General features: G+C 45.0%; 2 pseudogenes; both read right to left on the bottom strand.

The window, feature by feature from the left end:
* Positions 1-36,117: 36,117 nt before the first annotated feature.
* Positions 36,118-36,235, bottom strand: LOC126427491 (5S ribosomal RNA; annotated as a pseudogene).
* Positions 36,236-40,191: 3,956 nt separating this feature from the next.
* LOC126427451 (5S ribosomal RNA) lies at positions 40,192-40,309 on the bottom strand (annotated as a pseudogene).
* Positions 40,310-68,385: the final 28,076 nt, after the last annotated feature.

Genomic DNA, 68,385 nt, shown 5'->3' with positions numbered 1-68,385 from the left:
TAGCATTGGAGGGCACCGTGGAGGGTAAAAATCGTAGAGGGAGACCAAGAGATGAATACACTAAGCAGATTCAGAAGGATGTAGGTTGCAGTAGGTACTGGGAGATGAAGAAGCTTGCACAGGATAGAGTAGCATGGAGAGCTGCATCAAACCAGTCTCAGGACTGAAGACCGCAACAACAACAACTGGTGGAGTTAAACTGTACTTGGTTATTTCGAATCGAAGTGCACCAGCGGAATCTTCTGCCTTGCGGCGGTTAACGTTACAGTTACCTGCCCTGGCCGTTGACGTAAATTCAGGCAGCGTATTTTCCTCATTGTGTTGTTGCTGTCCAGCACGGTGTGTAGTTTGACAGTTCAATGTATAATTGGTTGTGTGTGGCAATACTTTCTACGTTGTTCCATTGAACTCCATGTTGTGTGCTGGTTGGGTGGAGTGGAACTTATCTCGTCGGTGGGTCCGTTGATTGTCGGTTGGGTTGCCGTCAGATCGAGAATGGTTGGGCCGACTGCCTGTCTCACATAAGCGAGCGTTAGTGTTTGAATTCCAGGCCGGCCCTCGGAAACTTGACAGTGCCATTGGGTGTACTGCCTTTCCTTATTTGTTCTTGTTGTTCCTATTTGTATGGCTTCTAGCCGATTTTTAAATTAAGGTCCTTTGCCCTTAAGGTGTAAGATTGTTTGAGCCTTCAGCCTAATTTAAAGGTTTTAAGTAAAACCTTTGACCTTTTTAAAAATTTAATTTTGTTGCGTCTTAAGTGATGGGCCTTCAGCCCATTTTGAATTAAAGTTGTTTGCTCTTGTTGTTGTTGTTGTGTTCTTCAGTTCTGAGACTGGCTTGATGCAGCTCTCCATGCTACCCTATCCTGTGCAAGCTTCTTCATCTCCCAGTACCTACTGCAGCCTACATCCTTCTGAATCTGCTTAGTGTATTCATCTCTTGGTCTCCCTCTACGATTTTTACCCTCCACGCTCCCCTCCAATACTAGATCGGTGATCCCTTGATGCCTCAGAACATGTCCTACCAACCGATCCCTTCTTCTAGTCAAGTTGTGCCACAAACTTCTCTTTTCACCAATCCTATTCAATAGCTCCTCATTAGTTACGTGATCTACCCACCTTATCTTCAGCATTCTTCTGTAGCACCACATTTCGAAAGCTTCTATTCTCTTCTTGTCCAAACTAGTTATCGTCCACGTTTCACTTCCATACATGGCTACACTCCATACAAATACTTTCAGAAACTACTTCGTGACACTTAAATCTATACTCGATGTTAGCAAATTTCTCTTCTTCAGAAACGCTTTCCTTGCCATTGCCAGTCTACATTTTATATCCTCTCTACTTCGACCATCATCCGTTATTTTACTCCCTAAATAGCAAAACTCATTTCCTAATCTAATTCCCTCAGCATCACCCGATTTAATTTGACTACATTCCATTATCCTTGTTTTGCTTTTGTTGATGTTCATCTTATATCCTCCTTTCAAGACACTGTTCATTCCGTTCAACTGCTCTTCCAAGTCCTTTGCTGTCTCTGACAGAATTACAATGTCATCGGCGAACCTCAAAGTTTTTACTCCTTCTCCATGAATTTTAATACCTACTCCGAATTTTTCTTTTGTTTCCTTTACTGCTTGCTCAATATACAGATTGAATAACATCGGGGCGAGGCTACAACCCTGTCTCACTCCTTTCCCAACCACTGCTTCCCTTTCATGCCCCTCGACTCTTATAACTGCCCTCTGGTTTCTGTGCAAATTGTAAATAGCCTTTCGCTCCCTGTATTTTACCCCTGCCACCTTCAGAATTTGAAAGAGAGTATTCCAGTTAACATTGTCAAAAGCTTTCTCTAAGTCTACAAATGCCAGAAACGTAGGTTTGCGTTTTCTTAATCTTTCTTCTAAGATAAGTCGTAAGGTTAGTATTGCCTCACGTGTCCCAACATTTCTACGGAATCCAAACTGATCTTCCCCGAGGTCCGCTTCTACCTGTTTTTCCATTCGTCTGTAAAGAATTCGTGTTAGTATTTTGCAGCTGTGACTTATTAAACTGATAGTTCGGTAATTTTCGCATCTGTCAACACCTGCTTTCTTTGGGATGGGAATTATTATATTCTTCTTGAAGTCTGAGGGTATTTCGCCTGTTTCATACATCTTGCTCACCAGATGGTAGAGTTTTGTCAGGACTGGCTCTCCCGAGGCTGTCAGTAGTTCTAATGGAACGTTGTCTACTCCCAGGGGCTCTTAAGGTGTCTTCAGCGTAATTAAAGAACTGTTTTAAGGTAAGGCCTTTGGCCTTTTAAAAATTTATTTTGAGTTGAGTCTTAAGTGATGGACCTTCAGCCGATTTTTAAATTAAAGTGGCCTTGTCATAAAGGCATGAGATTGTATGGCGTATTCAGCCGGATATTATGTTCCAAAAATTAATGCTGTGTTTTTTTGTTTTTTTTCTATTTTCTTGCTCTTGTTCTGTTTGGTCAAATAAATAAAGTTGTATGTTGGAGTGTAACTGACAGCCGCTTATTTTGACCCCTTTCCACAATTGCAACTACCTGTCCCGTGCTGCGGGTTTAGCAGGCCGTGTCAGACAACAAGTGTCTGGTGCAGTTGTCAGATCGGTTAGCGCTGCTACAATGGCAGGTTCAGGATTTAAGTGAGTTTGGAAGGTGGCATCAAAGTCGGCGCACGAGCGATGGGACATAGCATCCCCGACGTAGCGAGCATTTCACGAGTGTAACCAAAATATGGAATCCGGTGAAACATCAAATCTCCGACATCGCTGCAGCGGGGACAAGATCCTGCAAGAACAGGACCGACGACGACTGAAGTGAATCGTTCATCGTACACAACTGCAACCATTCCGCAAATTGCTGCAGATTTCCGTGTTGGGTCATAAACAAGTGTCGCAGTGCGAACCGTTCAACGAAATAACATCGATATGGGCTTTCGGAGCCGAAGGTCCAGTCGTGTACCCTTGATGACTGCACGACACAAAGCTTTACGCCTCTCCTGGGCCCGTCAACACCGACATTCGTCTGTTGATGACTGGAAACATGTCACGTTGTCGGACGAGTCTAGTTTCAAATTGTATCGAACTACGGGTATGGAGACAACCTCATGAATCCGTGGACCCTGCGTGTCAGCAGGGGACTGTTCAAGCTGGTGCAGGCTCTGTAATGGTGTGGGGCGTGCGCAGTCGGAGTGATACGGGACCCCTGATACGTCTAGATACGACTCTGACAGGTGAGACGTACGTAAGCATCCTGTCTGATCACCTGCATCCATTCGTGTCCACTGTGCATTCCGACGGACTTGGGCAATTCCAGCAGGACAATGCGACGCCGCAGAATTGCTACACAGTGGGCCAAGGAACACTCTTCCGAGTTTAAACACTTCCGCTGGCCACCAAACGCCCCACAATAAACATTATTGAGCATATCTTTGATGCCTTGTAACGTGTTGTTCAGAAGAGATCTCCGCCGCCTCGTACCCCTACGGATTTATGGACAGTCCTGCGGGATTCATGGTGTCAGTTCCCTCCAGCAATATTTTTAGTCGAGTCCATGCCACGTCTTGTCGCCGCACTTCTGCGAGCTCGCGGGGGCGCTACAAGACATTAGGCAGGTGTACCAATTTCTTTATCTCTTCACTCTATTTCAAGTGTATTTACACTTTTAAAGCGTGCCATTTAAACCGTGGGTTAAAACAGATTTTGCGGTAACCGAGTATAAAAAACTTTTGTGATATTAAACTTCCTGCCACAAGGCGGTGTCGGATCCGACATGTCTTCCCGGTTTAGGTTTGCTCAGGAAGCAGTTCTAGTGCCTGTTATGTATGTAAACCGAAGGAACCTGATTTATACGGTGAGAACAGGTTGTTTAGCAGTGTGTTGTATACGTTACGGCTTTGTGACATCTGTAATGATATTCCATCTTCTGGCAGGAAGGTTAACACTTAAAGTTACGGACAATTATGTCCTAAAAAACCGCGGAAACTATTTAGAACAGAACAGTTCTTCATACCAAATTCTGATTCATTTTTGCGGTAAATGTAGCACGGGCGAATCCCTGATGGGTATTGTTACTAGCGCATTGTAGAACGTTTTGCAGTGAGGGATCAAGGAAAAATAATACAAGAATTCTTAGCGTATTGCAGCCCCGTCAGCAACTGTGATACACTAATGTTTTGAAGAACTAACGCGCAAATTTTCTGGTCTTTACCAGGTTCCGGCAAAATCAATCTAGCCTTCTTCGGAAGCATAAAATTACTACACTACTGGCCATTAAAATTGCTATGCCAAGAAGAAATGCAGATGATGAACGGGTATTCACTGGACAAATATATTATACTAGAACTGACATGTGATTACATTTTCACGCAAGTTGGATGCATAGATCCTGAGAAATCAGTACCCAGAACAACCACCTCCAGCCGTAATAACGGCCTCGATACGCCTGGGCATTGAGTCAAACAGAGCTCGGATGGCGTGTACAGGTACAGCTGCCCGTGCAGCTTCAACACGATACCACAGTTCATCCAGAGTAGTGACTGGCGTATTGTGACGAGCCAGCTGCTCGGCCACCGTTGACCAGACGTTTTCAATTGGTGAGAGATCTGGAGACTGCGCTGGACAGGGCAGCAGTCGAACATTTTCTGTATCCAGAAAGGCCCGAACGGGACCTGCAACATGCGGTCGTGCATTATCCTGCTGAAATGTAGGGTTTCGCAGGGATCGAATGAAGGGTAGAGTCACGGGTCGTAACACATCTGAAATGTAACGTCCACTGTTCAAAGTGCCGTCAATGTGAACAAGAGGTGAGCGAGACGTGTAACCGATGGCACCCCATACCATCACGCCGGGTGATACGCCAGTATGGCGATGACGAATATCCGCTTCCAATGTGTATTCACCGCGATGTCGCCAAACACGGATGCGACCATCACGATGGTGTAAACAGAACCTGGATTCATCCGAAAAAAAGACGTTTTTGCCATTCGTGCACCCAGGTTCGTCGTCGAGTACACCATCGCAGGCGCTCCTGTCTGTGACGCAGCGTCAAGGGTAACCCCAGCCGTTGTCTCTGAGCTGATAGTCCGTGCTGCTGCAAACGTCGTCGAACTGTTCGTGCAGATGGTTGTTGTCTTGCAAACGTCCCCATCTGTTGACTCGGGGATCGAGACGTGGCTGTACGATCCGTTACAGCCGTGCGGATAAGATGCCTGTCATCTCGACTGCTAGTGATACGAGGCCGTTGGGATCCAGCACGGAGTTCCGTATTTCCCTCCTGAACCCACCGATTCCATATTCTGCTAACAGTCATTGGATCTCGACCAACGCGAGCAGCAATGTCGCGATACGATAAACCGCAATCGCGATAGGCTACAATCCGACCTTTACCAAAGTCGGAAACTTGATGTTACGCATTTCTCCCTCTTACACGAGGCATCACAACAACGTTTCACCAGGCTACGCCGGTCAACTGCTGTTTGTGTATGAGAAATCGGTTGGAAACTTTCCTCGTGTCAGCGCGTTGTAGGTGTCGCCACCGGCGTCAACCTTGCGTGAATGCTCTGAAAAGCTAAGCATTTGCATATCACAGCATCTTCTTCCTGTCGGTTACATTTCGCGTATGTAGCACGTCATCTTCGTAGTGTGGGAATTGTAATGGCCAGTAGTGTAAGAAGGTAGGTGGCCTAGGAAGGAAAACATCTTTTTTTACCGTTTCTGTAAGTTTGCGTGGCCAGTTCAGGGCACCATTTCTCCTCAGCCGGAAATGCCACGTGCGATGGTGGCGGGCGATTGCACTCCATATACGGGTAGGAACCGGCGCTCTGCTACCAGTTGCGGGAAGCACTTTACGATATGGAGAAGGCTCGCCACGCTTTCGCACGGCTAACGCCGTGATTTGTCACTGTTAAATCCCTGGCAACCGTTTCACAAATCAGATTGGATAGCTTTCACCTGTGAAGGAGGGGAGCGTAATGGCTGTTATTCACTACAAAGACGATGTTCCAAGTCTTTAACGAGTTGTGCTGGTACGCCTACGAGCCACGAAAGGGCAGGGTAGAGAAGTACGCGTGTGCTTCGTTCTGGTACTTAGTTTGTAGCAGGAGTGGCGAAGAGGCAGACAGCTAACAATAGAAACAGCACGCAACAGCCGCTTGTAGTCTCGCTGTTGGGATGGTAACAAAGTTATAGCTGGTGCACGTGTCAGAAGGAACTGCTGTGAAAAGAGTTTAAGGGAATACAGCAGTACTGTCTTCTTTCTTTCTTTTTTCTAAAAAAAAAGAAGAGTAACGATTGTTAAGTACTTGTGGAATAACATATTCAAATATTTGCATATCTTCGTGAATCACCCTGTGTTTCCCCAACTGATTGTCTACATTTGAAAATGACGACGTAGTTGGTTGAAACCCGTATTCTAGCCACTTCTTTTAAAGAAAAAAAAATTACTTACTGTGACTATGGCTTCACTATTTTATTGTCGAATAAACATTTAACTAACATTTTAGTCACACTCCTTTACCACAATTATGCCGGAATATAGAAATGCTTACAGATAATTTTTTTTTATTTCTGAGCTAGGGCGTTGGAATTGTAGTACTGGAGACCATTACCTTTAGCAAGGCGATCGAGAGGGTCACAAAATTCCCTAGACGAGGAAATTATTGCAACAAATACTAACAAAGAGATAGAGGGGCTGGCCAGTACTTACCTCAGCTCAGTACAGCCGATAGATACACAAAAAACAGAACTAAAATTTACGTTCCTAGCTTTCGGAACAAATGTTCCTTCATCAGGGAGGAGAGAGGGGAAAGAAAGGGAAGAAGGGAAAGTAGATTCGGTTACTCACAACCCAGGTTATGAAGCAACAGGGAAAGGAAAACAGGGAGGGTAGCAAGGATGGAGGCATGGTTGTCAGAGGGAAGCCAAAGATATTCTACTGTAAGTACTGTGCCAGCTTCAAACCAAAGAGGATACATACAGAAGTAAAGAGGTATATAGTATAAAGATAAACACAACTATGTAGGATGGAAAGATGCGTGAATGGCTAAAGAGGAAAGGGAAAGAGGAGAAGACTGAAGAGTAAGCGGTTTAACGTAGGTTCAGTCCAGGGGGATGGCGGGATGAAAGGATGTGTTAGAGTGCAAGTTCCCATCTCCGCAGTTCTGAGGGACTGGTGTTGGGTGGCAGAAGCCAAATGGCACATACTCTCTCCTCCCTGATGAAGGAACATTTGTTCCGAAAGCTAGGAACGTAAATTTTGGTTCTGTTTTTTGTGTATCTATCGGCTGTACTGAGCTGAGGTAACTACTGGCCAGCCCCTCTATCTCTTTGTTAGTATTTGTTTCACATCTTTATATGAGATTTTCCATTAATCATTTAAATTATTGCAACAGACATTTCTCAGCTATGTGATTTCGACGTTTGGTGACACGGAATGGCCTCCCCATTCTCCGGGCCTAAATGCTGCACATTTTCATGGGGTTATGTAAAGTCTGAAGCTTACGCGAACTAACGAAAAATGTAGGGACTCTGAAAGCAGCCATAATGAACAAAGTTCACTTGATATCGAATGTAACACTTGTAAAAGTTACGGATGAAGTCTGATTTCTTACCGAGAAGTCCACGCGATTAAATGGACACCTAAAATGTGTAACATTCAAAAAAATAGACAAAGTTTGTTATTATCCTGTATTTTCATGTACCATACTACTTATTATTTCGATTTTGTAGTAGGACATTAACAGGAATACAGCGAACCTAAATGTAAGTGTGGTCATTAATTATTTGTCACCTTCTAGACACATTTACTACACTCACAACGGGACTGTGTTGCCCGCTATGTCCTTAGGTCAGGTACTGTCCAAGCGCGTTTTCTTGCATTGGATATGATCCAGGCTTCGACTACGTTGGAGCTACTAAAATTACTAAAAGCACTTACTTAAAAAAAGTAAGTTTTTGTAATGAAGGTGTCGTCCTGTTCAGGTGCATTTTACTTCTGATGAAGGTATATTTAGACATACCGAAACCATGGTCAAGCATTTTAATAAATCTTTATCCTGCAACTGTTTGGCTGTTACCATTTACCGTGAAGAACTTCAACAGTTGCTCACCACTGTTTGGCAGACAGTGGGTTTGGTTGCTATTTTCCTACTTTTTCTTTCTGCGCTTTGTTATAAGAGGTCCTTGACGTAGTTGCTTTGCAACGTTTGCAGTTCTGTTTGGTTGCAGTCTTGACCTGTTCCCTGTATGCATGAGCCCATTAAGCGAATCACAGTTTGGTTTCCGAAGTGGCAAAAATACGGAGTCAGCCATACTAGAATTCACAAAGGTGCTGTTGACAAAGATGAGTGTGTCACAGGCATATTTCTGGATCATTATAACGCCTTTGATACAGTCGACCACAAGATTCTATTAAATAAATTAGAAGCATTACGAGTGAGAGGGACAGCTAATGATTGGATTCGAGCATACCTAGCAGATAGGGTACAAAGAGTAGAGATAACACACACTTCAAATAGATCCAAATATTTAGTAAAGCACTTATCAGTACCAAAATACATTAATATAGGGGTTCCGCAAGGTAGCATATTTGGACCAATGCTGTTCCCTATATACATCAATGACTTTCCCAGTAGTGTTACTCACGGTGAAAAAATTCTCTTCGCTGATGACAGAAATATTATAGTCACTGAGAAAACAAGAGAACTCCTTTGACAGAAAGCAAATGAAGCTCTCGAGGAAGTTTATGATTGATCAATAAGCGATAAAGTGAGATTGAACATAAAGAAAACTAATGCCATGAATTTCAGTTTGAAGGGAGAAAATGACAATGTTAAATTAAATGTAAATGGCACCTCTGTAGACTGTGTAATAAATGCAAAATTTCTAGGAATGAATATTGATTCACAGTTGAAGTAAAGTGAACAGACAAAGGTACATGCAAACAGAATGTCATCAGCATGCTATGCTCTTAGAATCCTATCATCAATGTGTAACATGCAGTGCCTTTTAGTTACATACTATTCACATGTACACTCAATTCTTAGCTATGGCATTCTTTTTTGGGGAACAAATGCATAAAATATGAACACAATTTTCAAACTCCAGAAAAGACCCATAAGAATCATAACCAAAAATGGTAGTCGAGCTCATTGTAAAGGTCTGTTCATAACACTGGGGATTTTAACTGCTCCATGTGAATACATTTACCAGTCAGTTGTACACATCAAAAATAACATTCGTAATTACTACATAAACAGTTCTGTCCATGACCATGGAACACGACCTAGACTGAACTTACATTCGCCAAGAAAAAATAAACATAAAACTCAAAACAGCATTTTCTAACAAGGAATCAAACTGGACAATAAATTATCAAAAGAGATAAAAGAAATTGCAAAAATACACTTATCTAAAAAAGGCAGCTAAAAAGTGCCTCTTATGCAATACATTTTATACAGTGAAGGATTACTTAGATAAAACAGAGTAGGGGCTTGGTAAAAAGATGTTATACAAATAAATAATAATAATGATTATAAAAGATCCAACATTCCACATAACACCTTCACACTATGTTTTTTCCTTCTTGTTTCCTTTTGTAGAAAAACCTACCCCCAAGGTATGCATTGCACAGTACTAACACCTCTTCCTCTTTCTGAGCTCACCATCTCACTCATTATGGAGGAATGGTGACTCAGTTTTTCAGGATAGCAAATGGGAAGTTGTAGTAAAGAAAATGTTCCAGAGATTACCAGTGTGTCTGTGTGTGTAGTGAGTGAAGTGTTTGTGAAACACTGTGTGTGTAGTGTGTAAAGAGACTGATAGTGAGATATGAGTGGACAGTGTAGCATTACATTATTTAATAAGTTATTTGTAAAAAAAAGTATTGTATACCACTAGTAACTCTTATGATTGTCTCTAACTAGAAGTCTGGAAATGTATGTGTATACGGATTAGCTTGTTGTAAATTCGTCTAAACTTGAAAATACTTTGACATATCCTGTATCCTTGCAAAAAGAGATCTGTGGATGAATAAAGCTGCTACTACTACTACTACTGCTATAACATGTGGCTGTCAGATGTACTCAGTCCCTGAAACACTGAAAATAATCATTTCACCCATATGTAGTTGCGTCATCAGTGTTTCCGCGTTTTGTTAAGCCTGGTTTTACTAGGAGTTTCGAATTGTCGGTATTCTGGAAGTTTTATATTGGCTGTTTCGTATGTGGGTTTGTTTGCCGTATGTGTACTACATCTTGTAGCATAGGCAGGCCCATGGAAAACTGGTCACTGACGGAAAAAGAAACGCAACACCCAAAAATAGCTAACGAAGAGTGATGACATTTTGGGAATATACAGGGTGATTCAAAAAGAATACCACAAATTTAAAAATGTGTATTTAATGAAAGAAACATAATATAACCTTCTGTTATACATCATTACAAAGAGTATTTAAAAAGGTTTTTTTTCACTCAAAAACAAGTTCAGAGATGTTCAATATGGCCCCCTCCAGACACTCGAGCAATATCAACCCGATACTCCAACTCGTTCCACACTCTCTGTACCATATCAGGCGTAACAGTTTGGATAGCTGCTGTTATTTCTCGTTTCAAATCATCAATGGTGGCTGGGAGAGGTGGCCGAAACACCATATCCTTAACATACCCCCACAAGAAAAAATCGCAGGGGGTAAGATCAGGGCTTCTTGGAGGCCAGTGATGAAGTGCTCTGTCACGGGCTGCCTGGCGGCCGATCCATCGCCTCGGGTAGTTGACGTTCAGGTAGTTACGGACAGATAAGTGCCAATGTGCCTCTCCATACAGTTGATTGTGGAATTTGCAGCTCTCTGCTAGCTCTGCGAGTCGATTTTCCTGGGCTGCGAACAAATGCTTGCTGGATGCGTGCTACATTTTCATCACTCGTTCTCGGCCGTCCAGAACTTTTCCCTTTGCACAAACACCCATTCTCTGTAAACTGTCTATACCAACGTTTAATACACCACCCCGGTAGCTGAGTGGTCAGCGTGACAGACTGTCAATCCTAAGGGCTCGGGTTCGGTTCCCGGCTGGGTCGGAAATTTTCTCCGCTCAGGGACTGGGTGTTGTGTTGTCCTAATCATCATCATTTCATCCCCATCGACGCGCAGGTCGCCGAAGTGGCGTCAAATCGAAAGACCTGCACCAGGCGAACGGTCTACCCGACGGGAGGCCCTAGCCACACGACATTTCCATTTTTTATACACCACCTATCAGGAGGTTTAACACCATACTTCGTTCGAAATGCACGCTGAACAACTGTCGTCGATTCACTTCTGCCGTACTCAATAACACAAAAAGCTTTCTGTTGAGCGGTGGCCATCTTAGCATCAACTGACGCTGACGCCTAGTCAACAGCGCCTCAAGCGAGCAAATGTACAACTAAATGAAACTTTATAGCTCCCTTAATTCGCCGACAGATAGTGCTTAGCTCCGCCTTTTGTCGTTGCTGAGTTTTAAATTCCTAAAGTTGTGGTATTCTTTTTGAATCACCCTGTATTTGTAGGTGACATATGTAAGTTCAAATGGTTCAAATGGCTCTGAGCACTGTGGGACTTAACATCGGAGGTCATCAGTCCCCTAGAACTTAGAACTACTTGTACCTAACTAACCTAAGGACATCACACACATCCACGCCCGAGGCAGGATTCAAACCTGCGACCGTAGCGGACGCGCGGTTCCAGACTGAAGCACCTAGGACTGCTCGGCCACAGCGGCCGGCCATATGTAAATTATTAAGACCACAGGTTAATGTAAGCGCGAGAGGAGCCATTGCAAATGTGAAATGCTGGTACATTAATAACAGGAGTAGCGAACAGAATGTTGAATGCATGCATGCAGGCATGCCAACGTGAAGGCATTGTGTTGCACAGCTACCGGATGCTAGTTTCCGGGACGGAGTTCCCATGCCTGTTGCACTTGGTCAACACAGGGACTGTTAATGCTGTTTGTGGATGACGCTCGAGTTGTCATCCAAATGATGTGCCATACGTGGTCGACTGGACACAGATCTGGTGATCGAGCAGGAAAATGCAACATGTCGACACTCTTTCGAGCATATTAGGCTACAACAGCGGTATGCGGACGAGCGTTATCCTGTTGGAAAACACCCCCCCCCCCGATTGCTCTTCACGAATGGCAGCACAGCAGGTCGAATTACCAGACTGAGGTACGAATTTGCGGCCAGGGTGGGTGGGTTATCCACGAGAGTGCCTCCGCTGCCATACCAAATCGTACCACAGACCATAACTCCAGGTGTGGGTCCAGTGTGTCTACCAGATAGACAGGTTGCTTACAGGTCGTCAGCTGACCTCCTCCTAACCAACACACGGCCATCACTGACACCGAGGCAGAACCGGCTTTCACCAGAAACCTCAACAGACCTCCACCCTGCGCTTCAATGGGCTCGAGCTTCAGACCAGTGAAGTCCCAAGTGGCGCTGGTTTGTGGCCACGTGGAATGCACGCTACAGGGCGTCTGGCTCGCAGCTGACCCTGAAGTAACCGACTTTTACACTGCTGGCCATTAAAATTGCTACACCACGAAGATGACGCGCTACAGACGCGAAATTTAACCAAGAAGATGTTGTGGTATGCAAATGATTAGCTATTCAGAGCGTTCGCGCAAGATTGGCGCCGGTGGCGACACCTACAACGTGCTGACACGAGGAAAGTTTCCAACCGATTTCTCATACACAAACAGCAGCTGACCGGCGTTGCCTGGTGAAACGTTGCTGTGATGCCTCGTGTAAGGAGGAGAAATGCGTACCGTCACGTTTCCGAGTTTGATAAAGGTCGGATTGTAGCCTATCGCGATTGCGGTATATCGTATCGCGACATTGCTGCTCGCGTTGGTCGAGATCGAATGACTGCTAGCAGAATATGGAATCGGTGGGTTATGGAGGGTAATACGGAACGCCGTGCTGGATCCCAACGGCCTCGTATCACTAGCAGTCGAGATGACAGGCATCTTATCCCCACGGCTGTAACGGATCGTGCAGCCACGTCTCGATCCCTGAGTCAACAGATGGGAACGTTTGCATGACAACAACCATCTGCACGAACAGTTCGACGACGTTTGCAGCAGCACGGACTGTCAGCTCGGAGACCGTGGCTGCGGTTACCCTTGACGCTGCATCACAGACAGGAGCGCCTGCGATGGTGTACTCGACAACGAACCTGGGTGTCATTTTTCGGATGAATCCAGGTTCTGTTTACAGCATCACGATGGTCGCATCCGTGTTTGGCGACATCGCGGTGAACGCACATTGGAAGCGTGTATTCGTCATCGCCATACTGGCGTATCACCCGGCGCGATGGTAGGGGGTGCCATTGGTTACACGTCTCGGTCACCTCTTGTTCGCATTGACGGCACTTTGAACAGTGGACGTTACATTTCAAATGTGTTACGACCCGTGGGTCTACCCTCCATTCGATCTCTGCAAAAACCTGCATTTCAGCAAGATAATGCACGACCGCATGTTTCAGGTCCTGTACGGGCCTTTCTGGATACAGAAAATGTTCGACTGCTGCCCTGGTCAGCACATTCTCCAGATCTCTCACCAATTGAAAACGTCTGGTCAATGGTGGCCGAGCAACTGGCTCGTCACAATACGCCAGTCACTACTCTTTATGAACTGTGGTATCGTGTTGAAGCTGCACGGGCAGCTGTACCTGTACACGCCATCCGAGCTCTATCTGACTCAATGTCCAGGCGTATCGAGGCCGTTATTACGGCCAGAGGTGGTTGTTCTGGGTACTGATTTCTCAGGATCTATGCACCCAAATTGCGTGAAAATGTAATCACATGTCAGTTCTAGTATAACATACCCGATTATCATGGGCATTTCTTCTTGGTGTAGCAACTGTAATGGCCCGTAGTGTAACAGCGGGCAGTGGGACACCGTCTCAAACATTTTCCCGAAATCCAGAAGTGTGGAATCTGCCTCTTGCCCTCTACCTACGCCAGCGCGGAAAACGCGAATCCGCACAGCGGCGGTCTACTTTTGGGCAGCAGTAACTGGACCATCTGCACTTTGTACGCCGAAAGGCGGAACCGCTTGTGTAACACTCTGTGGACAATTGATCTCGCGGGTCCTGCGATTCGCTTGACGCACGACGAATTGACATTTGGGGGCTGCGTTCAAATGCAGTTTGCACTCTGTCGACACTTCCTTGAGGACGCGGAGGGATGTCCACCTCGATTAAGGTCTTTGACGCCGCGTGTCTTGTTAAAGTTTTCGAATCACCCCGGCGTGTTCACTTCAGCCAGTAATGCCCCTTCAACTGCCGTCGGTATTTCCGCGGTGCATCGTTGCAGATTCGAATTCTCCGTACCAGCCGCGCGGGATCAGCCGAGCGGTCAGGGGCGCTGCAGTCATGGACTGCGCGGCTGGTCCCGGCGGAGGTCCGAGACCTCCCTCGGGAATGGGTGTGTGTGTGTTTGTCCTTAGGTTAATTTAGGTTACGTAGTATGTAAGCTTAGGGACTGATGACCTTAGCAGTTAAGTCCCATAAGATTTCACACACATTTGAACATTTTTCTCCGTACCAGATGACACGTTGCCGCATCTCCTAGACTGGTGCTGTGTTAAAGCTCGCCAGGTGGCGTCCACCAGGAAGGACAAAGGACATACGCAACTTTCAGAGGTGCTAAAAATGTTTCCTTCGTTGATGAGTTACATTTCCTTAAAATTCTTCGTATGAATCTCAGTCTGCCGTTTGCTTTTTCTACTACAGGTATTTCTTTGACGTTTTCATTCCACTTAAGGTCGCTACTATATACACTACTGGCCATTAAAATTGCTACACCAAGAAGAAATGCAGATGATAAACGGGTATTCATTGGACAAATATATTATACTAGAACTGACATGTGATTACATTTTCACGCAAGTTGGATGCATAGATCCTGAGAAATCGGTACCCAGAACAACCACCTCCAGCCGTAATAACGGCCTCGATACGCCTGGGCATTGAGTCAAACAGAGCTCGGATGGCGTGTACAGGTAGCGTGTACAGGTAGCAGAAGCAGTGAAAGTGGATATTGCAGTTTTCAAGTTCATCGATGGATTCTGGACGGTTTTTATAGACAGTTGCTTTCGCTGCACCCCAGAAAAAAAAGTCAGGTGGTGTTAGGTCAGGCGATCGTGGAGGCCAAAGTCCCTGTGAAATTATGCCATCACCAAAAACATCAGCAAGCAGTGACATTGAAAAGCGAGCTGTATGCGCGGTTGCACCATCTTGCTGAAAATAACCGTTCAGTGTTACACTTAAACACAAGTTCTCCTACGAATGGCTGCAGAATATCACTGCAGTATCGTTGTGCGTTTATTGTTTCGTTGAAAAGTATGGGACCCACAATCTGACGTCTAGAAATTGCAATCCAAATGCCTATTTTCACAGAATGAAGAGGTTCCTCATGAATACACAATGGATTAGCACTACTCCACACACGAGAATTTTGCGAGTTCATGTACCAGGATAAATCAAACCACGCCTCATCAATGAAAAACGTTTCATTAAGAATATCCCTTCCATTTTGTTAAACGAAATAATGCCATGATCAGTATTTTTCTGTTCTTGCACGACTATCACTTTGTATGGGAAAAGTTCTAATTTTTTTCCTTACAGCTGTGTGGGACGTTCCGACACTAACATCGATTTCCTGCGCGAGTTTTCTTACTGACTTGTTCGGACTCGTGGACATTTTATCGGAAATATCGAGTTGTTTATCCTCAGACAAAACGTTAGGATGACCACCTCTCGGTGCATCTGTCACTGAACCCGTACTTCGAAATTTGTTAATCAAATCTCGTACAGTATCGCGATCTGGGAATGTTGTCTCCGGGAAAACTGAATTAAATGTTTCACGAACTGAAATTGTGTATTTACGGCCAGCTTTGCACACTTGTTCGACTAAAAACACACGTTGTGCAGTGGTTAGTGTTTTTTTTTTTTTTTTTTTTTTTTTTTTTTTTTTTTTTTTTTTTTTTTTTTTTTTTTTTTTTGCTGCCCGCCACGAATTCCTTTCCTGTGCTAACCTCTTCATCTCAGAGTAGCACTTGCAGCTTACGTCCTCAATTATTTGCTTGACGTATTCCAATCTCTGTCTTCCTCTACAGTTTTTGCCCTCTACAGCTCCCTCTAGTACCGTGGAAGTCATTCCCTCATGTCTTAGCAGATGTCCTATCATCCTGTCCCTTCTCCTTATCAGCGTTTTCCACATATTCCTTTCCTCTCCGATTCTGCACAGAACCTCCTCATTCCTTACCTTATCAGTCCACCTAATTTTCAACATTCGTCTACAGCACCACATCTCAAATGCTTCGATTCTCTTCTGTTCCTGTTTTCCCACAGTCCATGTTTCACTGTACTCCAGACGTACATCCTCAGAAATTTCTTCCTCAAATTAAGGCCGGTATTTGAAATTAGTAGACTTCTCTTGGCCAGAAATGCCTTTTTTGCCATAGCGAGTCTGCTTTTGATGTCCTCCTTGGTCCGTCCGTCATTGGTTATTTTACTGCCTAGGTAGCAGAATTCTTTAACTTCATTGACTTCGTGACCATCAATCTTGATGTTAAGTTTCTCGCTGTTCTCATTTCTACTACTTCTCATTACCTTCGTCTTTCTCCGATTTACTCTCAAACCATACTGTGTACTCATTAGACTGTTCATTCCGTTCAGCAGATCATTTAACTCTTCTTCACTTTCACTCAGGATAGCAATGTCATCAGCGAATCGTATCATTGATATCCTTTCACCTTGTATTTTAATTCCACTCCTGAAGCTTTCTTTTATTTCCATCATTGCTTCCTCGATGTACAGATTGAAGAGTAGGGGCGAAAGGCTACAGCCTTGTCTTAACACCCTTCTTAATACGAGCACTTCGTTCTTGATCGTCCACTCTTATTATTCCCTCTTGGTTGTTGTACATATTGTATATGACCCGTCTCTCCCTATAGCTTACCCCTACTTTGTTTCAGAATCTCGAACAGCTTGCACCATTTCATATTGTCGAACGCTTTTTCCATGTCGACAAATCCTACGAAAGTGTCTTGATTTTTCTTTAGCCTTGCTTCCATTATTAACCGTAACGTCAGAATTGCCTCTCTCGTCCCTTTACTTTTCCTAAAGCCAAACTGATCGTCACCTAGCGCATTCTCAATTTTCTTTTCCATTCTTCTGTATATTATTCCTGTAAGCAGCTTCGATGCATGAGCTGTTAAGCTGATTGTGCGATAATTCTCGCACTTGTCAGCTCTTGCCGTCTTCGGAATTGTGTGGATGATGCTTTTCCGAAAGTCAGATGGTATGTCGCCAGACTCATATGTTCTACACACCAACGTGAATAGTCGTTTTGTTGCCACTTCCCCCAATGATTTTAGAAATTCTGATGGAATGTTATCTATCCCTTCTGCCTTATTTGACCGTAAGTCCTCCATTTTAAATTCCGATTCTAATAGTGGATCCCCTATCTCTTCTAAATCGACTCCTGTTTCTTCTTCCGTCACATCAGACAAATCTTCACCCTCATAGAGGCTTTCAATGTATTCTTTCCACCTATCTGCTCTCTCCTCTGCATTTAACAGTGGAATTCCCGTTGCACTCTTAATGTTACCACCGTTGCTTTTAATGTCACCAAAGGTTGTTTTGACTTTCCTGTATGCTGAGTCTGTCCTTCTGACAATCATATCTTTTTCGATGTCTTCACATTTTTCCTGCAGCCATTTCGTCTTAGCTTCCCTGCACTTCCTATTTATTTCATTCCTCAGCGACTTGTATTTGTGTATTCCTGATTTTCCCGGAACATGTTTGTACTTCCTCCTTTCATCAATCAACTGAAGTATTTCTTCTGTTACCCATGGTTTCTTCGCAGCTACCTTCTTTGTACCTATGTTTTCCTTCCCAACTTCTGTGATGGCCCTTTTTAGAGATGTCCATTCCTCTTCAACTGTACTGCCTACTGCGCTATTCCTTATTGCTGTATCTGTAGCGTTAGAGAACTTCAAACGTATCTCGTCATTCCTTAGTACTTCCGTATCCCACTTCTTTGCGTATTGATTAGCATTTTAACAGTGACAAAAACGAAACAAAAGACGACACACACCAACGATACTACGGACGCTGGCTGAGATAAGCGAAACAATGGAACGTCGGGAGAGTCCACTTGAAGGGAAGTAACCCAGGCAGGCGAACAATCGTACGGCACGCGCGGCTAACAATCATACGGCACTGCGAAGAGACTTTTTGAGCACCCCTTACTTGAAAAATAGAGCATCTGTGTCATTGAAATAATACGTGTGGTTGAACTTTTATTTTGATATGACGCTCGTCTGATATAAATGTTAAGCTTTCCGTTCAGCTGCAATGGAGAGGAGCCATTAGCGCTTTTGATCTGCAGCGAGGTTTATTGGTAAAATGCTCAATAATATGTGATTAACATTGAGAAATACTTTTAAATGTTATTGCATATAGTAAAGGTACAGAAAAGATTTAATATATATTATTTGTTAATAAAATGGCTCTGAGCACTATGGGACTTAACTTCTGAGGTCATCAGTCCCCTAGAACTTAGAACTACTTAAACCTAACTAACCTAAGGACATCACACACATCCGTGCCCGAGGCAGGATTCGAACCTGCGACCGTAGCGGTCCCGCGGTTCCAGACTGTAGCGCCTAGAACCGCACGGCCACCCCGGCCGGCTATTTGTTAATAATAAAACAATGCCTGAACCAGAATCGATAAGTGACAGTCTTTTGTTAGCCGCCATCTTAGTGAAATATTGCAGCGGCAGTTTTGAATTGAATTTTTTAACACACATAAATCTTGACGCTCAGTTATTGCGATAATAATTGTGTATTGGTCGCCGAGAACCCACTCAGACGTAATAAATTCCACTTAGATCGTGAATAATCTTTAAATATAGTCCAAACAGCATCTTACGCCATAAAAATTGTTCTTTACTGATGTATGGAGCACGATTACCTCACAACAACTTTTATGAAATATTTCTGACAGGAATGAATACACTAGCGCTCGTGTGGTATCGTGTGTAAAAACTGTTCGTTTTGCTTAAAGGAAAGTGTTGCCACCTGAAACAACAGTCGCGGTAAATTGTATAAGATCACTTTTGTGGACTGCTCGACAGATTACATTGCTACACGTTAGGTGTATTTAGTTTTCAAATGTGATGCGTTTCGCCTGTTCTAGATGTCATCAGACAATCGAATAATAACTTTCAAATGATAGAGCACAACAACGAGTCGTCCTTTTCTTGCGGGTTTTATTCGCCAATGCACCATTTCGTAGTATCAATGCAGGTTCTAGTACGTTAGTCTCCTGTTCTTTGGGCTCCTGTCACAGTTCATTCAAGACTACCACTACTACCGTAACCTCGAAAGAACTGTGACAGGAGCCCAAAGAACAGGAGACTAACGTACTAGAACCGGCATTGATAATACGAAATGATGCACTGAAAATGGCTGGGCGCTAGGCGAAATATAGATTTACCGAATGAAACCTGCGTGAAAAGGACATCTGATTGCTGTGCTCCGTGATTTGTAAATGATATCACAGTCGTTGAGTGAACCCACTTTCCTAATGGAAGGTAACCCGACGAATACAAACTCTCGCTAATTGTGAGTCCCATATAATCACGGGTGTCAGCCCGATAGCTACAAATGGTTCAAATGGCTCTGACCACTATGGGACTTAACGTCTGAGGTCATCAGTCCCCTAGAACTTAGAACTACTAAAACCTAACTAGCCTAAGGACATCACACATCCATGTCCGAGGCAGGATTCGAACCTGCGACCGTAGCGCTCGGGCGGTTCCAGACTGTAGCGCCTAGAACCGCTCGGCCACACCGGTCGGCCAGATAGCTACAGTCGATGCTTTCACATCACCGACAAAATTCTTCCTGAATGAGATTTTCACTCTGCAGCGGAGTGTGCGCTGATATGAAATTTCCTGGAGGATTAAAACTATGTGCTGGATCGAGACTCAAACTCGGGACATTTGCCTTGCGCAGCCAGCTAACTCCTTTAAAAAAAATCGTTTTCGTCTCCTACCTTCCAAAATTCACTGACGCCAGGAAGTTTCATGTCAGCGCACACTCCGCTGCAGAGTGAAAATCTCATTCTGGCTGTGGCTAAGCCATGTCTCCGCAATATCCTGTCTTCCAGGAGTGCTAGTTCTGCAAGGTTCGCAGGAGAGGTTCTGTAAAGTTTGGAAGGTAGGAGACGAGGTACTGGCAGAAGTAAAGCTGTGAGGACGGGGCGTGAGTCGTGCTTCGGTAGCTCAGTTGGTAGAGCACTTGCCCGCGAAAGGCAAAGGTCCCGAGTTCGAGTCTCGGTCGGGCACACAGTTTTAACCTGCCAGGAAGTTTCAAAATTCTTCCTACTCGTACACGAGGCGTCAGACGTCATCAAAAGTCCCAAACAACTGGGAGGAAACAGCCAGATAAGAAGAATTTTATCGGTAATGTAGTGAAGCATCGATTCTAGCTGTCACCCTCCCATCCTATGGGAATTTTAATTACGTTGGACGCCTCGGTCACGATTAGGAAGAGTTTTTATTGGATTGTCTGATGATGCCTAGAACAGGCGAAACGCGTCACATGTGAAGATTAAATAAATCTATTTTGTGCAACCGAGACTGTTTTTTTCCTTTCTGTATCTTATCATGGTTGTAGAGGCTTATCTCACTAGGGGCAAGATAGATACTGCCTGCAGGAAAATTAAAGAGACCTTTGAAGAAAAGAGAGCCACTTGTATGAATATCAAGAGCTCAGATGGAAACCCAGCTCTACGCAAAGAGGGGAAAGCAGAAAGGTGGAAGGAGTACATAGAGGGTCTATACAAGGGCGATGTACTTGAGGACAATATTATGGAAATGGAAGAGGATGTAGATGAAGATGAAATGGGAGATATGATACTGCGTGAAGAGTTTGACAGAGCACTCAAAGACCTGAGTCGAAACAAGGCCACCGGAGTAGACAACATTCCATTGGAACTACTGACAGCCTTGGGAGAGCCAGTCCTGACAAAACTCTACCATCTGGTGCGCAAGATGTATGAGACAGGCGAAATACCCTCAGACTTCAAGAAGAATATAATAATTCCAATCCCAAAGAAAGCAGGTGTTGACTGATGTGAAAATTACCGAACTATCAGTTTAATAAGTCACAGCTACAAAATACTAACACGAATTCTATACAGACGAATGGAAAAACTGGTAGAAGCCGACCTCGGGGAAGATCAGTTTGGATTCCGTAGAAATGTTGGAACACGTGAGGCAATACTGACCCTACGACTTATCTTAGAAAATAGATTAAGGAAAGGCAAACCTACGTTTCTAGCATTTCTAGACTTAGAGAAAGCTTTTGACAATGTTGACTGGAATACTCTCTTTCAAATTCTGAAGGTGGTAGGGGTCAAATACAGGGAGCAAAAAGCTATTTACAATTTGTGCAGAAACCAGATGGCAGTTATAAGAGTGGAGGGGCATGAAAGGGAAGCAGTGGTTGGGAAGGGAGTGAGACAGGGTTGTAGCCTATCCCCGATGTTATTCAAACTGTATATTGAGCAAGCAGTAAAGGAAAGAAAAGAAAAATTCGGAGTAGGTATTAAAATCCACGGAGAAGAAATAAAAACTTTGAGGTTCGCGGACGACATTGTAATTTTGTCAGAGACAGCAAAGGACTTGGAAGAGCAGTTGAGCGGAATGGACAGTGTCATGAAAGGAGGCTATAAGATGAACATCAACAAAAGCAAAACGAGGATAATGGAATGTAGTCGAATTAAATCGGGTGATGTTAAGGGAATTAGATTAGGAAATGAGAAAGTTAAAGTAGTAAAGGAGTTTTACTATTTGGGGAGCAAAATAACTGATGATGGTCGAAGTAGAGAGGATATAACATGTAGACTGGCAATGGCAAGGAAAGCGTTTCTCAAGAACAGAAATTTGTTAACATCGAGTACAGATTTAAGTGTCAGGATGTTGTTTCTGAAAGTATTTGTATGGAGTGCAGTCATGTATGGAAGTGATAAATGGACGATAAATAGTTTGGACAAGAAGAGAATAGAAGCTTTCGAACTGTGGTGCTACAGAAGAACGCTGAATATCAGATGGGTACATCACATAACTAATGAGGAGGTATTGAATAGAATTGGGGAGAAGAGAAATGTTTGGCACAACTTGACTAGAAGAAGGGATCGATTGGTAGGGCATATTTGAGGCATTAAGGGATCACCAATTTAGCATTGGCGGGCAGTGTGGCGGTTAAAAATAGTAAAGGGAGACCAAGAGATGAACACAGTAAACAGATTCAGAAGGATGTAGGTTGCAGTAGGTACTGGGAGATGAAGAAGCTTGCACAGGATTGAGTAGCATGGAGAGCTGCATCAAACCAGTCTCAGGACTGAAGACCACAACAGCAACAATAAGCTGTCCTATTATTATTATTCACATATGGGCCAAATAGGACCACGCAAGGTACAATCCATCAACGTCACTTTTGATGGATGACCTTTCTTTGTGCAAATTTGTTTGATCCTTTCAGAATGATGTCTCTTTCTTTCGTCAGACCGCGGTATTCGAGTCCGTTTTCTAATTGTCCTCCCGTCAACTTTCCCAGCAAATATCCTTTGCCTGAATGGTTTTCTATCTGTAAGGTCTGCCTGAATTATACCGGCTACTTTAAGATCTTCCTTAATCACAGCGATCCGTTAAACTGACTCAGTTTTTGCCTTACTTCTCTTTTCGTAGGCTTCTACTATTTGTTTTTTCGACATAGTGGGTGCCGTTCTTTTAATGCGCCCATAAAATTTAAGTCTTCGTTTTCTCATGTCACCATGTATGTCTGTGTATTATATTTCCTTTTTACTTCTCAGTACGTAAGTTTCTCCGTCAGTAATTTTAGGGCCGGCCACTGTGGCCGAACGGTTCTAGGCGCTTCAGTTCGGAACCGCGATGCTGCTACTGTCGTAGGTTCGAATCCTGCCTCGGTCACTGACTAATGTGTGTGATGTCCTTTATGTTAGAGAGGCTAAAGTAGTTCTAAGTCTAGGGGACTGATGACCTCAATGTTAAGCCCCATAGTGCTTAGAGCCATTTGAACCAGTAATTTTGGGGCCTAATATTCTCCTAACCATCTTTCTCTTGAATGTTTTCAGTATCTCTCTCTCTATTTAAAATTACAGTTTCTGCTCCATGGAGACATTCAGGTTTGATTACAGTGCTGTAATGCATTAGTTTACTGAATTTAGAAACTGATTTTCTACTGCAAATATTTTGTCTTAATCTGAATGGAGTTGCCATTTTTTGCCAGCGATCTTCGTTTGCAGCTTTCGCCAGACCGTTTTCTTGTATCAGTTCCTCCAAGTATTTAAACTGAGAAACCCTATTTATTTTTCCATGTTTTACATTCAGAAATGTTGGTGCCTGTTTGTTGCATGTCATATATTTCGCTTTTTCAAACGATAATTGTAGTCCTACTTTTCCCTCACTTCTTTAAGTATTTCAGTTTGTTTTTGAGCTGTGGTATTATCCCTAGTTAAAACCGCCATATCATCTGCAAATGCGAGACAGCCCACTCTAATGTTACATCTGCCTATCTCGATTCATTGATCTTGATTTTGACTCGACTTTTGCTCTGGCCATTCAGTAACCACCTTTTCCAAAACATAGTTAAATAGTAAGGGGGAGAGTTCACCCGCCTGTCTAATATTAGTCTTTATATCAAATGGTTCAGAAATTTCTCGCATGAATTTAGAGCTAGTGTCAGTATTAGAATTTTATTATCTCGCCTTTGCTCCTATAAAAATTTGGAAAAGGAGTTCACGATCAACAGTGTTACTCTTCTTTAAGGTTTGCGGAACAGTGTAGTTTCCAATTTACGGATTTTTGGAAATTACAGCGGGACTTGACGGAGACCATGTTTAGTGGCATCTGCTGTACCGGCTTTGAAGTTGCTTTGTTTGCTTTATTTCGGTTGCGCAGCGTCCAAAACTGCAAGAGGCGTGAAATCAAAACGGAAAAGTGTGAGACTGCTTTGAAGTGACACGCACGCACACACACACACACACACACACACACACACACACGTCGCCAAGTCCGGAAGGCTGCTTGTAGCGAGATACGACGTCAAACCCAGCTGCAGGAAAACGCCCCCAAAGTCGCACAGTTTGAAACACGTCACAGCCGCAGAAACTTAAAAGCGACCGCCTTGAGTTACCTCCCACTTGTAGCGACTGACTCCCTCTCCTATAATAACAGCACGCGATTTCCCTGGCGCCGCAACTGCCCGGTCAGAACGATTTTATGGCGGTAACCCTCTGCGTTATCAAGGCAGAACGGAGCGTTCAGTGATAGCTAGTGTGTTACAATGACCATCTAGTGCAAGACAGTAGGGCTTATACTGCGCTCGAACACGTTCTGACAATCCAGGGTAAAAACAAGTGACTGTCAAAGAAGCGGCACGAATTCAACGGGAAAACCACTTGAGTGGTACATGGTAGGGACTTTACAAAAATGGTTCAAATGGCTCTGAGCACTATGGGACTTAACTTCTGAGGTCATCACTCCCCCTAGAACTTAGAACTACTTAAACCTAACTAACCTAAGGACATCGCACACATCCATTCCCGAGGCAGGATTCAAACTTGCGACCATAGCGGTCGAGCGGTTCCAGACTGTAGCGCCTAGAACCGATCGGCCAACCCGGCCGGCCGCACATAACAGTTAATGGATTGTGAAAAATTCCTTTATTAGTCAAGATCGCAACTTATTATTTTAATTGCTCACTAGTTTCGGCTGAAGTTGTTAACAATGGTTACATCTAGTAATTACACAGGAAATAGAATACAGATAAAAATTGTGTATATTTTCGATTTTTCCCTTTTGAGGGAGCGATCGAACTTGAGTAGTCATGATTTCTTCTTCTTTCTTCGTTCTTCCCAAGTTCTCTTCATACGTTCACTGTGTTCTCTCTTGCGTTCTTCCGATCATCTTTTTCCCATTCTGTTCTCCGTATGTTCTTGTTTAGGTGTGTGTTTCTGCATGATGTTTCTAAACTGTTCTCTATTGTTTATGTTGTCTTGTGTGATCCCCAGGTCTTTAATGTCTTCTTCTGTTTCAGTGATCCACTTTGTCGCCTTTTTGCTCTTGTTTACTATCTCAAAGATTTGTCTTGTGAGCGTGCTTTTATTCATCCTGCTGATATGTCCATAGAATTTCATCCTCCTCTTTCTAATGGTGTCTGTTATTGTTTCTATGTCTTTGTAAATCTCTCTAGTTGGCCTCTTCATCCACATTCCTTCCCGAAACACTGGTCTATATATTTTCCTCAGAATTTTTATTTCCTGCTTTTCAATCTCTCTGATCTTCGTATGACCATGAATCACTGTAGTTTCTGCAGCACAAAGTGCTTCTTGTAGAACTACTGTATTGTAATGCCTTAGTTCCGCATTGACAGAAATAGATTTCTTGTTACAGTGATTCCAAGTGAGCTTATATGCTTTTTGTAATCTGGAGATTCTATCTTTATTGGCTATTGAGTTCAGATATCTGAAGTGGGCAACTTGTGCCACTTTCCCGTATAGAGTTGTAACGGGGAGATTATCTGCAGGTTTCTGGTACGCCTGCCTACTATCGTGTAGGGCGTGTGCAGGCACGCAGAAGTGCCGCAACACGACGTGGCATGGACTCCACTAACGTCTGAAGTAGTGCTGGAGGGAACTTACACCACGAATCCTGCAGGGGCTGTCCGTAGATCCGTAAGAGCACGAGGGGGTGGAGATCTCTTCTGAACATCACGTTGCAAGACATCCCAGATATGCTCAATAATGTTCATGTCTGGGGAGTTTGGTGGCCCGAGGAAGTGTTTAAACTCAGGTGAGTGTTCCTGGAGCCACTCTGTAGCAGTTCTGGACGCGTGGCATGTCGCGTTGTCCTGCTGGAATTGCCCAAGTCCGTCGGAATGCGCAATGGACATGAATGGATGCAGGTGATCAGACAGGATGCTTAAGGGGCTCCGGAACGCCCTATACTTGCAATGTTAAAATAACGCTTATAAATTACATCTTTCCTCACAAAGTATTTGAGGTAGGAAGTTGAACTTTTTACACATTATTTATTGGAATATGGGCTACAACTTAACACAGGGATTTTACAAAATTTTAGTTCAGTTATTATTTATTTTCAATTGTAATGAAAAATCACAACATTTTTTTTGCAATTTTTTATTTATATATTCAAAAATATACAGTTTTTTGGAAAAAGTCTGTGTTAAATTATGCAGAAGGTACTGTGTAACATTTACTGAAAGTTTGAAACAAATATGTTTGGAAGATCCTTAGAAACCATGTAATTAGTATGAGAAAATAAAAGTTTTGGGAATCGAGCGACAAAGATTGGATTAACTTTTTAGTGCATTCCAGGTCCATAGGATGGATTATCTTCATCCTCTGCAAACTCCTCCTCCAGCTTCCTCTTGTTCCTCCTCCTGTTTACTCTCGCTTGTATTTCTAGACTCTTTACAGCCCTGTCTCCAGCCCGAAGGCGTTCCTTGTCTAAAGCAAGCATCGCTCGTACCATGTTAGAACCTATCTTCATTCCCATATTTCTAAATACCTTGCACCTTACAATGTTGTCATCATTGAAAGTCGCAACAGCATCATACACACCAAAGTGAAGTGTTTCTATTCCAACAAATACAGTCTTGGGGATTCTCGACCATATAACACTATTTACACTTACATTGGAGTTTTGAGTTTTTCCGTGAATACACTTTTTCAACAGTTGAGGTGCTGCTAAGTCTCTGAAAATAGGTTTTATCACCTCCATTATTGCATGAGGCAGACTATGCTTATGAGTGTACACTTCACCAGTTAGCAATCCTTTGTTATATTTACACCAACTGTCTTCTTCTTTGGGACACAAGCTATGTTGGGGATTTTCATCGGTTGAAGAAATATGAAAAAAAAGAGCCCAAACAGCCTTCTTCGTCGACACTTTGTGTATTTTGCTCTAATAGCCTTTCCATAATAGTTCTGTATTTTGTCAATTACACTGTCAGTTAACCTTCCCTTCCCATCCAACCCTTTACCATCACTGAGTTTTTGCTTTTTATACGAAGCTTTCAGTCGCCGAAGTCTTGTTCCCATTCGCTTCTGTACGTGTCCAATACACTCAAATTTCTGCACTACAACATCATCAGCATAGGGCTTCAGTCCTTGAACATGTTTGAAACTTTTAGAATCACCGTCACCAAGGTAATTAACATATCGCACTTTATCACACGCCTCAGAACGCTGGAATATACTGGCAACACCAGCCACTTCCATTCCTCCACTACTGCCACTATAGTTAGCTTTGCAATTATTTTTATGTGTGCCTTTATATTTTTGTGGACATCTACAATACTTTGATATTACTGCTACATCTAAAACATTCCCTGTATACGTACTGGTGGCAGATACTACACCATGAAGAGATGTGTGTCCCCGTTTATGCCAGGTACCATCGAACGCTGCAGTCAAATCTCTGTTACCATTATTTTCCATTACTGCCCCTTCCACAGCGTTCTTCATAGATTCTATACAGACATCTTCTACTTTAGACCCTATTAATTTATTATAGGTCGTAAACTTGGTTGGGGGATTTGGAAGATTCATGATGCCACAGAAAATTGCACCTGCAGTAGCACCCTTACCAACTGAACGCAAGGAATAAACAAATCTAATGTTGTGTTCGTAGATTTTGCTACCATTTTCTTCAGTTGCAGTTACTGCAACACTGTTCCAAAAGGTGGTCATGTATGAACACTTATCACATTTCAGTTGTATTTCACTAGCAAGTCCTACGTGCTTTATTATGGAGAGTTCCAGACCAACTTCACTACAATGAATACATCTTACACAGTTTGAAAAAATTCCTTTGAGAACCGACATATCAAATATTTCATTCACATCCGATTCGCCCATAAAACATTCATAGTTTTCACTCATTGAACCAAGCTTCTTCTGTGAAGTATTTTCTTTCCCACTTTGACTGCTATGGGCAGGTGTACTTGAGAGGTTAGGTTCACTCACTTGGTTATCGTCTTTATTGTTTACAGTAATAACACATACCTTTGGCTTTCCAACATTTCTCCTTTTCTTAAAAGCCTTCAGAGGATTTCTAATAACTTTACTTTTACTCATTATTATACTTCAACAAAACAGAGACTCAAGAAACAGAAATAATTATGAATACTTTGGAGATAACGACAGAGTAAATAAACACGAAACAATCGACAATCACACCAGCGATATATATTATTGAACCATCACAGGTTAGCCACAACACATACTTTATCTCACATCACTAAAATGTACCTGATGAACACGGACGTTAATAATAACACCATCTGACAGCAGTTTAACAGCGCCACAGTGGGTCACGCCCATGTAGAACACATTTCAAAAAAAAAATTTAAAAATAGTTGTAGTCTTCGGAATTGAATAAATTATATATCTATTAAAAGGTAATAGTCTGCAGATTCAGAAAACGGAAAAAAGTAAAAATTGAACTTTTCATGATTTTGAGCCTTTCCGGGGCCCCTTAAGTACGTGTCACCTGTCAGAGTCGTATCTAGACGTATCAGGAGTTCCATATCACGCGTACTGCACACGACCCACACCATTACAGAGCCTCCAGTAGCTTGAACAGTCCCCTGGATTCGTGAGGTTGTCTCCACGCCGGTACCCGTCCATCCACTCCACAGAATATGACACGAGAGTCGTGCTACCAGGCAACACGTTTCCAGTCATCAACAGTCCAGTGTCGGTGTTGCTGGGTCCAGGCGACACTTAAACCTTTGTCTCGTGCAGTCATCGAGGGTGCACGAGTAGGCCATCGGCTCCAAAAGCCCATCTCGTTGATGGTTGGCACGCTGACACTTAGTCATGGACCAGCATTGAAATCTGCCGCAATTTCCGGAAGGGTTGTACTTCTGTCACACTGAACGATTCTGCCCGCATCTCGTGGTCGTGCGGTAGCGTTCTCGCTTCCCACGCCCGGGTTCCCGGGTTCGATTCCCGGCGGGGTCAGGGATTTTCTCTGCCTCGTGATGGCTGGGTGTTGTGTGCTGTCCTTAGGTTAGTTAGGTTTAAGTAGTTCTAAGTTCTAGGGGACTTATGACCACAGCAGTTGAGTCCCATAGTGCTCAGAGCCATTTGAACCATTTGAACTGAACGATTCTCTTCAGTCGTCGTTGGTCCCGTTCTCGCACGATCTCTTTCCTCCAGCAGCGGAGATTTGATGTTTTCCAGGATTCCTGATATCCACATGGTCGTACGGGAAAATCCCAACTTTCCCTCGGAGATGCTGTGCCCCATCGCTTGTGCGCCTACGGTAACGCCACGTTCCGACTTACATAAATCTCGATAACGTGTCATTTTAGCAGCAGTAACCGATCTAACAACTGCGTGAGACGCTTGTTGTCTCATATAGGTCTCGTCGGCCTCAACTCCGTATTCTGCCTGTTTACATATCTCTGAATACGCATGCCTGTACCAGTTTTCTATGAAAGACGACATCTGTTCAGATTTCGCGCCAGTCTCTTAAGAGTGGCGGTGGTAGCAGCACTGTGAGGATGCAGATCAGGTTTGGTTTAAATACACCCTGTAACAGTGAAAACTTCCCGTCTCCTCTACATCTCTTTTGTTACCCAATAACCGTCTCCTCTACATCTCATTCGTTACTCAACCTCCCCTTCTACAGTGTCCTACGAAACCTTTCCTTAGGATTTCTATCTCTTGCTTAATAATAACAAATGAAATCTTCTCTTTGAAATTTATTATTCTCTTTCTCAATCTTTGCATACAAATTTAATTGCTGCTCTCTGATTATTTCGACGAAACATACACTACTGGCCATTAAAATTGCTACACAAACAAGAAATGCTGATGATAAACGGGTATGCAGCGGTAGAACATTTTCAGTATCCAAAAAGGCCCGTACAGGACCTGCAACATGCGGTCGTGCATTATCCTGCTGAAATGTACGGCTTTGCAGGGATCGAATGATGGGTAGAGCCACGGGTCGCAACACACCTGAAATGTAACGTCCACTGTTCAAAGTGCCGTCAATGCGAACGAGATGTGACCGAGACGTGTAACCGATGGCACCCAATACCATCACGCCGGGTGATACGCCAGTATGGCGATGACGAATACACGCTTCCCATGTGCGTTCACCGCGATGTCGCCAAACACAGATGTGACCATCGTTATGCTGTAAACAGAACCTGGATTCCTCCGAAAAACGACGTTTTGCCGTTGGTGTACCCAGGTTCGTCGTCGAGTACACCATCGCAGGCGCTCCTGTCTGTGATGCTGCGTCAAAGGGTAACCGCAGCCACGGTCTCCGAGCTGATAGTCCGTGCTGCTGCAAACGTCGTCGAACTGTTAGTGCAGATGGTTGTTGTCTTGCAAACGTCCCCATCAGTTGACTCAGGGATCGAGACGTGGCTGCACGATCCGTTACAGCCGTGCGGATAAGATGCCTGTCAACTCGACTGCTAGTGATACGAGGCCGTTGGGATGCAGCACGGCGTTCCGTATTACCCTCCTGAACCCACCGATTCCATATTCTGCTAACAGTCATCGGATCTCGACCAACGCGAGCAGCAATGTCACGATACGATAAACCGCAATCGCAATAGGCTACAATCCGACCTTTCTCAAATTCGGAAACGTGATGGTACGCATTTCTCCTCCTCACACGAGGCATCACAACAACGTTTCACCAGGCAACGCCGGTCAACTGCCGTTTGTGTATGAGAAATCGGTTGGAAACTTTCCTGATGTCAGCACGTTGTAGGTGTCGCCACCGGCGCCAAGCTTGTGTGAATGCTCTGAAAAGCTAATCATTTGCATATCACAGCATCTTCTTGCTGTCGGTTAAATTTCGCGTCTGTACCACGTCGCTTCGTGGTGTAGCAATTTTAATGGCCAGTAGTGTAGAATGTGTCGTCGTCGTGGCCCTCAGTCGTTACCTGCAATAACCCAAAACTGTTCCTTACCTTTTTTTACTGTTACTGGATCGCCATCTGACTGCTACATCGAACTGCGACATGAATGTACTTACTCTGGTTTACTATACTCTATTAGCTGCTGGTGGGCTGTCATAATAAGTGGCTGTATTTACTACCAAAGCTGACGTTATTCTTTAATAGCAAAGCTGACGTTATTCTTTAATTAATTTGACTGAAGTTACGTAATTCATAGTTACACTTTTTCTTGACAACAATAAAATTTTTGCAAAGCTTTACGTTGATGGTTTTTCGGATGGATTATAATCAGTAATGCAACATTGCTGGCAAAAATTAATTATATTCTGAAAACGTTTCTTCAACTATTTACTGCTCGTAATGAAATGATTTTACAAACTTTCAAACGGGACTCACTTTTTACAATAATCTTACAACTAGCATTGCGCAAACATACCTTCAGTAGTCTTGGGTTTCTCAAAAAATTAATTCAATAATATTAGTTCCTCTCATGATAATAGTCAGCTGATGTCTCTGTACGTCCGTTTATAATCTCTTGTAAGTCATAGCTGGTGGCTGGCAGGCACACCGCTCCTCTCAACCTCTCGCTTCAGACCTGCTACCGACTCCCTTCACTTCTCGCTTAGTACTGACTTCGTACGAACGCTAAAGTGCGGCCCCTCCCGCCAACAATGCTTTCAGGTGCAGACAATCCCTGCTACCATTACAAAATGTATCAATGCGCGGTCTTTCCCGCTCTTTTCTTAAAATGTATCCATGCGCGGTCTCTCCCGCCCTTTTTAAAATTATATCAATGTGCGGTCTCTCTTGCCAACAGTACTTTGGTGCAGACATTACCTGCTTTTTTTATTTTATTTATTTATTTATTTATTGTTCCGTGGGACCAAATTAAGGAGATGTCTCCATGGTCATGGAACGAGTCAATACATGAAATTATAACACGATAGTAGAAACAGATAAAATGAAATATAAGAAACATATTCAGGCGACATGTCATTAGTTTAAATAAAGAAAACCAACAATGTAACACTGGAATTTGCTTAATTTTTCAGCTCTTCCAGGAGCTCCTCGACAGAATAGAAGGAGTGAGCCATGAGGAAACTCTTCAGTTTAGGCTTAAAAGAGTTTGGGCTACTGCTAAGATTTTTGAGTTCTTGTGGTAGCTTATTGAAAATGGAAGCAGCAGAATACTGCACTCCTTTCTGCAAAAGAGTCAAGGAAGTGCATTCCACATGCAGATTTGATTTCTGCCTAGTTTAAATGAGTGAAAACTGCTAACTCTTGGGAATAAGCTAATATTGCTAACAACAAACGACATTTAAAAAAATATATACTTTGAGGGCAATGTCAGAATTCCCAGACTATTGAACAGAGGTCGACAAGAGGTTCTTTGACTTACACCACATATAGCTCGAACAGCCAGTTTTCGAGCCGAAAATACCCTTTTTGAATCAGAAGAATTACCCCAAAAAATAATACCATATGACATAAGCGTATGAAAATATGCGAAGTAGACTACTTTTCGTGTGGAACTGTCACTTATTTCAGATACTGTTCTAATGGTAAATAAAGCAGCATTTAGTTTCTGAACAAGATCCTGAACATGGGCTTTCCACAACAGCTTACTATCTATCCGAACGCCTAGGAACTTGAACTGTTCCGTCTCGCTTATAATATGCCCATTCTGTCTGATCAAAATATCAGTTCTTGTTGAACTGAGAGTTAGAAACTGTAAAAACTGAGTCTTACTATGATTTAGTATCAAACTATTTTCCAAAAGCCAGGAACTTATTTCGTGTACTACATTATTTGATAATGTTTCAATATTACACACAAGATCGTTCACTACCAAGCTGGTGTCATCAGCAAATAGAAATATTTTTGAATCACCTGTAATACAAGAAGACATATCATGTATATAAATAAGAAACAGCAGTGGCCCCAGCACCGACCCTTGGGGAACGCCCCACTTAACAGTGCCCCATTGGGTCTGAACATCTGTACCACTCTCAATATTGCAATTATTTCCAACATGACAAATATTAATTATTCCTACTTAATCCTATTAATAAAATATAAAGATATTTCATAAATTGTGGTTTGACAATAGACAATAGAAATATACACGTCTTACAACAGTGGTGAGCATTACTTACGACACTGGACGTCGTGAACTGATGTTGGTCAAGAATGCCTTTAAGGGGCTCCGGAAAGGCTCAAAATCATGAAAAGTTCAATTTTTACTTTTTTGCGTTTTCTGAATCTGCAGACTATCACCTTTTAATAGATATATAATTTATTCAATTCCGAAGACTACAACTATTTTTAAATTTTTTTTGAAATGTGTTCTACATGGGCGTGACCCACTGTGGCGCTGTTAAACTGCTGTCAAATGGTGTCATTATTAACGTTCGTGTTCATCAGGTACATTTTAGTGATGTGAGATAAAGTATGTGTTGTGGCTAACCTGTGATGGTTCAATATATATCGCTGGTGTGATTGTCGATTGTTTCGTGTTTATTTACTCTGTCGTTATCTCGAAAATATTCGTAATTAATTCTGTTTCTTGAGTCTCTGTTTTGTTGAAGTATAATAATGAGTAAAAGTAAAGTTATTAGAAATCCTCTGAAGGCTTTTAAGAAAAGGAGAAATGTTGGAAAGCCAAAGGTATGTGTTATTACTGTAAACAATAAAGACGATAACCAAGTGAGTGAACCTAACCTCTCAAGTACACCTGCCCATAGCAGCCAAAGTGGGAAAGAAAATACTTCACAGAAGAAGCTTGGTTCAATGAGTGAAAACTATGAATGTTTTATGGGCGATCGGATGTGAATGAAATATTTGATATGTCGGTTCTCAAAGGAATTTTTTCAAACTGTGTAAGATGTATTCAATGTAGTGAAGTTGGTCTGGAACTCTCCATAATAAAGCACGTAGGACTTGCTAGTGAAATACAACTGAAATGTGATAAGTGTTCATAAATGACCACCTTTTGGAACAGTGTTGCAGTAACTGCAACTGAAGAAAATTGTAGCAAAATCTACGAACACAACAACGAGCGATGCTTGCTTTAGACAAGGAACGTCTTCGGGCTGCAGACAGGGCTGTAAAGAGTCTAGAAATACAAGCAAGAGTAAACAGGAGGAGGAACAAGAGGAAGCTGGAGGAGGAGTTTGCAGAGGATGAAGATAATCCATCCTATGGACCTGGAATGCACTAAAAAGTTAATCCAATCTTTGTCGCTCGATTCCCAAAACTTTTATTTTCTCATACTAATTACATCTTTTCTAAGGATCTTCCAAACATATTTGTTTCAAACTTTCAGTAAATGTTACACAGTACCTTCTGCATAATTTAACACAGCCTTTTTCCAAAAAAACTGTATATTTTTGAATATATAAATAAAAATTGCAAAAAAATGTTGTGAATTTTCATTACAATTGAAAAAAAATCATCTCTAATAACTGAACTAAAATTTTGTAAAATCCCTGTGTTAAGTTGTAGCCCATATTCCAATAAACAATCTGTAAAAAGTTCAACTTCCTACCTCAAATACTTTGTGAGGAAAGATGTAATTTATAAGCGTTATTTTACCATTGCAAGTATAGGGCGTTCCGGAGCCCCTTAAGGTGACAAAGACCACGTCACTGACTTTCAGGGAAGTTGTGTAACGGGGCTACGAGAAGCTGGAAGTTCCTTCCTCGATACTGCAGAAAATCTTGGCAGGAGTGTACCCACTGTACGTGATACGTGGCAGCGGAGGTCACCAGAATGTACGGGCCCAAGAAGACCGGCCTCTGAACGACCACGTGGCACTTCAGAGGGGGAAGAGCACCGTGTTCGGCGTGTGGCTTAGGCACATCTAACTGCATCTGCAGCAGCAATATGAGCAGCAGTTGGCACCACTGTGACACAACCAAGTGTTACAAGTCGGTCAGCTCAACATAATCTGCGAGCTAGACGCCCTGTAGCGTGCAGCTGACTTAACCCAAACCACCTCCTCCATTTGCGACTTCAGTGGTGTCAAGCGAGGCCTCACTGGTGGCCATCAGAAAACCAAAGGTTTCTGATGAAAGCTGATTCGGCCTCGATGCCACTGATGGCCGTGCGTTGGTTAGGAGGACAACAGCTGAGGGCATCTATCTCGTAGACACACTGAGCCTGCACCTGGAGTTTATGGTCTGGGGCGCGATTTAGTATGACAGCGGGATCACTCTCGTGGTTATTCCACGCACCCTGGCCGCAAATTTGTACCTCAGTCTGGTGACTCGAGTTGTGCTGTCATTCATGAACAGCATTCGAGGGAGTGTTTTCCAACAGGATAACGCTCGTCCGCAATGAACAGCATTCGAGGGAGTGCTTTCCAACAGGATAACGCTCGTCCGCATACCGCTGTCGTAACCCACACGCTCTGCAGTGTATCGGCATGTCGCTTTGGCGTACTCCATCACCAGGTCTGCCTCCAATAGAACACATACGGGACAGCATCTGCCGACAACTCTAACAGCATTAACCGTCCCTGTATTCCCCGACCAAGTGGAACAGGCGTGGAACTCCAGCCCTCAAACTGACGTGCAGCACCTGTGCAACACAATGCATACCACTCAGTCTTCAGGCCACAAGTGGCCCATTGGGACCATCCGCCGGCCGACGTGGCCGTGCGGTTAAGGGCGCTGCAGCCTGGAACCGCAAGACCGCTACGGTCGCAGGTTCGAATCCTGCCTCGGGCATGGATGTTTGTGATGTCCTTAGGTTAGTTAGGTTTAACTAGTTCTAAGTTCTAGGGGACTAATGACCTCAGCAGTTGAGTCCCATAGTGCTCAGAGCCTTTTGATCCATTTTTTTGAGACCATCCGACCGCCGTGTCATCCTCACCTGAGGATGCGGATAGGAGGGGCGTGGGGTCGGCACACCGCTCTCCCGGTCGTTATGATGGAATTCTTGACCGAAGCCGCTACTATTCGGTCGAGTAGCTCCTCAATTGGCATCGCGAGACCGAGTGCACCCCGAAAAATGGCAACAGCGCATGGCGGCCCGGATGGTCACCCATCCAAGTGCCGACCACGCCCGACAGCGCTTAACTTCGGTGATCTCACGGGAACCGGTGTATCCATCGCGGCACGGCCGTTGCCCTACAATGCATACACGTTTGCATATTTCAATTCAACATTCCGGCGGTTACACCTGTTATTGATGTACCAGCATTCCACGTCGGCAGTGGCCTATCTGACACTCTCCATTAATCTGGGATCTTGCAATCACTGGGCACTGTTGCTGATGTGAAAAGCACGACACGCTTCCGAACTGGTGGTGGAATCTTCTTACTATGTGTTCAAATGGCTGTGAGCACTATGGGACTTAACATGTGAGGTCATCAGTCAACTAACCTAAGGACATCACACACATCCATGACCGAGGCAGGATTCGAACCTGCGACCGTAGCAGTGGCGCACGCTTCCGGGCTGAAGCGCCTAGAACCGCTCCGCCACACCGTCCGTCTGTTGGAACAGCAGAACAACTTTAAAGTAAGGTAACGTATTGCCGTGACAAGATTGCCATAATGAGGGAAATCTTAGCAAAAGAAGAGAGTGTCTCGCTTGTACGAGAATCAAAAACATTTCAACTGGGTCAGTCGCCATTTTATGGGATGTTTTCCGATCACGAGGGTTCACCAGCCAATTAACGCAAGTATTAGAACCCAACAAAAACAAAATAGGACCAGATAACTGCATAAACAGCGTAACAGATTTAGGCAAATATACAACATGTTATCAAAAGTATCCGAACACCTGGCTGAAAACGACTTAAAAGTTTGTGGCGCCCTCCATCGGTAATGCTGGAATTCAGTATGGTGTTGGCCCACCCTTAGCCTTGATGACAGCTTCCACCCTCGCAGGCATACGTTCAGTCAGGTTGGTTGGTTGGTTGTTTGGGGAAGGAGACCAGACAGCGAGGTCATCGGTCTCATCGGATTAGGGAAGGATGGGGAAGGAAGTCGGCTGTGCCCTTTGAAAGGAACCATCCCGGCATTTGCCTGGAGCGATTTAGCGAAATCACGGAAAACCCAAATCAGGATGGCTGGACGCGGGATTGAACCTTCAATCAGGTGCTGGAAGGTGTCTTGAGGAATGGCAGCCCACTCTTCACGGAGTGCTGCACTGAGGAGAGGTATCGATGTCGGTCGGTGAGGCCTGACATGAAGTTGGTGTTCCAAAGCATCCCAAGGGTGTTACATAGGATTCAGGTCAGGACTCTGTGCAGACCAGTCCATTACAGGGATGTTACTGTCGTGTAACCACTCCGCCACAGACCGCGCATTATGAACAGGTGCTCGATCGTGTTGAAAGATGCACTCGCCATCCCCGAATTGCTCTTCAACAGTGGGAAGCAAGAAGGTGCTTAAAAAATCAATGTCGTCCCATGCTGTGATAGTGCCACGCAAAACAACAAGGAGTGCAAACCGCCGCCATGAAAAACACGACCACACCAGAACACCACCGTCTACGAATTTTACTGTTGGCACTATACACGCGGGCAGATGACGTTCAGAGGGCATTCGCCATACCCACACCCTGCCATCGGATCGCCATATTGTGTACCGTGATTCGTCACTCCACACAACGTTTTTACACTGTTCGATCTTCCAATGTTTACGCTTCTTACATGAAGCGAGGTGTCGTTTGGTATTTACCGGCGTGATGTGTGGCTTATGAGCAGCCGCTCGACCGTGAAATCCAAGTTTTCTCACCTCCCGCCTAACTGTCATAGTGCTTGCAGTGGATACTGATGCAGTTTGGAATTCCTGTGTGATGGTCTGGATAGATGTCTGCCTATTACACGTTACGACCCTCTTCAACTGTATCTTGTCAGTCAACAGACGAGGTCGGCCTGTACGCTTTTGTGCTGTACGTGTCCCTTCACGTTTGCACTTCACTCTCACATAGGAAACAGTGGACCTAGGGATGTTTAGGAGTGTGGAAATCTCCCCTACAGACGTATGACACAAGTGACACCCAATCACCTGACCACGTTGGAAGTCCGTGAGTTCCGCGGAGCGCCCCATTCTCCTCTCTCACGATGTCTGATGACTACTGATGTCGCTGATATGGATTACCCGGAAGTAGGTGGCAGCACAATGCACCTAATACGAAAAAAGTATGTTTTGAAAGGTGTCCGGATACTTTTGACCACATAGCGTATTGCGTACATCATGTATATAACCACCGAATTTTCAGTACATCTCATTGAAAGACCGAGTTTATGCTATTTTTAAGGGAAATGCCCAGTATTACGCATAATAGTGTTAATTGGTCGTGTGTCAGAGCAAGTTTCTCGTTTTGACTTCTTGGAAATGAAATACGGGGTGAACTGAATATACACCGATACACTAAAGAGACTGGTATGGACATTTGTATTGAAGTAAAAAGATATGTAGAGACGTAGAATACGGCGCTGCGGCCGGCAACGCCTGTATAAGACAAAAAGTGTCTGGCGCAGTTGTTACGCCGATTACTGCTGCTACAATGGCAGGTTATCAGGATTTAAGTGAGTTGGAACGTGGAGCTATAGTCGGCGCACGAGCGATGGGATACAGCATCTCCGAGGTAGCGACGAAGTCGGGATTTTCCCGTATGACCATTTCACGAGTGAACCGTGAAAATCAGGAAACCAGTAAAACCTCAAATCTCCGACATCGCTGCGGCCGGAAAAAGATCCTGCAAGGACGGGACCGACGACGACTGAAGAGAATCGTTGAACGTGAGAGAAGTGCAACCCTTACGCAAACTGCTGTAGATTTGGATTCTGGACCATCAAGAAGCGTCAGCGTGCGAATTATTCAGCGAAACATCGGTATGGGCTTTCGGAGCCGAAGGCCCACTCGTTTACCCTTGATGACTGCACGACGGAAAGCTTTGCGTCTCGCCAGGGTCTGTCAACACTGACATTGCATTTTTGATGATTGGAAACACGTCCCCTGGTCGGACGAGTATCGTTTGAAATTGTATCGAGCGACGGACGTGTACGGGTATGGAGACAACCTCACGAATTCGTGGGCCTTGCGTGTCACCAGGAGACTGTCCAAGCTGGTGGAGGCTCTATAATGGTGTGGGGCGTGTGTAGTAGGATTGATACGCGACCCCTGATACGTCTAGATACGACTCTGACAGGTGACACGTACGTAAGCATCCTTTCTGACCACCTGCATCCATTCATGTCCACTGTGCATTCAGACGGACTTGGCTAATTCCAGCAGGACAATGCGACACCCACACGTCCAGAATTGCTACAGAGTGGCTCCAGGAACACTTTTGTGAGTTTAAACACTTCCGCTGGCCACCCAACTCCCCACAATAAACATTATTTAGCATATCTGGGATGCCTTGCAACGTGTTGTTCAGAAGAGATCTCCACCCCCTCGTACTCTTACTGGATTTATGGACAGCCCTGCTGGATTCGTGGTGTCAGTTCCCTCCAGCACTTCTTCAGACATTAGCCGAGTCCACGCCACGTCGTGTTGCAGCACTTCTGCGTGTTGGCGGGAGCTCTGCACGATAATAGGCAGGTGTACCAGTTTCTTTGGCTCTTCAGTGTATATCACATGATGTACACAGACAACAGGGTAACAAAGTGCGGAAAGAAACGAATATAAACATTTTGTGAAGTACTGACTCCACCAGCTTTCACACACGGGTTAGAATAGCACAGAGAAAGATGAAACGCGTATAAAAGCCACTGAAAGGTGTTGATCTCGCAGGTTGAGGCAAGAAATTTGTGGACGCTAGAGGTCAGTCGGAATTTTGCCAGCGGTCTCCAATAAGTACTGTAAAACACTTTTTTTTCCTGAGAGAAGGGCGGTTTAGTCAAGCTTCTAATATACCATACTATGCACACTGTCTTCAGACCACAAGTGGCCCATCGGGACCATCCGACCGCCGTGTCATCCTCATTTGAGGATGCTGATAGGAGGGGCGTGTGGTCAGCACACCGCTCTCCCAGTCGTTATGATGGTTTTCTTTGACCAGAGACACTACTATTCGGTCGAGTAGCTACTCAATTGGCATCACGAGGCTGAGTGCACCCCGAAAAATGGCAACAGCGCATGACGGCCCGGATGGTCACCCATCCAAGTGCCCGCCACGCCCGACAGCGCTTAACTTCGGTGATCTGACGGGAACCGGTGTATCCACTGCGGCAAGGCCGTTGCCTATACCATATTATGCCTCACTCTTTTTGACTACAGAACCCTATTTTTTTAACACGATCTTCGTTCAGTGCAATGGCCTTTTGCGACCTCACTAGGAGGGTCTGTAAGCCTGCATGGTACCAGTCTACTGGTCGACGTTGGAGCCAATCTCTCGCTGCATCACAGATGGTGCTCTTTACGGTCTTCTGTCATGTGTCGAGGAATCAGCCAGCGCACACGAGTACTCCAGGTGGCATGCGAGTCAGCCGGCAGTACCGACAGAGACGTCCAGTTGAGAACTGAGGACTTTGATTGTGATTCATCGATCACCTCGAACGAGAGTGTCCGCACGTTCGACTACTGTAGGGGTCAAAGCTGTGTGCGGTCGGCCGAGACGCGGGAAGTCGGACAGGTTTTGCGCGATCTTGTTGCGATGGCGATAGTCGGTTCGCCCAACGACTCACCTTGCTTTTGTTCACTGCCAGGTCTCCGTAGACATTCGGCAAGCGCCTAAAAAAATGTGCGATACTCTTGTTTTCCTCCAGAAGAAACTCAGTGACAGCTCAGTGCTGAATTAGGAGTATTCCGTGATGTTCCACAACAATTTCCGCATTTTTTTTTCAACTCAAATTGGCAGAGATAAAAAGTGTTGCAATACTTACTGAACACCTCTCGATTCCTGATGAATTAGTGAAAAAATAATGAGAGGAGGAGAGCGGGAAGTATCTATATAGAGCTGCAGGAGTAAGGATAATAAAATACCGAACTGCAACAAGGACAATGAAATCCGAGTAGATCGTGGAAAATTTCGCTAGACTGAGGTCAGAAGTGAAGAAGAATAAGATGAACATTGTCAAGAATGTATTTACGTACCACGTGCACAGTGGACAACTGCAACACCCCAAGAAACCCGAAAACCCAAATAAGAATGTCATGATAATTTAAAGTAGGGGACAGTGTTTTCCTGACAGGTACGAGAACTTTGACAATGAAATGAACTGATCGTATGGCATTCTTGACCTGGAGACCCCATGCGGGGAAGTTCGGCCGCCGTATTGCAAGTCCTTTATAGTTCACGCCACTTTGGCGAATTGCGAATCAATGATGATGAAGGACACACAACACCCAGTCATCACGAGGCAGAGAAAAATCCCTGACCCCGCCGGGAATCGAACCCGGGACCCCGCGCGCGATAAGCGAGAACGCTGCCGGCAAGACCACGAGCTGCGAACAGCTTTGACAGTAATACAACGCCTTAAAGTTTTGATGAGCACCAATTTCAATAATTACTCAGTATGTCATGACATAAAGGTAGAAAGAGGAAAAGGTTATTATTAATTAGCTATCAAACATCTCAGTAATAACTGCAAATCAGTACGACAAAAGTTAAGTCCAAAGGAATATGTCGGTCAGAGGTAACACGTATTGTGAAAGAGAGTTGTAAACATGGCGAAAAGGTAATTCAATGCGTCTACAATGCTCGATCATGGAAATGTTAGTCGCTTGCTAGCTTGCTTGCTTGCTGTCAAGGCGAGAGAGAGCACCGTTTGTTACAGTACTACAAACGGAACGCTACGAGATTGTTTCTATAAAAAAGAAAAAAAAGTGATATTGTGTGACGGAGATGCGCGGACTTTGTTCTCAGTTATTCTGATTTGAGGACTTGAACTGAAGTGATATTCTAGTAGTGTACGACGAGTTAATGAACTTCGATTATTGGAGATATTATTGTTGGACTCAACCTTCATCAAAGTGAACAGTTACAACGAAGAATGGACATAGTATCGAAGACTGGAATACCTGATTAGCGTGGAGTAGGAAACATCAATACGACCACACGAAGATAATACAAATACGCCGATTCTGAAAGTTGTCGGCCGGCCGAAGTGGCCGTGCGGTTAAAGGCGCTGCAGTCTGGAACCGCAAGACCGCTACGGTCGCAGGTTCGAATCCTGCCTCGGGCATGGATGTTTGTGATGTCCTTAGGTTAGTTAGGTTTAACTAGTTGTAAGTTCTAGGGGACTAATGACCTCAGCAGTTGAGTCCCATAGTGCTCAGAGCCATTTTCTTTTCTAAAAGTTGTCGTAATTGTCACTATCACCGAACTGAAAAGTATCGTAATTGATCTGATCTATCGGTGTACGTGTGGTGTGACGATTATAAACAAACTGCTAAGAAGGAACAATAAAAATTGTTCGTCAGTAATGGAAATCTCACGTGTTGGCTCCATCATTAATTGAACTGTGTGATAGTTGATGATCAAAATTAATTAACTGTGAACATTTTAATTGAAAGAGTGACTTGATGAACATTGAGCATTCAACGGAGTGTTTTGCCGAAATAATATCACGACGCACGAATGCAAGATAGCATTATAGATTATCTCTGGATTTGCGTCGTGCCGTAGCGAACAATTCCGTCTAGCAACTTAGCAAGTACTCATACTGAACCGCAAACGAATTTTTCCTCGCTTCAGTGGTGTGAAACGACGCCGGCGATGAATAATTCACTCAATACTGCAATCACTAACTAACCGGGCATAGCAAATCATCATAAAACCATGTTGTTGTCGTGGTCTCCAGTCCTGAGACTGGTTTGATGCAGCTCTCCATGCTACTCTATCCTGTGCAAGCTTCTTCATCTCCCAGTACCTACTGCAACCTGCATCCTTCTGAATCTGTTTAGTGTATTCATCTCTTGGTCTCCCTCTACGATTTTTACCCTCCACGCTGCCCTCCAGTACTAAATTGGTGATCCCTTGATGCCTCAGAACATGTCCTACCAACCGATCCCTTCTTCTAGTCAAGTTGTGCCACAAACTCCTCTTCTCTCCAATTCTATTCAATACCTCCTCATTAGTTATATGATCTACCATCTAATCTTCAGCATTCTTCTGTAGCACCACATTTCGAAAGCTTCTATTCTCTTCTTGTCCAAACTATTTATCGTCCATGTTTCACTTCCATACATGGCTACACTCCATACAAATGCTTTCAGAAACGACTTCCTGACATTTAAATTTATACTCGATGTTAACAAATTTTCCTTGCCATTGCCAGTCTACATTTTATATCCTCTCTACTTCGACCATCATCAGTTATTTTGCTCCCCAAATAGCAAAACTCCTTTACTACTTTAAGTGTCTCATTTCCTAATCTAATTCCCTCAGCATCACCCGACTTAATTCAACTACATTCCATTATCCTCGTTTTGCTTTTGTTGGTGTTCATCTTATATCCTCCTTTCAAGACACTGTCCATTCCATTCAACTGCTCTTCCAAGTCCTTTGCCGTCTCTGACAGAATTACAATGTCATCGGCGAACCTCAAAGCTTTTATTTCTTCTCCATGGATTTTAATACCTACTCCTAACTTTTCTGTTGTTTCCTTTACTGCTTACTCAATATACAGATTGAATAACATCGGGGAGAGGCTACAACCCTGTCTCACTCCCTTCCCAACCACTGCTTCCCTTTCATGTCCCTCAACTCTTATAACTGCCATCTGCTTTCTGTACAAATTGTAAATAGCCTTTCGGACCCTGTATTTTACCCCTGCCACCTTCAGAATTTGAAAGAGAGTGTTCCAGTCAACATTGTCAAAAGCTTTCTCTAAGTCTACAAATGCTAGAAACGTAGGTTTGCCTTTCCTTAATCTTTCTACTAAGATAAGTCGTAGGGTCAAAACATAACAGACAATTACAATCAGCAATTCGCATCGCTGAGAAGACTGTGCGGACTCGCAAACGGGTTTTCATACATTACGCGAGGAACAATTTTCTGTAGAGATTTTCAGATGCTGCTCCACGTTATGCGACGGTGACAACCATTAACTGCGCGTCGCGTCTCCATTCTACCGACAGAGCTGTAGCAGTAGCGGCTCAACATCAACAGCGGCAACAAAAGGCGGAGAGCGGACGTCACACGACTTTAGTATGGGAAAGAGAGTACAGTGTTTCGGTGTCTTTAATGGGACGTACAACATCGCGTTTTAAGTAGTGGACTCTGCTGGTGTGGGGAAGGAGAGAGAGAAACAGAGAGGGAGGGACAGACAGAGAGGGGGGAGGGGAGAGAGAGAGAGAGAGAGAGAGAGAGAGAGAGAAGAGAGAGAGAGAGGTTGGGTGCAGCACAGCTCCGGAAATGCCGGCCCCGAACGTGCTGGCAGCAACGCGTCGTGGCGGTGTGTGACTCACACGCGCGCCACATGCATCGTATTACACGAGGCGCGCACGCTGCCCCAGCCGCCACTCTAGTAAAGCCTGTCGTACATATATAGTCATTAATTCTGGACACTTTAGCAGCACGTTCGTTCGTTTTAACTCTCAACTACTGTGAATGCTGAGAAACAAACAGAAACACCACCCGCACAAGCCTTGAAGGCGCCAACGGTCCCCGACCGGCCGCCGTGTCATCCTCAGCCACAGGCGTCACCGCACGTTCGTTCGTTTTAACCCTCAACTACTGTGAATGCTGAAAAAAAAAACAGAAACACCACCCGCACAAGCCTTGAAGGCGTCAACGGTACCGACCGGCCGCCGTGTCATCTTCAGCCACAGGCGTCACCGCACGTTCGTTCGTTTTAACCCTCAACTACTGTGAATGCTGAGAAACAAACGAAACCAACACCCACACAAAGCCTTGAATGCGCCAACGGTACCGACCGGCCGCCGTGTCATCCTCAGCCCACAGGCGTCACCGCACGTTCGTTCGTTTTAACTCTCAACTACTGTGAATGCTGAGAAACAAACAGAAACACCACCCGCACAAGCCTTGAAGGCGCCAACGGTACCGACCGGCCGCCGTGTCATCCTCAGCCACAGGCGTCACCGCACGTTCGTTCGTTTTAACCATCAACTACTGTGAATGCTGAGAAACAAACAGAAACACCACCCGCACAAGCCTTGAAGGCGCCAACGGTACCGACCGGCCGCCGTGTCATCCTCAGCCACAGGCGTCACCGCACGTTCGTTCGTTTTAACCCTCAACTACTGTGAATGCTGAGAAACAAACGAAACCAACACCCACACAAAGCCTTGAATGCGCCAACGGTACCGACCGGCCGCCGTGTCATCCTCAGCCCACAGGCGTCACCGCACGTTCGTTCGTTTTAACTCTCAACTACTGTGAATGCTGAGAAACAAACAGAAACACCACCCGCACAAGCCTTGAAGGCGCCAACGGTACCGACCGGCCGCCGTGTCATCCTCAGCCACAGGCGTCACCGCACGTTCGTTCGTTTTAACCATCAACTACTGTGAATGCTGAGAAACAAACAGAAACACCACCCGCACAAGCCTTGAAGGCGCCAACGGTACCGACCGGCCGCCGTGTCATCCTCAGCCACAGGCGTCACCGCACGTTCGTTCGTTTTAACCCTCAACTACTGTGAATGCTGAGAAACAAACGAAACCACCACCCACACAAGCCTTGAAGGCGCCAACGGTACCGACCGGCCGCCGTGTCGTCCTCAGTCCACAGGCGTCACCGGATGCGGTTATGGAGGTGCACGTGGTCAGCACACCGCTCTCCCGGTCGTATGGCAGTTTACGAGACTTCTCAATTAAGTAGCTCCTCATTTTGCCTCACAAGGGCTGGGGGCACCTCGCTTGGCAACAGCGCATGGCAGACAGCATGGTCACCCATCCGAGTGCCAGCCCGGCCCGACGACGCTTATGTGATCTGACGGGAACCATTTTTTCCAGTGCGGCGAAGTCATTGAGTGTACGCTGAAAGGAACATAATTATCATGAACGCGTCTCTTATTCCTATCGTTTTTTTTATGTAAGGGCGATTCAGCTGCCCCTAAGCTGTCGCTCTATGCAACCCGCAATGTTTTATCTGGCCTTCATTAACCACGCGCGAGACTTTCAAATTCTCTCGCTCACTACAGGCACTGTATTAGTCCCACAGAAAAAAAAATCGACAGTACCTTTCTGCAGGAAATTTAATCCAGTTAAATTTTGTTCTGGTGTTCTTTCTTTTCGATAGTGACCGTAGTTTTCTAATTATTCAAGAAAAACGCACAAAATTGATCTTCAAATGCGTTTGTCATGAAGAAGTCAAAAAGCTTGGCCTCCACCTAAAACGTATCTCTGTACGAAATTTAATTCCATTACATCACCTACAAAAAGGCCCTTTTTATTTTTTCTGTAGGACTATTAGTTCGAGCATAGTCAGGGAGTGGATCTGAAAATCGTACACGTTGAAGGTGATGCGAGTCGCATAAAAACCGATAGGTAAGGGCGCCTGAATCAGCCCCCGTATAAAGCCACTGTTTAGGCGCATAAATATTTTCGCTTCTTGGAAGGACATTTTACGCAAATTTGAATTTTTTAAACAATGCAGGAGATACGATAACGAATTCGTGACATGGGAAAAATACATTTCATTTACGTGAAAATGTATACAGGGTGAAAAGTATTTAAACCGATAAACTCTGGGAGGTTTTAGGGGACTTCAAAACAAGTATTTTTCCCAAATGTCATTTTTTCCTATGAGGAATATTTAAACCGGTAGAGGAAGATTCATCTGGCAGCAAATTAATTAAACCAACCAACACTTTTCCATTCTCTTATGACCAAGAGACATCACATTAACACAACCCAATTTCACCTACAGTAGATTTTCAAAAATGTCTCCATTGACACGTAAACAAAGGTTACACTGTCGGATCATGTTCTGTCTGACACGGGCAAAAACCCCAGGAGTATCCTGAATTGTTCCTGGTGCTGCTACTATCCGGGCAACCAGATCCTCTTTTCATGCAACAGGGGTTGCGTAAACAAGGTTGCGCATCTCTCCCCACACAAAAAAGTCCAGAGGGGGCGCATCTGGGGGTCGAGCAGGCCACGGTACAGGACCGCCTCTGCCAAGCCACGTTTCTGGGAACCGTCGGCCCAGGAATCGACGCACACGACGACTGAAATGTGCCGGCGCCCCGTCAAGTGGGAACCACATGCGTTGTCTTGTAGGGAGCGGTTCTAGGCACTACAATCTGGAACCGCGCGACCGCTACGGTCGCAGGTTCGAATCCTGCCTCGAGCATGGATGTGTGTGATGTCCTTAGGTTAGTTATGTTTAAGTAGTTCTAAGTTCTAGGGGACTTATGACCTAAGATGTTGAGTCCCATAGTGCTCAGAGCCATTTTTGAGCCAACGGTACCGACCGACCACCGTGTCATCCTCAGCCCAGAGGCGTCACCGGATGCAGTTATGGAGGGGCACGTGGTCAGCGCACCGCTCTCCCGGCCGTGTGGCAGTTTACGAGACTTCTCTATCAAGTAGCTCCTCATTTTACCTCATAAGGGCTGAGTGCATCCCGCTTGTCAACAGCGCTCGGCAGACAGGATGGTCACCCATCCAAGTGCTAGCCCAGCCCGACGGCGCTTAACTTAGGTGATCAGACGGGAACCGTTTTCACCAGTGCGGCAAAGTCATTGACTGTACGCTGAAAGGAACATCATTATCATGAAGGCGTCTCTCAAACCTCCCTATCTTTTTTTTTTATGTAAGGGCGATTCAGCTGCCCCTACGCTGTCGTTCTATGCAACCCGCAATGTTTTATCTGGCCTTCATAAACCATGCGCGAGACTTTCAAATTCTCTCGTTCACTACAAGCACTCTATTAGTCCTACAGAAAAAAATCGACAGTACTTTTTTTGCAGGAAATTTAATCCAGTTAAATTTTGTTCTGGAATTTTTTTTCGATAGAGCCCGTAGTTTTCGAATTATTAAAAAAAACGTACAAAATTGACCTTCAAATGCGTTTGTCATGAAGAAGTCAAAAACCTTGGCCCCCACCTAAATCGTATCCCAGTACGAAATTTAACTACATTAGATCACTTAAAAAAGTCCTCTTAATTTTTTTCTGTAGGACTATTAGTTTGCGCATAATGAGGGAGAAGATCTGAAAATCGTGCACGTTGTATCTGAAACTGATGCGAGTTGCATAAAACCGATAGGTAAGGGCACCTGTATCACCCCCCCGCATAAATACACTGTTTTGGTGCATAAATATTTTCGCTTCTGGGAAGGATACTTCATGCAAAAAAATTCAACAGAGAGCGACTATTGAACTCCATAATTCTAGGCTGTAAAGGGCGAAACTTCGCCACATTCTTATCTTGAAAAGATTAAGTAGAAAGTAATTATGGATACTCATGAGGCCCTGACTTTGTAACCTCCCCATTATATTCGTTTCTGTGTGTAATTTAGCCCAACATTACCTCCCATTCCACAAAAGTCCCACAAACTGTTTCTTCAACTTAAACTCTTATTCTAGCCTTTGACTAAACAGACCCTAATCTGAACTGAACTGTAACGCGTGTGAATACAGCTTGTCTTTATATTAAATGCGCAGCAGAAGTAAAACAATTATCTGGCAATAATCCAAATATCCACTTGCCTCGTCTCTTGACAACATTGTTGCGGATTTCCCGGAAGCACAACATCAAAAAGCAAGCAAGCAGGGGCTAAGCTACATTTCTGGGTCTCAGTACATATTCAAAATGCTGCATGTGGTAATGCGTAATGATAAACAGTAGGGGAGGGGGGGAGAGTAATTATGCGCATGAAATGATATTTCCAGACAACGAGTTTAGAATGAATTATATAGTCAAATCGACAGAGTAAAACTTTACACATAACATAGGTCTGAACAATACTGTACTTAACAAGTGAACAATGATTTAAAAAAGGGTACAATCTGAACAGATAATTTCTATAAAAATCGAGCAGCTTCATCGGCTAATATGTTAATCCGTGACTCAGGAAAGTGTGGATGTCTATCTCTCACCTCTGAGCAAGTCAACAAACTTAACCAGCTGACAATAATCATTCTGACAAATTGAGTGCGCTATGCTGCAATCTTACTTCAAACTTCTCTTCAAAAACAACTACATTATTCAAAATTTTTGTTCCTTACTCCTTTCATTCTATATGCACTACTCGCCATTAAAATTGCTACACCAAGAAGAAATGCAGATGATAAACGGGTATTCCTTGGACAAATATACTAGAACTGACATGTGATGTTCATTTTCACGCAATTTGGGTGCATAGATCCTGAGAAATCAGTACACAGAACAACCACCTCTGGCCGTAATAACGGCCTCGATACGCCTGGGCATTGAGTCAAACAGAGCTCGGATGGCGTGTAGAGGTACAGCTGCCCGTGCAGCTTCAACACGATACCACAGTTCATCGAGAGTAGTGACTGGCGTATTGTAACGAGCCAGTTGCTCGGCCACCATTGACCAGACGTTTTCAGTTCGTGAGAGATCTGGAGAATGTGCTGGCCAGGGCAGCAGTCGAACATTTTCTGTATCCAGAAAGGCCCGTACAGGACCTGCAACATGCGGTCGTGCATTATCCTGCTGAAATGTAGGGTTTCGCAGGGATCGAATGAAGGGTAGAGCCAGGGGTCGTAACACATGTGAAATGTAACGTCCACTGTTCAAAGTGCCGTCAATGCGAACAAAAGGTGACCGAGACGTGTAACCAATGGCACCCCATACCATCACGCCGGGTGATACGCCAGTATGGCGATGACAAACACACGCTTCCAGTGTGCGTTCACCGCGATGTCGCCAAACACGGATGCGACCATCATAATGTTGTAAGCAGAACCTGAATTCATCCGAAAATATGACGTCTTGCCATTTGTGCACCCAGGTTCGTCGTCGAGTACACCATCGCAGGCGTTCCTGTCTGTGATGCAGCGTCAAGGGTAACCGCAGCCACGGTCTCAGAGCTGATAGTCCGTGCTGCTGCAAACGTCGCCGAACTGTTCGTGCAGATGGTTGTTGTCTTGCAAACGTCCCCATCTGCCGGTCGAAGTGGCCGAGCGGTTCTAGGCGCTACAGTCTGAAACCGCGCGACCGCTACGGTCGCAGGTTCGAATCCTGTCTCTGGCATGGACGTGTGTGATGTCCTTAGGTTAGTTAGGTTTAAGTAGTTCTAAGTTCGAGGGGACGGATGACCACAGCAGTTAAGTCCCACAGTGCTCAGAGCTGTTGACTCAGGGATCGAGACGTGGCTGCACGATCCGTTACAGCCGTGCGGATAAGATGCCTGTCATCTCGACTGCTAGTGGTACGAGGCCGTTGGGATCCAGCACGGCGTTCCATATTACCGTCCTGAACCCACCGATTCCACATTTGCTAACAGTCATTGGATCTCGACCGACGCAACAATGTCACGATACCGGAATCGCGGTAGGCTACAATCCGACCTTTATCAAAGTCGGAAACGTGATGGTACGCATTTCTCCTCCTTACACGAGGCACCACAACAACGTTTCACCAGGCAACGCCGGTCAACTGCTCTTTGTGTATGAGAAATCGGTTGGAAACTTTCCTCACCTCAGCACGTTGTAGGTGTCGCCACCGGCGCCAACCTTGTGTCAATGCTCTGAAAAGCTAATCATTTGCATATCACAGTATCTTCTTCCTGTCGGTTAAATTTCGCGTCTGTAGCACGTCGTCTTGGTGGTGTAGCAATTTTAATGGCCAGTAGTGTATAAACATTTATGCTGATTTCTAAGCAGATGTTACGGACAAAGACGAAAATGTTGTCCTCCAAAAAGTAATGCTTGACTGGACCCAGCATAATGTTTTATTTGTGTGTGATAGATGGTAATGATTTACGAAGCACGTTGCACATGAACAATTCGAACCCTGTTCGTATAGCACAGATAAAAAACAATACCGGAAGTTAATCAGATTGAAAATAGGACGGCAATATTTAGGTAAAACACTCAGGACAAGTGATTAAGAAGTAAATGCTAAAGAAACAAAAAAAGGTCGCGAGGATGAATCACAGTGTCAAGATCGGTCTTGGAGGTAGTACCGTAAGACGTCACGAAGGAAAGTTTGAGAATAGGAGAGAATCGTGATTGCAATCTTTTATTATTAATTAGTTGCTGTTTTTACGTATGTACTGCACCCTAGAAGATATTTGAGACGGTGTTTCACAATTACTTTTATTATTAAAATCTATAGTGTATTAAAAACGCTAAAGAGATTTCGTCGCGATAGTAGCAACAAACGTCACTAGATCGCGGGCCGATCAAAAGATCGAGCACAACCCGAGAGTTCCCTAACTTTGTCGTATACTAGAGATGGGCAAACTGAAACACGTAACTGTTTCGAAACAAAGGAAACAGTACAATGTAATGTTTCGATACGCCGTTTCGAAACAGTGAAACAGTTTGTGTTTTGTAATCTAATAAACCTACACATTTTATCATCTTGAATGTCTACTGTATAAGTATGTCCATATAAACACGAACGAGGTGCGAGAGCGCTCATCTAGAGGGTTGGATCCCCTCCTTCGAAAGCGTCAGATTGCAAAGCCTGGGCTACTCTCAGGGTGGAATCTCCGTCTTCGAAGATTGTGTGTGTTTGTCTGTCTGTCTGTCTGCCCGCTGCTGTCGCTGTTCGTTCATCCGTCCGTCCGTCCGTCCGTCCGTCCGCCTGCTGGCTGTCCATCGCCGTCGTCGTAACCGCTGCCGCAGCCGCCGCCGCCGCCGCCTGCTGTTCGTCCGACTGTTCGCCGCTGCCCATCGCCGACGCCGCCTGCTGCACGTCCGTCTGTCCGTCGCCGTTCGTCTGCAATGAGTACTCCCACCTCCACCGTCATCTACACCTCCCCCTCCCCCTCTCCCACAGTCACATCCTGGAGTGCCGCCTCTGGCCTCCCTCCTTCCACCTCCCCTTCCCTTCCACCACTTACCCACCCCCCTATCTCCTCCCCTGCTGTATACCCACACCTCTACACCCTTCCTCCAGCCTCCACACCCTCAACAGCTCCCATTACTACCCCCGCCCTCACGTACGCCTCTGTTGCCGCCTCTGCTGCCGCCCCTCAGGTGGTTGGCTTCCCCTCTCTCACCGACCCCGTCGCTTCGTCTTCTGCATCTCCCGCACGCATCACGTCGCGCCGAGCCACCATCGCCACCACTGAACCAGCTGCTTCTCCCGGTGCCTCCACTACGCCACAGGGATCTGCCACCCGCCACCTCCCTCTCCTCCCCGTCCCTCTCCCCTCCTCCCAGCCTCCAGTCTCCAAAAAACCCCAAAAGCGCGTCCTTACCGACTCTGCTCCCACACCTTCCCACAAAAAATCAACACCACCTCCCCCTCCCCCTGCCGTCACCATGGACACCACCCCTCCTCCTGCCACCCCTACCTTGGCCCCCACCCTCCACACCTTTGTCCTGTCAACTCCCGATCCTAAGTTCCTCGAGGCTCGTACCCTCACCAAGGAAATACGAAAGTACTTACCTGGTGCTCCCATCTCCCAACTCATTCCCCGCAGGGACTCAGTCCTTATCAAGTCCCCGTCCCCATCCTTTCACACAGACCTCCTGCGAAAACTCCCACGAGTTATGTTTGGCCCCCACGCCTCTCTGACACCCTTCCTTTCCGCTTCCACTCCTCGTCAGCCCCAGCCTCCCCGTCGCCCCCCCACCTACACCGCTGTGATCACCAAGCTCAGCCCGGTGATCACAGAGGATGAAGTGTTGGTAGAACTGAACTCCCACCCGGACTTGGAAATCCGCTCTGCCCGCCGTATCCACAATGCCTCTGGTCCCACCTACCTCATGCGGGTATTCTCAGAGTCCGCCCCGTCCATAGACCATCTCCTCACCCAGGGTGCCCTGATATACCACCGTCGCCACCCTGTTGAATCCTCCAAATCCCCTCCCCAATCGTACCGTTGTCAGCGGTGCCTGATGTACAATGACCACCTGACTCCCAACTGCAAAAACCCCCCCACCTGTCCCCATTGCAAGGCCTCCCACTTTCTTAAGAACTGCCTCAACCTCGCTGCTCCTCCTTCCTGTAATACCTGCAATGGCCCCCATCCCACATACTCCCACAAGTGTAAAGCTAAACCCCCTCCAGCCACCCCTGAACTTACAGTCCCAGTTCGTCCCGTCGATCCTCCTGTCCATCCTAACAATTCCCTCCGTCCACCCCCCACGGCCGAGGACATCATCCGGTTCATTACCGTTGTACTCCAAAACATTCACCCTTTTCAGCGCCCGCACACCTTCCAACAAATATCCCTTGCTGCTCGCTCTGTTTTCCACCTGAACACCTTTGCCACTTACTCCCACAACCAAGCCCACTTCACCTTCACCCGCCTCGACACCCTAGTTTAAGTCTCTTCCCTTCCCTCTCTTCCCCCCCTCCTTCCCGTCATGGCGCGGCACGAGTCTCGCATCCTCTTCCAGAACACTCGTTCCTTCTGCTCCAACAAATACCTCCTCATGCACACCCTCTCCCACCACCAGGTCGACACCTTCCTCTTGAACGAAACCTTTCTCCAGCCCCACCATTCTATCCACACCTCCCCCTATATCCTCCACCGCACTGATGCTCCTGGTCCTCGTGCGCAGGGTGGAGTCGCGATTGGCCACCTTAAGCATATCCCCGTCCGGCCACAACCTCTCCTCAATGACCCCACTGAACACCTTATCCTTAGCGTCTTCTTCCCCTCCCTCACCATTACCTGTGCCACCATCTATGTCCGCTCCACTGCTCCTCTTCCTTATGACTTCATCTCACACATTGACCACACCTTCTCCACCTATGTGATTGCCGCCGACCTCAATATCCATAGCCGCACTCCTGCTGCCCTTCGGCAGTGGCATCAGTTCCTCTCCACAATCCAGGGTGACCTTGTTCCCATTCCCCAGCACACCCGACCCGAAAGTAACACCACCCCCGATGTTGTCATTGCCTCCGCCAACCTCCTTGGGCGTATCACTGTCGCCGTCCTTGACCCCACAGGTAGCGATCACCTCCCTGTCCTTCTCACCATAATGTCTGCAAATCGCCCTCCTCCGGCTCCGCAACCTGCACCCCCTCCCAAGGTCGTCCATGACTATCGCCGTGCCAACTGGGATGCCTACCGGGACTCCATCTCCACCCAGGTCGAAAGCCACCCTCTTACCTATCGCCATCCTGACGACATCATCCGCGCCTCGTCCTTCCTTCAGACGGTAATTACTGACGCCGTGGAGGCCCATGTTCCTACTAAAACCATCCACCCACACCGTCCCACTCTCCCTCCGCGGGCTGTCCTCCTCCTCCGTGAATCCCGCCGCCTCTATCGCTCCTTCCTCCGCACTCGTGACAGGGATACACTCCAACGCCACCGGCAAATACAGCGACACGTACGGAACCTTATTACAGCAACGAAACGCCGGGACTGGCGCCAGACCTGCACACGACTCAATGCCACCCTCCCTATCAACTCCTCCAAGTACTGGTCCGCCTTCCATCGTCTTACTGGTTCCCTTTCCGCTCCCCACTACCCCCTTCTCCATAACGATCGCCCCCTTCCAGACAACCTCAGTAAGGCCAACCACTTCGCTTCCCACCTTTCCGAGGTCTTCTCCATCCCCGATGATCCCCACTTTGATTATTCTCTTTTCCCCACCGTCATGGAACGTGCTGATACCTCAGTCGCTCCACTTGCTCCTAGTCTCCAGTACTTGGGGCAGTTGCCCCCCTCCGACGTCAACACTCCCATCACAGCACAAGACATTAAACTTCTCCTCCAGTCCAAACGCAACACGGCCCCTGGTCACGACTGTGTTACCTACCATCACCTTCGAGAAAGCCCCTATTCCTTCCTAAGTGTCCTCGCCCATCTCTATAATGTCATCCTCTCTACTGGCTTCTACCCTGACCTGTGGAAGACCTCCCGCGTCCTCCTATTCCTCAAACCCAACAAACCCCCTTCTGCCGCCTCTTCCTATCGTCCCATCTGCCTCACCTCCGTCTTCAGTAAGGCCTTTGAATCCATCCTCTCCCACCGTATCCATCGGCACCTTTCTCAACACCACCTCCTCCCCCTTACCCAGTGTGGCTTCCGACCCTCCTTCTCTGCTGACGACCAACTCCTCAACCTTGTTCACCTTCTGTCCCTCCAGCTCAACTCCCGTCGCTCCGCCATTTTTGTTTCCCTTGACCTCCAAAATGCCTATGACCATGTATGGCATCCTGGTCTCCTCTTTAAACTCCAAACCTACGCCCTGCCTATCAATTTTGTCCGTCTGGTCGCTTCCTTCCTCTCGCACCGTCCTTCCTATGTCACCCTCCACAACACCAACTCCCGTATCTTTTATCCCACGGCTGGCGTCCCCCAGGGTTCTGTCCTCTCCCCTCTCCTTTATCTCTTGTATACAGCTGATATGCCCAAGCCACCCCCACCAGTCCACCTTCTCCAATATGCTGATGACACCGCCTTCCTGGCTCTCTATCCTACCCTTCAACGGTCTCAACGTACCCTCCAAACCCACCTTAACCAGTTCACCACTTGGTGTAACCAGTGGCTCCTCCGTCTCAACCCCTCCAAAACCCAGGCAATCATCATAGGCCGCACCACTCGCTCCTTTCGCCTCCATGATTTCTACCTCACCCTTTATGGTCGTCCTATACAACTCACCCCCACCCTGAAATACCTTGGCCTCGACCGACACACCTGGACCCCTCATCTCCTGACCATCCAGCAGAAAGCCCATTCCCGCCTCCGCCTGCTGAAACTCCTGTCCGGCCGGACATGGGGATTGCATCCTTCTACCATCCTCCACACCTACAAATCCCTCATCCGTCCTATCCTCTGTTATGCCAGCGTCGCCTGGATCTCCGCCCCCACCCACTTTTACAAGGCCCTCCAAATCCTTGAACGCCATGCGCTCCGCCTTGCCTTCCGTATCCGCCTTCCTTCCCCCACATGGCTCCTGTATGAACTGATCCCCTTCCCCCACCTCCTCTTGTTCCTCCAACATCTCCGCATCCTTTACATTGTTCGCAGGGTTGATCCCCCTCACCCTCTGGTTTCCTCCTTCCTCTCCACCCCCCGCCCGTTGCCGCGCCTCTATCGCTGTATCCCTCCCTCTCTCCACCTCCACACCCTCCATCTCCTTCATCAGGACAATTTCCAATGCCTCCCCCTCCCGGATGACGAACTTCGCCGTGACATATACCCTTCCTTCCAACTATAACCCGGCCTTGTTCCCCCCCCCCCCTCCCCAGGGCCCCCTTCTCCTCTTCTTCTCCCAGAGCGGATTTTCCTCCATCCCCCCCTCCCCTGAGACCCTGCACCCCATACTTGCCTCTCTCCTTCCCACATCCCTCCCTACCTGGCCCTCTTCCGCACGCCCCCCATTCCCCTCCCCCATCTCTTCCCCTCCCTCCCTTCTTCAGGTCTCCCTCATCTCCTTGAACCTGGCAGATCCTCTGTATTGATCATCATCAGTGTCCCACATCAGTGTTGTGTACAGTGCTGTTTCTCGTGTGCGTCAAGAGGTGTGATTTTAATTGTGTACTGCCTTGAGGTTCGCCGTCAGTGTTACGTTGTGTGCTATGCCATCCGTCAACACCTTTATGCTCCAGTCATACTGTGCCTTGTGTTTTAATCATCGCAGTGTGTGGCTTTTTGTGTGTGCTACTTTTAACCAGTTTTTCATCTCCATTTTACAGTCACCCCGTTTTTTTTTTCTTTGTCTATTGCCTTCCATGATGTTCTCCCTTTTTATATCTATGTTCGCCTTCTTCTCTCCTTTGCTGTTTTTAAGTGTCTTCTATTGTTTTGTTCTATGTCTTTCGGCTGAAGAGCAGCGCATATGCTGCTGCCAGCCCGCCCCGATGGGGAATTGAAATACAATAAAGAAAAAAAAAAAAAAGCGAGAGCGCTAATCATACCGCAGAAAGTATGAAACTATCACTTAGGGGTCTTGGCAGTTTCGTATTTCCTGCAGCAAATGCGCTGCTTCTGTGTCGCGTGACTTTCATACTTTTCAGTTGGCTGAGGACAGCCATAGCTGAAGACTGAAGGACCACCACGAACGGGAGGTGGGAGCAAACTGCAGAAACAACGGATATGCTACTGGGATTCCCACATTCCGTTAGTATGGGTAATATACCCGTCCTGCTAATTTCCATGCACACAAAGGGAATCGTTGTGGATAATAGGCACAGTGACTATAGGCTCAAAAATAACGCCAAGTAAATCGAATAAACAACAAAATATAACAGAAAAAATTTTGTCTTTCAAGGTGTTTCGAGCCGTTACTATAAATTCACCATGCTTCCCAGACCTTCCTGTTCACCATTAGACTATCAGTGATAGATCAAACAGATTGCTTGCAATTATACCTACATCAAATTTATATATAATGTAACTGTCACTTTACGCCTTTTTTATTGAAAATGTTGTACGCTTACTTGCGTTTCTTAATATGATTACTGTACATGAACAGAGAGGCGTATGTTATAAAAAAATGTAATTTAACTGAATGATTTTCACATATTTATTATTTTGAATGTGAATAGTATGCGTTGTTTTATTGTTTGGTTGGTGTTTATAAAGAAGATGTTACGCCATTTCGGAATAGGACAGTCAGCTAGAAACGAAGCTTTATTTTCGGATATCTTAAGCTTCATGCTGTTGCTTGTCAAAAAGATTTCGACACTCTTGAAAGTGTTTCGTGAAGTGGTATGTTGTGTTTCAGTACCTGTGCCGAGCCGGAATCTCGTCCGACGCAGAGCGGAATGAAACATCCCTGTTTCGATACAATTAGTCCGTTCCAAGCACAGGTGGACTGAAACAGCCTTATTTTGAAACAACGATACAGTTTCTGTGTCTGGCACGAGATCGAATCTGGTCCGGTTATCCGAGACAGGGGCGGAATGAAACACCACTGTTTCGAAACAGTGAACCACAGCCGTTGCGAAACACTGAAACAGTTCCAAGTATCGATACACTGCATCGAAACATAGAAACAGTGGCCAAGTCTATCTTATACTGTCCGAACAGTTCGAGTCGTGTTCAAACACGGCCGTACCTATGATGTGGGCAGCCGACGAAAAATCGTTAATGTGCGCCTGGACTATATCATACCGAATGTGTCCCTCCCCCATTCACCCTCGCAGAGGAATTTTCCGTACCGCTGGCTCGCAACGCATCTCGGAAGCACTTTCTTCCCCCCACCCCTTGCGGAGGTGTGACCTTGGCGATGCCGCGTTCAACTGTCTCGCCGTTACCCCCACCCCTCCGCGCTTCCTCTAAAACGGTTACGCACCTGAGCAGTGTCAAGGTCGTGACCGCGTTCGAAATACGTCTTCGCGGAGTGCTGTGCGGAAAAGTCGAAATGTTCGCGCCGCGTGTTAAGTCGAAAAGTGAATGTGCTAAGCGCGCCGTAGCTTCTGTTTGCACGTTTACGATGAAGTTGGACGACGCTTGCAGAAATCTGCAGTAGTACGTGCAGAACAAGGCGCTTGTCGGAGACTGGAAGTTCTGTTCCGTGGGTCTACGGAAGCGACACATCAGCATTCCAGTCCAGCTTATAGTATAAGGTAAGACCGCACGCTGCCAGCCTCGCATCTTTCGAATCCTAATCGGCCTCTGACACAGTCAGCATCATAAATTAACTACAAGTTTACTTCTAATGCGCAATACAGCTGTCATTAATTCGATAGTCCACCAGGATCTGAACGGGGGGGGGGGGGGGGGGGGGGGTCAGGTCATACTAGTCTCAGGAAACAAGGACTCGAGACAACATACAGCACTTCTTATTATATAAAACAGTAAACCGGCGAAAAACTGCTTTTAATAAACATTTTAAATACAAGAATGCACTTGTACGATCCGAGAAAACGTGCAGCGTTTCTTATTAAATAAAACGGTAAACTTGTGAAAAACAGCTTTCAGTAAACATTTTAAATATAAGGACAGTAGCATGGCGAGGTGTGCCCGGTTAGACTGCGGGCTGAGCAGAGCGATGCAGAACAGGGCTGCACGGTAGCTCCGAGTTTTGTTTCCTGCGATCGTTGGACGCGATTTCTTGCGGTGGACATCGAAAGTCCCATATGTACGTCAACATCCTGTGTTGTGGGATCAGAAAAACAAACACTGCCACGACAGAGGCCTGGTATGCCAAGCTTGGAATGAACTGTATAAGTACAAAAAAAATTAAAATAAATACCAAAAATACTACAGACAAGAAACGCATAAACTTTGGTACATTATCATATTTGAGTTACGTACAAAATTTTATCATTTTAATAAAGAAATGATAGCCCCAGTAGTTACAGTATTCAGTAAACGATTCATGCGGTAAATTTGCAATAATGACAGCTGACAGGTTTTGAACACCTCTCCTCCGCTCCTCATCCTTCTTGAAGCTCCGCTGTTTGCTTCTGGAAGCCTGCTTCAAAGCGCTGTTTTCGATTATCTCCTGGTAAAAACTCAACTGAAGGGAGATTTTGGGTCTACCTTTATCGATTAATATGTTGTGAAAGAAGGAGATGCACTGAATAACAATGTCTTCGTGTTCTAGAGGAGTTTTTTTTCTTTGGGCGGATATGCATCTTGTTCGTCAAAAATCCGAACGTGCGTTCCACTAGCACTCTAGCCGCCGATAATTTCTTGGTAAATAATCTTTCTTCGTCACTTACAAGGGAACCTCCCCATCGCACCCCCCTCATAGTTATAAGTTAGCGCAGTGGATAGGCCCCGAAAAACTGAACACAGATCAATCGAGAAAACTGGAAGAAGTTGTGTGGAACTGTGAAAAAAATAAGCAAAATGTACAAACTGAGTAGTCCATGTGCAAGATAGGCAGCATCAAGAAGAACAGGAGCTGAGGGGCACCATGGTCTCGTGGTTTGCGTGAGCAGCTGCAGAACGAGAGGTCCTTGGTTCAAGTCTTCTCTCAAGTGAAAATTCTAATTTTTTTTCTTTTCGCAAAGTGATGATCTGTCCGTTCGTTCATTGACGTCTCTGTTCACTGTAATAAGTTTAGTGTCTGTGTTTTGCGACCGCACCGCAAAACCGTGCGATTAGTAGACGAAAGGACGTGCCTCTCCAATGGGAACCGAAATCATTTGATCGCAAGGTCATAGGTCAACAGATTCCTCCACAGGAAAATCCGTCTGGTATATTCTATACGACACTGGTGACGGCATGTGCGCCACATGACAGGAATATGTTGTCGACCCACCTAACTTGTACACTTGGCGAATGGGTAAAAAGATTCCTCTACCTTGCCCGATTTAGGTTTTCTTGTGGATGTGATAATCACTCCCAAAAAAGCGATGAAAACATTAGAGTTTATCACATAAACTGCAACAAATGAATGCAACAGTTTCACAGTCGCACAGGTTTCCCTGTGCTCTGTCAAAACATATGTTTCTAACGTTTTCATATTTTTCCGTGTGTTGACCGTCAAATCCTGCATATGTCCAAGCAAATCTGAACATATCCTGGAATTTTGGAGAGCGAAGTTAATTATGGGTGATTGCCTGATCTTTGATAATTGTCGGAAAATAAAAAATAAAAACTTCTCGCTCGAGGGAAGAGTTGAACCAAGGACCTCTCGTTCCGCAGCTGCTCACGCTAACCACGGGACCACGGCGCTCCTAAGCTCACATTATCCTTGATGTTGCCTATCTTATGCATGAACTACTCAGTTTGTATATTTTGCTTATTTTTTTCATAGTTCCACACAACTTCTTCCTGTTTTCTCGATTGATCTGTGTTCAGTTTTTCAGGGCCTATCCACTGTGCCAACTTACAACTAAATCTGAGGGAGGTGCGATGGGGAGGTTCCCTTGTTAGTAACAATCCAGAAAATGGACTCATTAAATTATGCAAGTGAGCAAGGGCTTCAGGCAGCCCTAATGGGGCTTTTACTGAAGTGCCCGGTAGTTTTTTCGGTGATGGCCAGTTTTGTGCAACGTTCTAAAAATTATTTTATAAATCACTTGCACTAATTGTCTCGCCATCTACTGCTTGTCATAACCTGCGCGTCAACTGCTATTAATCTACAGTTAGCGTCAGCTGTCACTAAAAAATTAATAGTTTAGGAGCAGAAAAGCATTTTACATTTAAATATGGTAGGCGAAACGATGTTGTCCGTTAGAAACTTCACATAGTCACCATGATCTCTTACTGCCTCATACGCTGTTCCTTGGCTACGTAACATTCCTGCGATAGCAGAGCGGATCGCTTATCGCTAAATTTATTATTTCTATAAACTTCCCTGCCGACAGTAACGTGGCGGAGACGAAAATATTACACCGGATCCGCGCGAACGAGTTGGAATATCTTCTAAGGGGGGTGGGGGGCAGCTGCCCCCTCCCCTTCCCATCGCTGGGTACGCTCATATAGTCCACGTATCAGATGTGGTATGAATCAATGTGGGATGCGCCTAGCTTCGAGCATCGGGACACACTGAGATGGGGGTGCGGAAATGAAGCAAAAAAAAAAAAATTATTAAATAGCTAGAATTACCTTCTATTCAGAACACAATTACATGGAACTTGCGGCAGAAGTAGTTGGTACACCATATTTTTCGGGAGATTCCACCTTTTTCGGCAACTTTCTTTTCTCTTTTACGCACTCATAAAACTCTATGCAAGTCAGCTTGGAGTTATAAACTGGCACTGGTAAGATTGATTCGACAGTCAAGTGGAAGCAATCGATTTCGTTCTTCGGTCCACTGGGCCGACATCAAAAACAAAAATGCTCCTTCCACAGTGGCCTTGTGTGCGAGAATAGAAAACAAATACTCGCATAATTTTAACAGTTGCCATTTGCGTTCAGAATTTTCGGTTTCCGTAAGAGAGTAAATCCACCTTCCTTCTTCGGAGTGTTTAGATTTCCATTCTTCCGAGTCACGTTTAGATTCTAGAAAGCTCTTTAGATACATATATTCCTGAAAATAAGTGTCTCCTGAAATCTTCACACCATTTTCAGTCAGGTATATAACAGCGTTTTCAATCGTTACCCAATATGGGTTTTCAGACAGCGTAATCCGACTGTCTATTTGGTAAAAACCAAGACCCGTTTGAACAAATTAAAAAAATGGAAAGCCGGCCGCGGTGGTCTCGCGGTTCTAGGCGCGCAGTCCAGAACCGTGCGACTGCTACGGTCGCAGGTTCGAATCCTGCCTCGGGCATGGATGTCTGTGATGTCCTTAGGTTAGTTAGGTTTCAGTAGTTCTAAGTTCTAGCGGACTAATGACCACAGCAGTTGAGTCCCATAGTGCTCAGAGCCATTTTCAAAAAAATGGAAAACCGAATCAATAAATATCACATATCGAAATTTCAGGAAGGTACAATGGCTTTCTGTACCACAGCATTCGATTACTTATAAAGATGGGCTGATTCTTTTGGTACTTGTTAAAAGAATCAGCCCATCTTTATAAGTAATCGAATGCTGTGGTATAGAAAGCCATTGTATCTTCCTCAAATTTCGGTATGTGTTATTTATTGATTCGGTTTTCCATTTTTTAATTTGTTCAAACTGATCTTGGATTGCACGCCTTCCTTTCATTCAAAAATCTTTGAGTGTCGATTAATATACGAGGACAAGTCAGTTACTATCCGCAAAGTAGTTATAAAACGTTATTGTAATCAAATAGGAAACTTACAAGAGCATCATATTTCGAAATAGTCTCCTTGGGTTTCAACGCACTTGGTCCATCGTTGTACAAGCTTCCTGTTGCCCTCATAAAAGAAGGTTCTCGGCTGAGCTGCGAGCCAGCAATGCGCCGCTTCTTTCACTGCTTCGTCCGAGGCAAATCGACGGCCCCTTAAATGCCTGTCTGAGTGGGCCAAACAAGTGATAGTCAGTCAGGACTACACGGAGGATGATCCAGTACTTCAAATTTGGAGTTTCTGGAGCGTTTCAGCAGTGTGGGCAGCAGTATGCGGACGGCCATTGTGGTGCAACAGCACAACACCTTCTGACAGCAACCCTGGGCGTTTGCTTCGAACTGGAGGCTTCAGCCTGGCAGTAAGCATCTCACTGTAACGTACACTGTTTACTGTTGTGCCCCTTCCCCCATAATGTTCCAGTACTGGACCCTGTGCGTGCCAAAAAACCGTAAGCGTCAGTTTTCCTGTGGACAGTTGCGTCTTGAACTTTTTCTTACACGGCGAATTTGGATGGTTCCACTCCGGGTCGTAATGATGGATCCATGTTTCGTCACCAGTAATGATCCTGTCTAAGAAGTTGTCCCCTTCGTTACCATAGCGATCCAGATGTTTTTTTGCAGATGTCAAAGCGCGTTTGTTTATGCAGCTGTGTGAGTTTCGGGACCCATCTTGTACAAACTTTATGAAGCCCAAGACTGTTGTGGATGATTTCGTAGGCAGAACCGTGACTAATTTGCAGACGATGTGCCACTTCGACAAGAGTTAATCGTCTGTCTGACAAGGGGAGGCCGCCAATTGTGAAATTCAGATTCAATTCATACTGCGCATAATAAAAGCTCATGGCCAAAGGTGTAATGTGGCAAAGCACCAAGATGCACTTCTCAGCCGCTGTCGAGAAAATCGACAGTTAAAAGAAACCGTTGCGGTGAAATACTCTCAACGATTAATAATTTACTGCAGCGTCGTGGCGCAGCGGTAAGCGCTCGGGCTCGTAATTCGAAGGTCGCCGGTTCGAATCTCGCGCCATGCAATTTTTTTTATTATTAGTTTTTCGTAATTCAAATATATATATATATATATAAACTATTAATGAATTGCTTATGCATGTTGGTGAAGGCGGATCGCTCTCCAATTGTAACGCCTCCATTTTTCCGTTTGTTTAACAGGGTGTACCAAAGCTCTCCCGTCCGCACTGATTTTCGACGATGTTATAAGTTGCGCTAGGGACCGCATCCACCTTCTTTCGAAGTTAGCAGGCAACTACGCTGTTATGCGGCGGCTCGTTTCGGCCCATTCAACATCTGTCCTTCAAGTGTAACGAGCGAGTAACGGAGTTTATATTTCATACCTGCCACAGCAAATTTGTGTTCGTGGGGTCTCTATTCTAATTCGAACGTTTGACTTACGCTATACGTATTCGTTTCGGAATATCGTTTCTACGTCTTCCGTTAACTACACGTGTAAACATTATGAAGACAATTAATAACATTTGTGAAATACAACTTTGTTTGCGGAAAACGTAATGATGTTCTAAGTCGCCAGTTTTTCCACGACAAACGACTTTCAACAACTTAGTATATGCATAAGTGTTGCAACTGATTGCCAAGAATTATACATACATATATATATATATATATATATATATATATATGTATATTACAAAAAATAAATACTAAAAAAAGTAGCGTGGTGCGAGAATCGATCATTATATATATATATATATATATATATATATATATATATATATATATATATATATATGTATATATATATATATATTACAAAAACAAATACTAAAAAAAAAGTTGCATGGCGCGAGAATCGATTCGGCGACCTTCGAATTACGAATCCGACCGCTTACCGCTGCACCACGACGGTGTAGAAAGTTAGTAATCGTAGAGAGTATTTCACCGCAACGGTTTCTTTTAACTGTCGATTTTCTCGACAACGGCTGAGAAGTGCATCTTGGTGCTTTGCCACATTATACCTCTGGCCATGAGCTTTTATTATGCGCAGTATGAATCGAATCTGAATTTCACAATTGGGGGCCTCCCCTTGTAAGAGAATCATTTAAGGTGAACGCTCAATGGTTTCTTCATTTGTGGCGGTAAACGGTAGTCCGGCTCCTTCATCATTGCGTAACACTTGTGCGACCATTTCGGAATTTTTTTCAATCCATTCGTAGACACTCGGTTGTGGCAAAACACTGTTCCCGTACTGTACTGAAAGTCTTCGATGAACGCCTTCCGACCACAAAAAACGGATCACTGGACGTTGCTCTTCTTTGGTGCAAATAGACAGCACAGCAGCCATGATAAACAGCACGGCAGAGATAACGAAACTAACCTAGCAGCTTGAAAATTCCAAAGATATTACAACAAATAAACAAAGCATGCGTCATCAACGTAAAACGACAGTGCTACCAAAATAAACAAATATATAACTAAATAGGGGACAATAATTCACTTAACCACGTACTTTTCTTATTTCGTATATCGAGAGTTCATTCTTCTCCACGCTTTAAATATATATTTCCAAACGGCGCCAAGTTTGACTGCAGAAACATGAAGTAAATTCCACTTATCGGACTAGTGAAAAAATCTGAAATTATCTTAGATGACCTCTCTTCGGCGTCAAAAAATTCCTCTGCGGTATCCAAACACTAAGAATTCTCTCATGGTCAGATGCGGACTTTAACGACAGCCATTTTGTCTGATCACAAGTCTGATCATGGACATCAACGTATAGGCAGAACTCTTCCAGCTGTGTGTCCGTACCGTATGTATTGTAAAATACACTACTGGCCATTAAAATTGCTACACCATGAAGGTGAAGTGCTACAGACGCGTAATTTAACCGACAGGAAGAAGATGCTGTAATATGCAAATATTAGCTTTTCAGAGCATTCACACAAGGTTGGCACCTGTGGCGACACCTACAACGTGCTGACATGAGGAAAATTTCCAACCGATTTCTCATACACAAACAGCAGTTGACCGGCGTTGCCTGGTGAAACGTTGTTGTGATGCCTCGTGTAAGGAGGAGAAATGCGTACCACCACGTTTCCGACTTTGGTAAAGGTCGGATTGCAGCCTATCGCGACTGCGGTTTATCGTATCGCGACATTGCTGCTCGCGTCGGTCGAGATCCAATGACTGTTAGCAGAATATGGAATCTGTGGGTTTAGGAGGGTAATACGGAACGTCGTGCTGGATCCCAACGGCCTCGTATCACTAGCAGTCGAGATGACAGGAATCTTATCCGCATGGCTGTAACGGATCGTGCAGCCACGTCTCGATCCCTGTGTCAACAGTTGAGTACGTTTGCAAGACGACAACCATCTGCACGAACAGTTCGACGACGTTTGTAGCAGCGTGGACTATCAGCTCGGAGACCGTGGCTGCGGTTACCCTTGACGCTGCATCAGAGACAGGAGCGCCTGCGATGGTGTACTCGACGACGAAACTGGTTGCACGAATGGCAAAACGTCATTTTTTCGGATGAATCCAGGTTCTGTTTACACTATCGTGATGGTCGCTTCCGTGTTTGTCGACATCGCGGTGAACGCACATTGGAAGCGTGTATTCGTCATCGCCTCACTGGCGTATCACCCGGTGTGATTGTATGGGGTGCCATCGGTTGCACGTCTCGGTCACCTCTTGTTCGCATTGACGGCAGTTTGAACAGTGGACGTTACATTTCAGATGTGTTACGACCCGTGGCTCTACCCTTCATTCGATCCCTGCGAAACCCTACATTTCAGCAGGATAATGCACGACCGCATGTTGCAGGTCCTCTACGGGCCTTTGTGGATACAGAAAATGTTCGACTGCTGCCCTGGCCAGCACATTCTCCAGATCTCTCACCAATTGAAAACGTCTGGTCAATGGTGGCCGAGCAACTGGCTCGTCACAATACGCCAGTCACTACTCTTGATGAACTGTAGTATCGTGCTGTATCTACACGGGCAGCTGCACCTGTACACGCCATCCAAGCTCTGTTTGGCTCAATGCCCATGCGTATCTAGGCTGTTATTACAGCCAGAGGTGGTTGTTCTGGGTACTGATTTCTCAGGATCTATGCACCCAACTTGCGTGGAAATGTAATCACATGTCAGTACTAGTATAATATATTTGTCCAATGAATACCCGTTTATCATCTGCATTTCTTCTTGGTGTAGCAATTTTAATGGCCAGTAGTGTAATTATATTTTTATAACAATTATTTCAATGTCGACAGTTAAAGACGCCAGCCGCGCTTGATCTAGTATTGTGGAGAATATGGGCAGGGCATCAAATTCTTGCAACATTTTGTCCTAGTTCCTCTTTAATCTGATGAAACACATTCCGCTGAACGTGTCCATGAAGCCCTCCAAAGTATATGTTGGTACTTCCTATGCATAAAGAGATTACTTTAACTAATGGAATCTGTAGTTGTCTTAACGTTGTCTTAACAAGGATAATGGAATGTAGTCGAATTAACTCGGGTGATGCTGAGGGAATTAGATTAGGAAATGAGACACTTAAAGTAGTAAAGGAGTTTTTCTATTTGGGGAGCCAAATAACTGATGATGGTCGAAGTAGAGAGGATATAAAATGTAATGGAAAGGATAGCGTTTCCGAAGGAGAAAAATTTAACATCGAGTATAGATTTAAGTGTCAGGAAGTCGTTTCTGAATGTGTTTGTATGGAGTGTAGCCATGTATGGAAGTGAAACATGGACGATACATAGTTTGGACAAGAAGAGAATAGAAGCTTTCGAAATGCGGTGCTACAGAAGAATGCTGAAGATTAGATGGGTAGATCACATAACTAATGAGGAGGTATTGAATAGAACTGGGAAGAAGAGGAGTTTGTGGCACAACTTGACCAGAAGAAGGGATCAGTTGGTGGGACATGTTCTGAGGCATCAAGGGATCACCAATTTAGCATTGGAGGGCAGCGTGGAGGGTAAAAATCGTAGAGGGAGACCAAGAGATGAATACACTAAGCAGATTCAGAAGGATGTAGGTTGCAGTAGGTACTGGGAGATGAAGAAGCTTGCGCAGGATAGAGTAGCATGGAGAGCTGCATCAAACCAGTCTCTGGACCGAAGACCACAACAACAACAACCCCAATCACATTGTATCATGCATTAACAGTACTACTTAAAAATGTTTTTATTGGTAACTTAAGTAACCAGTATTGAAGTGTTCTGAAGTAGTGATAAGAAGAATGACCTTTTAAAAATAATTTGGTTTCGTGCCCGAAAGACAATAGAATCCTTAAATTTTTACGCCTCAGAAGATTTCACTTTACCTCTCAGGCGGATAATGACCCACAGGTTGCGACACACTGTTTTGGATAGTAACATAATAAACAAATTGAGTTAAAGGTACAAAGATAAACAGGCAATGAAGCAAATTTGAGTCGAAAAGATGGATAATTAGAGAATGAATAAATGATAGGTACATTTGTACGAGAGGGAAGTTTTAATGTGCGTGGGCATTCCTTGAGTTCATCATGAATTTTCGTGAAATTGAAATTTCCAAATTGGAATCTTTAACAGACTAACACGCTATTTGTCAGTAACAGCAAAGATTTCCGGAATTAGGGAAATTGGCGCTACAAAATTATAGCACTGAATTTCAGGAAAGAATTGC

The sequence above is a fragment of the Schistocerca serialis genome, chromosome 11, assembly GCF_023864345.2.
Source record: "Schistocerca serialis cubense isolate TAMUIC-IGC-003099 chromosome 11, iqSchSeri2.2, whole genome shotgun sequence".
Lineage (NCBI taxonomy): Eukaryota > Metazoa > Arthropoda > Insecta > Orthoptera > Acrididae > Schistocerca > Schistocerca serialis.
This window is presented reverse-complemented; position numbering and strand designations above follow the sequence as displayed.